The sequence below is a fragment of the Theropithecus gelada genome, chromosome 3, assembly GCF_003255815.1.
Source record: "Theropithecus gelada isolate Dixy chromosome 3, Tgel_1.0, whole genome shotgun sequence".
Classification (NCBI taxonomy): domain Eukaryota; kingdom Metazoa; phylum Chordata; class Mammalia; order Primates; family Cercopithecidae; genus Theropithecus; species Theropithecus gelada.
Genome location: NC_037670.1, coordinates 107,596,723 through 107,668,811, shown reverse-complemented (window position 1 = coordinate 107,668,811; position 72,089 = coordinate 107,596,723). Strand labels below are relative to the sequence as shown.

General features: G+C 40.2%; 1 protein-coding gene and 3 non-coding genes across 6 annotated transcripts in view; 3 read left to right on the top strand and 1 right to left on the bottom strand.

Moving 5' to 3' along the window:
* The window catches only part of SLC25A13 (solute carrier family 25 member 13), a 199,605-nt gene extending 190,933 nt beyond the window's left edge, over window positions 1–8,672 (bottom strand). For all 3 annotated transcript variants that reach the window (XM_025380033.1, XM_025380034.1, XM_025380035.1), the window contains exon 1: window positions 8,467–8,672. In XM_025380033.1, the coding sequence (XP_025235818.1) occupies window positions 8,467–8,481 (15 nt within the window). In that variant the 5' untranslated portion in view covers window positions 8,482–8,672. The remainder of the gene's footprint in view (window positions 1–8,466) is intronic.
* Window positions 8,673–17,393: 8,721 nt separating this feature from the next.
* On the top strand, window positions 17,394–17,499 carry LOC112621855. The gene has a single exon (XR_003118793.1). It is a non-coding gene; the product is annotated as a U6 spliceosomal RNA (small nuclear RNA).
* A 10,437-nt stretch (window positions 17,500–27,936) lies between these two features.
* On the top strand, window positions 27,937–28,041 carry LOC112622025. The gene has a single exon (XR_003118922.1). It is a non-coding gene; the product is annotated as a U6 spliceosomal RNA (small nuclear RNA).
* Window positions 28,042–57,338: 29,297 nt separating this feature from the next.
* Window positions 57,339–57,402, top strand: LOC112621916. The gene has a single exon (XR_003118842.1). It is a non-coding gene; the product is annotated as a U7 small nuclear RNA (small nuclear RNA).
* Window positions 57,403–72,089: the final 14,687 nt, after the last annotated feature.

The window sequence follows — 72,089 nt, the reverse complement described above, 5'->3', positions numbered from 1 at the left end:
AATGTAGCACACTGGTTATGTGCTTGGGCTCTGGAGCCAGGCTGCCTGTGTTGAAATCATAGCTCTCCTATTTACAAGCTGTGTGATCTTGGGCAAGTTACATAATCTCTCTGTGCCTCAAAGAACTTAACTACTCTGTACAGATGAGTTCCTCGATGTGTATTATGAAAGTAAGAGCACTTACATGTCACAGGAATGTTATGAAGATTGCATTAGTAAAATGCTTGGAACAGTGTCTGGCTTCTGTGAGTGTTATATAAATGTAAACTAACGTTATTATTATTATTTGCATAAACTTTTTGAGCCTTAGGTTTCTTTATCTGACAAATGAGGTTATCAACACCTTCCCTGCTATCTTGTAGATGATTATAAAGATCAAATAATGAAGCTTGGGTCTTTCTATTATCTGGTTATATTAATCCCTGAAGACTCTGAGCTTCTTGAAAACAAATCTAGTAGCGTACTTGTTTTGGAAGCCCAGCACAGTGTAGGCACTCACAAATAGTCATCATCACTTATGCCCTTGAATGCATTTTTTAAAGCTGCTAAGTACTGTACCCATGAACACAGTACTGCTATTATCATGGCAACAAGAGCCAATCTTAGAAAAGTCCTTTGGCAGTCTGGACAGAATGGAGAGAAAGATGCAGGGATGAAATCAAAGGCAAGGGGATCAGTGGGAGCTACAGCAATGGTACAGCTACAAAATAATGAGGACCTGAATTTGAACAAAGAAGATAAGACATACATGCTCCAGGGCTGTAGAAGGGTTTCACTGATCCACCTCTTTTCCCACATCCAATTCAGGCCAATGGTGTCTCTCCTATCTGCCCATGACAGGTACTTAATTGAACTAACTGGAGACTTTATTAGGAAAGTGAAGCTTCAGGCTGAAGTCAGGAATGACCAAAAAGATGGATTCAGTTATAAGAACTGGTGAGTTCTAGGTCAGCAGAGTTTGAAATATCTTTGAGACAGACAAGTTGAGTTTTCCAGCTAAAACTAAACAGCTAAAAATGCAGGGCCAGAGCTTGAGACAGCTACTCAGGCTGAGGAGCATCAAGGAGCCAATCCCCATTAATGGGGCAGGTAGTGCAGCAGGAACTGGAGGGAGGAGATGATCTCAGGTACAGCCTTGGGGGACACTAACCTTCCAGGTGTCCAAGCAGAATGAAGAGAAGCCCACAAAGTGCAGCACTATTCACAATAGCAAAGACAGGGAACCAACCTAGGTGCCCATCAATGGTGAATTGCATAAAGAAAATGTGGTATATATCCACCACGGAATACCTTGCAGATATAAAAAAGAACAAAATCATGTCCTTTGCAACAACATGGATGCATCTAAGTGAATTAATGCAGGAACAGAAAACCAAATATCACATGTTCTCACTTCTAAGTGTGAGCTAAATAATGGGTACTCGTGGACATAAAGATGGCAACAACAGACACTGGGGACTACTAGAGGGAGGAGGAAGGGGGACAAGGGTTGAAAAACTAATTATTGGATACTATGCTCAGTACCTGGGTGATGGGGGTCAACTGTACCCCAAGCCTCAGCATCATGCAATATACTCAGGTAACAAATCTGTACATGTACCTCCAGAATCTAAAATAAAAGTTGGAATTATTTTTTTAAAATGTAAATTTAAAAAAAAAAGAAAGCAAGACCCTTGGTTAGATTCAGAAAAAGTGAAAGATTTCTAGATTTTTGCTAAAGTAATGCTTCTCAAAAGGTGCAGCATTAGTGCTGGACCTACATATATCTGACCTGTACAGGGAAGGGAAAAACACTACATTTTTGGCCAAAATTCCTCATTGGTAAACTAGTACATTCTGTTTTGAAGACTAGGGTAAAGTGTACTATCATTCTAAATGCATATGTCATGCTGCCAAACACTAAAATAAAAACACATCTTTGCTGGGAAGGAAGAAGATGAAAGAAGAAACAAGAAGGAAGGAGGAAGAAGGAGGGAGGAGGAAGCAGGAAGAAGGAGGAGAAAGAACGAAGGACGAAGAAGAAGGAAGAAGGAAGAAGCAGCAGCAGCAGCAGCAGCCGCCGCCACCTGCAAAGGGGTGATATGAGAGGCTAGAGGCCAATAATGAGAGACGACATCATGAAAGCAGATGGTGAGAAAGGAAAGGTAGGACACAGGGTCATGTGAGGCCAGATATGAGGACAAGCTGGCAGGTTTAGAACTGAGGTTACTGGTGACTTTTAGGAGAAGGGCATTTAATTTAGTTCATTTCACCCAATTAGAGGGTCTGTCTGGTTAAACAGACCATGTAGCTGTTTTTTTGCTCGGTAGCTGTTAAATACTTTGCTAAAGGAATTGTATCACTACACAAAGGCATATCACCCTTATCCCCAGCAGAACCAACACGTCTCAGCGTCACACATTCCTCAGTTGCAAGGTCCACCCTAAGGCAAACCTGCAGAGTCTTATGAGGAAACCTGTAGGTGTTTATGAGGCAGCAAATGCCAAGCAGAGGGGAGGAAGCGCTCAGCAGGAATGCCATCATAGATAATCCTCAGATAGTGGAGAACAAAGAGAGGAATGGTTCCAAGAGTTCATCAAAAGCAGAGACTGGTCTTGGGACTAAAGTTCTAAGAGACCAAAGCACTGAGGAGTCAGAGCTCCTCTGACAATCTTCTAAAAGAACACAATATCTAAAAAAGACCTGCTCCTTTACTTTTTTACACTACACATCATCTTTCAACTCCCCCGACACCTTTCCAACCATCTATTTGCTGTAAAGTCGTATGACCTAAGCTACGGAACATAGGCACCACATGGCCCTGGATGAGGTTAGCCCAGGAGAGAGGGCTCTGAGACCAGGTTTACTCTTTGTAATGCTTCCCTCCTCCAGCACCTTCTCTGATCACAAAAAACCACTGAGACTCTGCAGGAGACAAAAAGAGCTTTCAATCAATTTTGAGATTAAAATCTATATTCTAGGATTATCACAAAACTGTATAAACTTGATGCCTAAGCACCCAGGAGACACCAGGCAGGACTAACACAAAACTGTCAAGAAAGAAGAGAAATTTGGAGAAACCCCTACATACCCCTCCTTTGAACTGACACACCAGGGACTTTAACTTAATCTCACTGCATTCCTTTCTTACTCCAAGAAGGAGCCAGCAGGTCTCTTGAAGCCACGTGCACCAAATAACTGTGGTTGTCAAGCTTTCAAAAATCTCCAGGCTCAGGCCACACCCAAGTCCAATTCAATCATGATCTCTGGAGTGAGACCCAGGCATCAGCAGTTTTTTATACCAGTCCAGAAGACTTCAATGTGCAGGGAATCACTGGCCTAGAGCAGTGCTAAAAGTAAAGGCATTCATGGAAATTTGGACCAATAACAAATGTTTCTGGGACTCCATTTCTAGGACTCTCCTGGTAAAAGGGGATGGGACTGAGGAGGGAAAGAGTAAAGATCATTGTGTTAACATAAATTCCAAGGCCATCCAGCTCCACAAGTTAAGAACCCCTAAAACCCAAAGAGTGGAGCCACAGACACTTGTTGTTTTAATAACCATCATCATGGCAGCATAAAAACAACTCACACCTCCTTTCCTCCATTCCGAGCACAAAAACTGATTTGCTTTATTATGACATCACCAAATACCTAGCAGAGTTTTTACCATAGGGGAGAAAAAACTTTGCCATTTGAAGAATATCTTTAATAACCTTAATATGTTTTATCCTCAATGACAAACCTCTGAAGAGGGTTTCATGATGGGTGAAAAACGTGGAAAACACGGAGGTTAAATATACAGCCCAAAGCCTGGGCAACATAGCGAGACCCTCATCTCTACAAAAAAAAATTTAATTAGCTGGGTGTGGTGGTGTGTGCCTGAGGTCCCAGCTCCTCAGGAGGCTGAGGTGGGAGGATCTCTTGCATCCAGGAGGTCTAGGCTATAGTGAGCAATAATCACACCACTGTACTTCCACGTGGGTGAGACAGTGAGACCCTGTCCCAAATATATATTACATATACATGTGTGTGTGTATATATATGTGTGTGTGTGTATATACATATATTATAGTCCAAATCGTAAGTAATGGAAACTGGATTAAAGTTTCTACAAAGGTATATGTCAGTGGTGACAGTTACACAACTCTGTGCATATTTTGAAAACCAATAAATCATATGCTTTAAATGGATAAATTGTATAGTACTTGAATTATATCTCAATAAAGCAATTAAATAAAAGGTATGTGACAATTCCTGTCCTGTAGGGATTTGCAATCTGGTTGGAGAGATGAGAAATACACTGAAATGAAGCATATACAGAGTGACAAAGGTGTTCTAAGATAATAGGACTGGGATGATCAGGAAATATACACATCCATACCCGACAGCATGAGAACTCTCACACATACACCTTCGCAAATGGAAGTCTTTGTAAGGCCTGGGAGAGTAGTGCAGAGGTTAAGAGCAGAGACTCTGAAGACGCATCGGCAAGGTTCAAATCAAAGCTGTAGCACTTACTTGTTGTACAAGCGTGTTAACCTCCCCAACTCAGTTTTCTTACCTGTAAGTTGAAATCAAAAACAGAAAGCGCCTGCTTCTTAGAATTAAGAAAATTAATTGAGTTACTATTTGTAAAGCACTTGGAAAAGTACCTGGCATGCAATAAACAGTAGGTAAGGCAGTTCTCAAATAAAAGTCTGGTTTACACTAAGACACCTAAGCCCCTCCTAAGTCATCTCCCACACCTCTCCCATATACTTTACTCTCCACCATCCTGAACTACCAGGCAGACATGGTAGACAGAGTGAGGCCACAGCTGCTGCAGCCAGACTGGCAGGATTTGAACCCCAGCTCCATCATGTCCTATTTATCAGATCTTTTTTTTTCTTCTTTTTTTTTTTTTTTTTTTGAGACAGAGTCTTGCTCTGACGCCCAGGCTAGAGTGCAATGGCGCGATGTCACCTCACTGCAACCTTCGCCTCCCAGGTTGAAGCAAATTCCCCTACCTCAGCCTCCCAAGTAGCTGAGATTACAAGCATGCACCACCATGCTCGGCTAGTTGTTTTGTGCTTTTAGTAGAGATGGGCTACATTGGCCAGGCTGGTCTCAAACTCCTGACCTGAGGTGATTCACCTGCCTCCCAAAGTGCTGGGATTCTCCATCTCCCCATTAAAACTACTTAAGGGAAGGTCATGAATAATTAGTTGTATTTAAATAAGTATAAAGACCAAAGAAAGAAAGAGGAGATCAGGAAACTAACTGCTAGTTGTGGTTACATCTATCCAGAAAATATCAAATCCGCTTAAATATTCAAACAATTTATCACAGTGAGTGTAGTGAGTGTTGGAATTCTCCTACAATTGCTGAGTCCCCAGAGTCTCAGTCCAATTTCCTAACACTCCATTGAGGTGAAGTCCTCTCCTATCCAGGCTCCTCAACTTTTAAGAGGGAATGTCAACCCTACCCCTATGGCTCTGTGTTCAGCCGGCAACATGGAATAGCTATGTTCCAGGGAAAAAGCAAGGAGCACAGGCTTTAACTCAGGCTGCCAACAGAATCAACTGATAAAGGTGATGCCCAAAGGCAGTTCAATGAGGGACATTCTTGGAATAAGTTAGACCAGCAGCTTCATTGAGGGACCTTTTAAGGCCACATTTACTGTACTGCCATTGAGTTATAATAAAGGACATGATAAGAAATGGCCTCATGTAACCCACAGACATATATCTGTGGTCACAAGGTAGTTTCAAATGCAGTCCACTCACAGCATACAAAAGAAAATGTTCAGCCAGGCGCGGTGGCTAATGCCTGTAATCCCCACACTTTGAGAGGCCGAGGCAGGCAGACCATGAGATCAAGAGATCCAAGACCATCCTGGCCAACATGATGCTGGCCTACTAAAAATACAAGAATTAGCTGGGCGTGGTGGCACGTGCCTGTAGTCCCAGATACTCGGGAGGCTGAGGCAGGAGAATCACTTGAACCCAGAAGGCAGAGGTTACAGTGAGCCAAGATCACGCCACTGCACTCCAGGCTGGCGACAGAGCAAGACTCTATCTCAAAAATAAATAAAAAAAATAACTGCTCTCAGAGAGCAGTATAAGAAGACTTCTCTCCCAAGTAAATGACCGCACTGATCATTTCCTCTTTGCTTTGGCTGGGAGAAAATGCAATCACCTCTAGTAAGCACATAATTTTCCACTAACCTTAGTCCTGGCTTTGTCTTACTTTCCCTTTATCCTGTTTTACCCATCTACTTGGGACTTGATTTTTATATATCTTGTTGGATTGCAAAGTAAGTATATATGATGTGAGCTATCAGATATCCCAGAAAGAGGTGAGTGCAAATGAAGACATAAACAAAAACACAAGCTCCCAAGTAGTAAAAATGAACATTTCATTTTCCCTGACTCATTACTTAGCTAAAAATCAACTGCCCTTGATATGTGATACTTCTACTATTATGTAGAAGTACAACTAAAGAGTTCAACCAACTTCCATATCACTTATTTTACGTTTTTTGTTGTTGTTGTTGTTTGTTTTGGGGGTTTTTTTTTTTGAGACAGCATCTCACTCTGTTGCCCAGACCGGAGTGTAGTGGCACGATCTCGGCTCACTGCAATCTCTGCCTCCTGGGTTCAAGCGATTCTTCGGCCTCAGCATCCTGAGTAACTGGGATTACAGGTGCCCACCATCATTCCTAGCTAACTTTTTTTTGTGTTTTTAGTAGAGACAGGGTTTCACCACATTGGCCAGACTGGTCTCGAACTCCTGGCCTCAACTGACCCGCCTGCTCCAGCCTCCCAAAGTGCTGGGATTACAAGCATGAGCCACAGCACCAGGTCACTTATTTTACTCAATATTACTCAAGTCTTATACTCCATTTCTATGCACATGTCTCAATTTATGTTCCTCGATTACCTTATCTCCTAAAAAAGTAAAAGTATTTACATCACCTGCAGATATAAAACTAACAGTAAAGAATAGGTACCTAGTCCCACCTACTCTAGGGAATTAATTCATACCAAGACTTGTACCTTGGTTGCATGCAAATTTAATGCAAAGGAAAGGTCAAGGGCTATTGAGCTTGAAAGGGTTAAGGTAGCTTCCAAAATGGAATCCTAGTGATGCTCGGAGAAACTGCTGAAAAGTTATAGATACATATATATACACACACACACCTGTGTGTTCATACGCACACATTCATAAGTCCGTGCACCCAGAGTACTTTCCTAAGGATGAAACTCAGAGTAATTACAGAAAAGAGAAAAGCCACTTAGGCCACAGAGACTAACAACATGAAGAAGCCTACAGATCTAGGGAGCCTGGAGAGACTTAAGTCATAGAACAGCATTTAAATATATTTGTCTGCTTACAATTTCCATTGCAAATGTGATTAGTTTGCTTGAATAAATAGGAATATGATGTGTTGGCCATGTTTTCCTCTTGAGGGTTATCACAGAGTTTTGATTAAGGACAAATGTTTGAAATGTTAGGTATATTTAAGTTCACTGCACTTAAAATGAGCTAAGAAGTTGTATAGGCTTGATTAGAGGGCTGCCTTCGTGAACTTAAATTAAAAGCAATAAATTCCAAATGATTCAAGTGATTGGGACTAAATATGGTATTCTGCCAGAGAAGTTGAAATGCAGTCCAAAGAGACTGAAATGGTGTCCAGGTTTCAAGAAATGGTGAAAGAGGAAAGGTCAAGTGTTGGAGTTGCCTTTCCTCTGGGTTAGTGAATGATTCACATTACACAGAACCCCTTTCAAGTACAACTTCACAGGAGTGACAGGCTCCCAGGACAATCTGCTTCATCGTTTCCAAAAAGAAGCCTCTCAAATGCTCCGAGGCGGGTATCTGTAAGTGTTGTCAGATGGAGAGAAGGAGGGGGAAGATGGGAATGATGGGAAAGCGGGGAGGGGGAGAGTCCCTGGACTTTTTATTCACAAAGGCGCAGGCCAAGTCTCCTAGGCAGTTTACAAAACGGAAGTCAAAGTGACTTCCCTACTGGCGGGAGGGCGGAGCCCTTGAAACGTAATAGGATCAGGCTTCAGCCCGGGCTGTGGTCTCTGGAAGAAGCCCGGGTCAACAACCAGCGGGGTCAGGAGCAGGAGAGCGCTGGGGAGGTCGAGGACCGCTAGTGCTTCCCTGCCCAGGGTGCACCAGGCCCCAGTCGCGCCCGCTCCTCTTCGTCGGCCCTGGCTCAGCCGCGTGAGACACCAACTCCCCTCCCGGGTCAAGTGGGAGTGTCCGGCCCGCAAAGTTTCCGCTGCGAGGTCGGACCTCGCTCTCCGCACCGGCCGCCTGTACTACCCGGGAGGAGTGGCCCCCTCCCTCCCGCAGCTGCAAGGTGAAACGGCTGCCCGGCACCCCATTTTGCTCCGCCTGTGGCATCAACCCAGACACGTGAGCGCCCGAGCCTCTCACGCCCCCAGGCTGATCCGGCAGGCGAATTCCCCCCGACCTCGGGCCCATGGTTACCTTGGCGGCCGCCATGATTCGCCCTGGTTGCCGGTGACTGCGGGACCCACTCACTGGCTGACTGGCGTTCGGGGCCCAGGAGGCTCACTTCCAGTCCTGGCGGCGGCGGCGGCGCGGGCGGCGATACGGCCCGGCAGCGTGCGCGCCTGGCCTGCCTCCCCACGCCCTCCCGCCGGCGCGGGTCATGCGGATGCTGCCCGCCCATTGGCTGGACCCAGCCTTGGCCGCCGGGGTGCGCGTGATCCAGCGGCCTCTGCCCTGCGGCCGGGGAGGGCTCAGGCCCTGGGGCAGTGGCGGGACAGGGACACGTGACCCCCGCTGCGCTGTCCAGCAGCGGCGGCCTCTGCGGCGTGGGCAGAAGTACCTTGGCCGTGTGCAAGCCCGTCACCTGAGGGCAGGTGGCCGCACCAGGGAAGCTGCTGGCTTCTGCTGATACCAGGGGCTACTGGGCCCTCCGACCGATGGGAGGGGCAAATAACGATAGATGGTGCACAGCCTGGGGAGGTTGAGAACTCCACTAGGACACATGCTTTGCTGGATTTTTTTTCCGCTGTGCGTTCCCTTTGAAGGGGCTCCACTTTACACTGGATCCAAAAAGACTTTGATCCAAAAGCATTGACTTAGAAGGAGAGATTGCAAACATTGCTGGCAGGCCTACTTTTAGATCAAAATCGGTAAACTCTTAAGAACCCAACAGGTGAATGTAGTGCAGAACGTATATTTATGGGACTACTCCATTTCAGCCCTACCTGTTAAAACAGCAGAGGTCAAAAGGCCCGGGGTCAAGACTTCCCCCCAAATAGGCCCTACCAAAATAAGTAAACCAGCATTTTAATTGAACATTTGCTTATATGACCTCCAGACCTTATTCCTCTTCATCAGGATTTCATTCTTTTGTCCTGTAATCAAAATTTATAAGAAAGTGGTGATCAGGGAAAAGGACTTTTAATGTATTGTAGGTAGTGGATGTAATATGTCAGCAAAAAGCACTTATTACTAATCAGTTTAATTCATTAACATTGATCGAGTGCCTTCCTACTATGTGCTAGGCACTGTGCTTGGTGCTGGAAACCCCAAAATGACTTAAGAGCTGGTTCCAACCGTTAAAGAGCTTCAGGGCTATTGGGAAAGAGACACATAAATGTTTACTTCAGTATAACCTGTTAAGGCAGCAGACTATTCCCAGGGCTCAATAAGAATACTGAGTACCCGGGAAGCCTCTAGAAGTGATGCCTGAGCTGAGTGCATGAAAGTCCGGTGGGGAGGAAAAAAACATAGTGTTCCACCCCGAGAAAATGAGGAGAGGCAGCAGGCTCAGGAACTGCTGAGGAACCACAATTGGTCAGTCATGAAAGGTGTATTAATTGTCACACTGCTATGAAGAAATGTCTGAGACAGTAATTTATAAAGAAAACGAGATTTAATTGACTCACAGTTTCTCATGGTTTGGGAGGCCTCAGGAAACTTGCAGTCGTGGTGGAAGGTACCTCTTCACAGGGTCGCGGGAGAGAGAATGAGTGCCAAGCAAAGGGGGAAAGCCCCTTGTAAAACCATCAGATCTCATAAGAACTCACTATCACAAGAACAGCATGGGAGTAACCGCCCCCATGACTCCGTTATCTCTCACCGAGTCCTTCCCATGACATATGGGGATTATGGGAACTACAATTTAAGATGAGATTTGGGTAGTGACACGGCCAAACCATATCAAAAGGTAACTTGATCTTGAGCTATGGGACTGGGGCAGCGGCGGGACTGGTGAAAGGAATCTGGCCCAGCAGGTAGGGGCTGTGTCGTGGTGGGTCTTAGGTGCCTTGCTGAAGGGTAAGCACCTTCACTAAAGGGTTTTAAGTCAGGAAGCAACACGGCTAGGTTTTCGATACAGAAATATCTCTCTATGGTGTGAATGTGCCCCCCAAAATTGATGTGTTGGATACAATCTCTAATGCATCAGTGTTGGAAGGCTGGGTCCTTGAGGAGGTATTTTCATCACAAGGGCTCTGCCCTCATGAATGGATTAATGCTGCCATAAAAAGAGATTTGGGGAGTGGATTCACTCTCTCTTGCTCTTCTGTTCTTTTGCCATATAAGAACATAGCATTCCTCACGTTTGAAGGACACAGCATTCAAAGAGCCATCTTGGAAGCAGAGATACCAGGCCATAACCTGCCAGCACTTTGATCTTGGACTTCCTGACATCTAGAACTGTGAGAAACACATTTCCGTCCTGTTCTTCTAGTCTCAGGAATCCCCTTACAGCAACACAAAATGGACTAAAACACTCTGCTTGCAGTATGGAGGATGGGTTCCAACTGAACTACCAGGATATCCAGACGAGACAGACTCGGAATGGGCTAGGACTAGAGGAATACATAGAAGGTTAAAACTAGTGGGTCATCGTGACTGATTATATGTGGGGTTGGGAGGGAAAAACGGAGTTGTGCCATATTGCACATAGACTTGTGGTATGGGTGTCTGGAAAAACACCTGAGATTGGTAATTCAAGACGAGTGTTTTGAGGTGTGTGAGTCTATCTGTAAGGAAAGTGTATGTCCAACATACAAATTATGTTGTAGAAGCCAAAGAAAGAAGCATTACAGAAAGAAGCAACTATTTAACCTACTCTCAAAAGGGTCAACAAAGCCCAGAAGACTTGATCATGTTCACAGGCAGAGAAGAAAGATCAGCAAAAAGTAAAAAAATAGAGACAAAAGGAAAACCAGGAGAATTGTTAGAGAAAATTATGACAAGGGGACAAGTCTGAAACTCCTGTGGAGGATGGTCCCAGCTGCTACAAGGGGAGTGTAAAAGGAGCTGAGAAAATACAACCTCATGTAAAGAACAAAATTACATCATGTACCACATGTTTATTTTTAAGGGCATCACTAAAGCCCTCCTTTTATAATGTAAATGAAACAAAAAATGTTTAATGTAATAAAAATATACATAAAATGTACCATCTTGACCATTTTTAAATGTACAGTTTAGTAGTGAAATACATTCACATTGTTGTGCAGCCAATCTCCAGAACTCTTTTCATCTTGCAGAACTGAAACTCTGTACTCATTAACAACCACTCCATCTCCCAACCCCCTGAAGACCACCATTCTACTTTGCTCCTATAAATCTGACCACTCTAGGTACCTAATAAATGGAATCATATGGTATTTGTGTTTTGTAGCATAATGTCCTCAACCTTCATACATGCTATAGCATGTCAGTATTTCCTTCCTCTTCAAGGTTGAACAATATTCTGTTAATTTTTTTAATAGAAAAAGAATCATGAGTCCATTATACTTTTTCTTGATGTTTTTGAAAATTCAGAAAATCATAGTAATGGCCAAAAAAATCACTGATAATCCTATCAATAGAGTTAGCCATTGTTAACATTCTACTGTATTTTTTCATGTCGTGCTGTGTTTATGTGTGTGTATCAAGACATATTTATTTTACTTTATTTTTTGTTTTTTTATTTCTTGAGACAGGATCTCACTCTGTTGCCCAGGCTGGAGTGCAGTGGCATGATCTCAGCTCATTGCAGCCTCCTCCTCTTGGGCTCAAAGGATCCTGTCACCTCAGCCTCCCAAGTAGTTGGAACCACAGGCACGCACTGCCATACCCGTCTAAATTGGTATATTTTGATAAAGATGGGGTTTTGTCATGTTGCCCAGGCTGGTCTCAGACTCCTGGGCTCAAGCAATCCTCCGGTCTCAGCTTCCTAAAGTGCTGGGACTACACGCACGAGTCACTGCGCCTGGCCTATATTTTTTATGTATTTATTTTTAAGACTGTTGCCCAGGTTGGAGTGCAGTAGCATGATCTCAACTCACTGCAGCCTTGATCTCTGGTGCTCAGTCGATCCTCCCATTTCAGCCTCCCAAGTAACTGGGACCACAGCACACACCACCATGCCCAGCTAATTTTTGTATCTTTTGGTAGAGGTGGAGTTTTGCCAGGTTGCTCAACCTGGTCTTGAGCTACTGGACTCAAGCGATCCACCCACCTTGGCCTCCCAAAGTGCCGAAATTATAGACATGAACCACTCACCCGACCATATTTTTGCATTTAAAACAATGAATTGTATTCTGTTAGTTTCCTGTGACTGCCATAACAAATTACTGCACACTTGGTAGCTTAAAACAATAGAAATTTGTTTTCTTACTATTATGAAGGCCAGATGTCCGAAGTGAGTCTTGTGGGGCTAAAATCAAGGTGTCAGCAGGACTGTTCTCTCTCAGAGGCTTTAAAGGAGAATGTTTCTTTGTGTTGTCTAAGGGCTCATGGCACCCTTCTTCACCTTCAGAGCCAGTGGGCATAGCATCATATCTCTGACTCTGCTTTTATCACATGGCCTCTTCTGTCTGTCTGTAACCTCCCTCTACCTCCTCTTTATAAGGACATGTGTGATTGCATTTAGAGCCCACCTAGATAATCCAAAATACTCTCTTCACCTCCAGATCCTTAATTTAATAACATCTGCCAAGTCTGTGCCACATAAAGTACCATTCAAAATCTCTAGGGATTAGGATCAGGACATGGACATATTTGGGGGGCTATCATTCAGTCTACCAAACCTACCACACTATGGATACATATTGTAAAAGTGTATTTCAGTTTGCATTTGGAGTCATATTTAGTTGATTAAGCTCCCCTCTTCATTCTGAATTCCTCAAAATATGAAATTTAAAAAATGTTAAACTATCATGAACCTAGAAATAAAGAAGTCAAAGAGGCTCCCTGGGTTCCATTTCACCTGTAAATAATAGCATGATGTGAAACATCATCTAAGAAGATAAAGCATGAACTGGCTAGGCATCTTCCATTTTTTCTTACCATTACAGGCTTACATGCCCTCCTGGTATTTGTCCCTCTTCACTATTCCCAGATTACCCTCTTTCCTACCATTAACAGTAGCTGGCACATAATTTTGACTGAAAAGGCCATGTTACAGATTAAACTGTGTCATCCAAAAGTCTTAACCCCCCAGTACCTATGTATTAGTTTGTTCTCATGCTACCAATAAAGACATACCCAAGACTGCATAATTTATAAAGGAAAGAGGTTTAATTGATTCACAGTTCAGCATGGCTGGAGAGGCCTTAGGAAACTTACAATCATGGCAGAAGGGGAAGCAAACATGTCCTTCATGTGGCGGCAGGAAGGAGAAGTGCTGAGCAAAGGGGAAAAGCCCCTTATGAAACCATCAGATCTCATGAGAACTCACTTATTATCTCTCATTATCATGAGAACAGCAGCATGGGGGTAACCACCCCCATGATTCGGTTACCTCCCACCGGGTCCCTCCCACAACATGTGGGGATTATGGAAACTACAATTGAAAATGAGATTTGGGTGGGGACATAGCCAAACCATACCAGGCTCCAATTGTGACCTTATTTGGATATTAAAGTTGTAATTAGTTGATTTCATACTAGAATAGGGTAGGTCCTTAATCCAATATAAACTGGTGTTTTTGTAAGAATACACAGAGATACTCTGGGAGAGTCCCATGTGTTAACAAAGGCAGAGATTAGAGGGATGCAGCTGCAAGCCAAGAAATGCTGGGAATCAACAACCACCCCTAGAAGTTAGCAGGAGGCAAGAAAGGATGCTACCCATAGTCTCAGAGGGATCGTGGCGCTGCCGACAACTCAGTTTGTGACTTCTATCCTCCAAAACTGTTAGAGAATAAATTTCTGTTGTGTGAGGGCACCCAGTTTGTGGTACTCTGTTAAAACTGCCCTGGGAAACCAGTACAGGTCCCACAGCCACCTGTGTTTTATAGCACCATATGCCAACCTTGTCAGCTGGGAAAGCAGCCAACTCAAATCATGAGGAATGCTATATGCAAACAAGGCACACAGCTTGAGCATGAGCCCAAGCCATGGGAGTTCAGAAGAGTGACTAACATGGCCTGCTCTGAGCTTTCACCTTTTCCAGAGTACCTGTGCCTTGTAGATGCCCTTTGACCATACTCTTAAGCTATCTTATTCTCTTCAACTTCATTTAAAACAAACAAGAAAACAAAGGCACCATTACTGCTACCAGTGTGCTCCCCAGATTAGATTGCTAGAAAGGATATCCAGCAACAATGCTTGCCAAGCACATCATTGACCGGAAATTTTAGACAACTAACTACGGATTGCAATAATGATTCCTTGTGTGGATTGCAGTTTGCAAAGACAATGCCAGGGCTGGTAAAGGGCATGGTGTGACAGAGCAAAAGGAGCTCCATGTGAATAAGAAGCTCCCAAATTCTGACCTTACAACTGAGACTCTGCAACTGAAGGACACAGAGAGGCTGTCTGTTGCATTCATTTGGGTCTGGAATTCTGCCGAGTGTCAGATCACACATGACAAGCCTGCCGAGTGTCAGATCACACATGACAAGGATGGAGTACAGGTAGATCAGAAATGAATATGACCTAACTTCTTAGTGGATCCAAAGGAGAGAGCTGTGCCAATATTTTAGAGTTAAGAGGGAAGGAAGGGGAGGTAGGAAGTGAGTCAGGACGAGGAAACATAAGACACCTTGGGAAAGTGTAACTAAAAACAAATCCCCAAAGCTTTGAGATAAAATGCTCTGAGAGCAAAGGCTTAAACAGCTAGTTCCTGAGAGCGGAGCAGGGCTGTGTTGGTTTCTGGAGGCTCAAGGAAAGAATCCCTTTCCCTCCCCTTTTCAGTTTCCAGAGTCTATCTACATTCCTTGGTTCTTCGCTCACTTTCTCCATCTTCCAAGGCAGCAGCAGAGTCTAGTTCTCATATCACATCACTCTGATCTCATTTTCTGCCTCTGTCTTCCACATCTAAGGATCCACATGATTGCATTGGGCTCACCCTGATAATCCAGGATAGCCTCGCAATGTTAGGGTCAGTTGATTTGTGTATTAGTTTGCTAGAGCTGCCAAGATAAAATACCAGAGACCAGATGGCTTAAACAACGAAAATTCACTGTCTCACATTTCTGGAGGCTAGAGTCTGAGGTCAAGTGTCAGCAGGTTTACTTCCTCCTGAGGCCTCTCTTCTGGGCTTGCAGATGGCCATCTTCTCCCTGTGTCTTCTCTCTGTGCATATCTGGGTCCTAGTCTTTGCATATAAGGACACCAGTCATACTGGATTAGGACCCATCTTAATGACCTCATTTTAACTTAATTACCTCTGTGAAAACTATCTCCAAATACAGTTACCTTTCAAAGTACTGAGGGGTTAGAACTTCAACATAGGAATTTTAGGAGGACATAATTCAACCCATAAGAGTTAGCTTTAAATCTATCTGCTATCTGAATTCTCTTTTGCCATGTAGTATATTCATAGGTTCCAGGGATTGGAACATGGACATGTTTGGGAAGCCATTATTTTGCCTTACACACCTTGACCTGAAAATGTTGCCAATGTCTGTAGCAAACCTTAGAGAAGTATTAGTTCTTTGAGTAGAATATTTGGTTTAACCACAGTTCTATATGAGCCCAGTAAAGTAAAACTGACTCCTCAGGGGAATTACATCAAAAGTCTTTAAAGTGGTCAAACCCAGTTTCTTTGGCCCAGAACAAGAATCCCCCTTGGTCTTGCATCAAGCCCAAGTCTGTGTTTATGAATCTGGCTAAGGTCCCTGGGCCCAGCAATACCACTCAAGGCAGTGACAAATCAAGCTTAGGCCACCCTGGTTTCTCAGTGTACTCAGAGGCGTATATCAGAACTGGCAGGTGCTTCAGCAGCCCAGCATGTGACCAGCAAGAAGGAGCAGCAGCCAGAGATTTACACAGTGAGCTCCTGGACCCTGGCCATCTCACAGCAAGGGACATTTCTTTTAAGTATAGCAGTTCCTTTTGTAAGAATTCCTGAAATTTTATCACAAGTCCTACAATATTTTAAGAAAGTAAGTGTTAAGTAAAATAATCTTACCAAAACTGGTCTAAGGAAGGAGACCTGTGTTTGTATAAAAAACATTGTATTCAAATATTATTTCTCTCTTTTGTATTCTCCTTTACAACTAATCATGATGTTAAAAGAGAGAGAAAGGGAGAGAGAGAGAAAGAGAGAGAGAGAAAGAGAGAGACTGGCTCTTATTATTTCCCCATCAATCTCTGTCTGTCTGTCTAAATAACCTAAGCTAGCATGGTGAATTAGAAATCAGACAGATTTTTATTTGAGTAAATCTGCATAAGTAAAAGTGCATGAGTAAAGGTTGCATAAATAGCTTTGCAACCTTTGGTCAGTTATTAACTTCTCTGAGCCTCATTCTTCTGATTTGTTAAACTGAGATTTAAGAAAATTCATTTTGCAAAGTTGCTTGATATTAAATGTGCATAAATCATTTGATACGTAGAAATCTATTATAAATACTACTAATACTAGAATGAGAAGGTCAGAACTGCTGTTTCTTAAGATGCCTTCCAGCTAACCTTCTAGTATTCTGCTACACAGATGAACACCATTTACACGTAGGCTTGCTTTCCCAGGATCTTTCTAAAACAGAAAGTGGAGGAGGGCAGAGAAAGGGAGGGAGATAGATCCATTTTAGAAGTGGAAAAATCTACTTTGGAAGCTGGAAATTTAAACTTGGATAAAGTAGAGAACATGAAAGCACTTGAGTATTTAAGAACAGCCTATTAGTGTTAGCTGTAGCTTTCCAATTTGAAGATACTGAGCCAGACTATTCATGTCTGAACTTGGTTGTCAGTTGGATGCAATCACAACTCCAGCCTCAGGGTCACCAGCCTTTGCAGCACATTCGTTTATTTCCTGCTGCTACTGCCTGCGTCCATTAAGGACCCACTGCTAGAAATGGAGGCAGCACATTCAGTCTCCAGTGACTCTTGCAGGTGGCAGAGCTAATTCTTTATAGGTTGCAATGCAACAAAGAAGATCTTGAAACAGCAAATTTTAAGATTGAAATGAACTCCCCATTATATCAAAAGAGACAGAGGGTGCTAGCTTTGGCAGCACATACACTAAAATTGGAATAATACTGAGAAGATTAGCATGGCCCCTGCCCAAAGATGATAGGCAATCCGTGAAGCGTTTCGTATTTTTTATTAAAAATTAAACATAAAGAGACTGGCCAGGTGCGGTGGCTCACTCCTGTAATCTCAGAACTTTGGGAGGCTGAGGTGGGCGAATCACCTGAGGTCAGGAGTTTGAGACCAGCCTGGCCAACATGGTAAAAGCCTGTCTCTACTAAAAATATAACAATTAGCCAGGCATGGTGGTGCAGGCCTGTAGTCCCAGTTAATCAGGAGGCTGAGGCAGGAGAATCGCTTGAACCCAGGAGGTGGAGGTTGTAGTGAGCCAAGATTGCGCCACTGCACTCCAGCCTGCACGGCAGAGCAAGACTCCATCTCAGAGAGAGAGAGAGAGAGAGAGAGAGAAAGGAAGAGAGAGAAAGAGAGAGAAAAGAAAATTCTAGCTGAATGTCCAGCTCCCTTCTACAAGACTCCGCATAATGTGGCCCCAGCTGCCTCTCAGGCCCTCCTGTCCCTTACTTCTATTCCTTCACTTCCTCTGCAGGCCAATCCCTTCCTGGACCTGGGGTTCTGCACTTGCCAGCCCCTCAGCCTGGAGCCCCACCAGCCCCTCTCTACATCATCTTTCTCATCCTTCAGGTCCTCAGTGATGCCCTCTCTGACTGCTCTTTCTAAAGCAAGAACCTCCTTGTCATTATCTCTGCGTCCCATTTCTGACCTTTTTAGCACTTATCACAGTAAGTAATTACTTTTGGTTGGTTGTTTACTTAGCTTTGCTGTCAGGAGATGACATTGGAAAGCCTGATTGGGGCTAGGTGGGGAAAGTGAGTGGCCTGTACTTCTGAAGTAGGTCCTGTGACTTTCTATTGGTAAATTACCTGAATCATTAGCTCTGTCAACATTGTCAGAAGTGACTTGAGACTTGATGGAATGGACTGACCTGATTCTAGTTCCAATCCAGTTCTGGCAGCGGTCTAACTCTGGGCAAATCATTTCTCCTCTCCGAAGTTCAGTTTCTTCACCAATGAAATGACTGCAGTTGATTTTGAAGAGGCTCAGATAAATAACTAACATTCTATTTTCTTCTCCTGATTCACTTAGATAGCCAGCCAACTTCAGGCATGAGGTGCAATAAGAAGTCATTCACTTTGGGGCAAGGTGGTATGTATTAAGGACAGCGATGGCCCTGCACTGAAGTTGCAAAGTATCTTTTCATAAAGGGGCAGACCTCTGCTCAGACCCGTTTACCCTGGTTGGACTTATAAGCCAGATACGTATGTGACTACCTGCTGCATGTGGTAGAACAACAAAAGTTACCAATGTCCCTCGTTCTAGGTGCCACAATCTGTGACAGGCAGTTTTCCCCAAAGCTCTTGGTTAAAGGTAAATAGCTCTCCTGGTGGAACCAACCCAAAAAGCCACCACTAGGCATTCACATTTTTAGAAGTCCAAGGCTATGGGGACATGGAACAGAATTAGTGAAGAGAAAATATTTCTCCAGACTGTTCTGTCCAATACTATAATTACTCTCTACATGTGGTCACTGAGCATTTGAAATGTGGCCACTGTGATTTGAGGTGTGCTGAAAACATAAAATAAATACTGGATTTTAAAGATTAACATTAAAAAGAGAATGTAAAATAACTCATTAAATGCATTTATATTGACTGCATTGTGAAACAACAATATTTTAGACATGTTGGGTTAAATAAAATATATCTTAAACTTAATTGCGTCACTTTGTTTTAACATTTTTAATGTGGCTACTAGAAAAATCTTAAATTACTTATTGGCTTACAATATTTTGCTGTGGGATGGTGCTGATCTGGAGCTGGGGTGTGTGTGTGTGTGTGTGTGTGTGTGTGTGTGTGGTGTGTGTGTAGAGAGAGAGAGGGTGGAGGAGCTTATATAGCAAAGGAGGAGCTTGATGAAGATGGGAGTGAGTAAAGAAAGCACTTTGCCTAATTTATCTCTAGTTTGCATTCAATTGCACCGTTAGGCAGCAGACTGAGAAACATTCCATAATGCCAGGGCACTAACTGGATTTACCAGAGGTAAAAGTTGTAGGGATTTTCAGGTTATGTGACTTCATATGAGGCTCAGATATAATGAATTGGGTCGGAGGGGCAGGATGGAGTAGGAGGCTGAGGGAGCAGATCAGATTCTATAACTCCACCCCACCCTTCAAAACTACATTGCACACTGTAGTTTCTCACTGGTGGAGAAGAGAGTTACAAATGGGAAAGAAAAAGGCTGAAATGAGCCCCAAGGTGGATTAAACAAAGGTTCAGCCTGTTCACTTTAGTGTCAGTTACTTCTTTAAGTATAGAATTTTGGTTTTATTGCAAAAGGGATAATTTAAAAAATTTCTGATTAAAAAGAATTTTGGCAACACAGAAAGAAGACAGCAAAGAAGAAAAATAAAAGTTATCTGAACTCACCTAACTCAGTTATATCTAATTTAATATTTTAAAGTAATTTTTCTAGTTATTTTCTTTATTGACATGAATATGTATTATAGTGATGTGTTCTATTACTGAAACATCCAATTCTTAGATCTTACAGTTTCAGTTAACAATATGTCATAAATATTTTATTATATCATTATTCTTGAATAAGATAATTATGAATGGTTAGCTAATATTATATCATAAGAATTTTCCAACACTTTAACCATTCTCTAATAAATGGGTGATTAAGTCATTTATCATTTTTGATCTGTCATAAGTAAAATGTGATGAATACCTTTGTACACCAAATGTGTTCTGAGTTTTTAAGGATAGTGGAAGAAATTTATAAAAGCCATTATGGAGAGTGCAAAGGAACTCAATATGAGTTAGTTCTCAGATGGCTTATTTTTTTAATGGAGGCAGACAGTTTAGGCAACTGATTTTTAAGCTATCTTTCTACTATGAAATTTTATGTTGACTCTTTAGGAAAATATTATTCCATTTTTTCATTCTTTATATTTTTGCCATTTAAGTATAGGCAAGAATTTTCTAATTTTCCATACTGTAGATAATTTAGAACATGTTATAACTACTTAGCTCTTAATATCATTTTCAGAAATATATTCCCTTTGTACTGACTACAGGTCTATTCTCTATCTTAAATTTCATTTTAGAAGGAATGAACCACAAGGGCAAATTTTTAAGCTAAAGAACATTAAATGTTAAAATAACTCATAACAATATTAGACAAACTGAAATCTAGTGTTAAGAACTGTAAGAGGTCTGAGATTTTACCCTACCTACCTGCCTGAAAATTCACAAGTTTCATGGATGCTCACAGGGACATGAAACATGAGATGCCTGGGTCAGAGACAAAGGACAGTTTATTACTCACAGCAATATCAACAGCCAGAATATCACCTGGGGTTCTTCAAGCCCCAATTCCCACAGGATGACAGAAAGAGGAACAGGTGATACCTGTACATGCAGGAGGTCAAAATACAGGAGGGAACCTGAATTTTTATAGTGGACATTAAGAATGCTGTCCTATTCAGGAGTGTCCAAGGCTATTTGTTATGTAAACATCCTGATAAGATAATTTGGAGTAAAGACCATCCGAGCTTCTGATGGATGCAAAAAAAAAAAAAAAAAAAAAAAGCAAGAGATCTGTGGAGAATTATCTTTAATATAAGAATAAATGCTGTATTAGGAACTAATTAGAGTATATCACATGTTTTGTCTATTTGGCAGATGCTCTTTTCATGATCAGCATGAGGCCTATTCTTGCCTGGCATGTCTACTTTCTTTTCCTGTTCCTTAGCCACAGAGGTAACTGTCTACATATATAGTCTGCAAAGCAGCCTATACAGCAGTTTATCAGTACAGCTGTCTGTTTTTATCTGGAAAGAATTGCTGTCATGTCCATTTCCATAAGCGCAAATCAGGGAAAACCATCCCTGCTCTTCTAGGAAGATTGTAAGTGTACACGAGACAGAGTAAAGGGCCTACTCTCTCCCTCTTGGGAATGAAATGACAGAATACCCCAGAACCCCCATATGTTCCCTACCGTAATCTACAGTCACTGCATATGGCTGAAATACCACTGATTGCCAAAAGCAATATAAAAAGAGGTCTCACCCAAAAGGAAATTTTGTTCCCTAAGGGAAAAGTCTTCATAACATTGGCATGAATAAGTTATGAAAAGCCTTCACAACTGAAAGAGACATAATCATCATTCATGTATAACAGATTTGTTTATTCATTTCAGTTGATTAATTATCAGTATCTGCTGATGGTGGGGGTAACAAGGCTGCTCTGATGAGAGAATTATTAAAGTACATGCTTAGAATATTTATCACTGAGCACATATTGTATAAACTTAGCATATTTATTATGTTCTTTCTATATCGGGCCTTTCTTCCCCAAGAGAGATTAAACAGTACTGCCCATGCTTGTAGGCAATTTTCCTTCCAAACATGATATTTAACTCTTTATAGAGAAATTGACCTTTTTTATAATGCTATGCTAGTGCAAGCATGATCACCTCTCCTAAGAAATTCTGACACAAAGTCCCTGAACTGTTCTCCTCACCTCCAGTCTTACTTTCCTGCGCACCATACATACAATTTTTATATATAATACCAATAGCCCCTAATGTAAATAAGGGTGACTTTGTTGGTGATTCTCATGTCTTTCCCAGCTTCAGGCAGAATTACTTTAAAATAGAACACAAATTGTCATCTCTGGCCACATTAACTTTGATGTTTGGTCAAACAATCCCCAATAGTACAACTACTGCTTAAAGGAAAAGTGATAATTTGTGTAAATTAATATTAACCTTTTAAGTAAAAATTAGAAGTGACAAGTTAACTAAATTTAAATTAAAATATTAAAATCAATATTCTTCAACATGATCTATATGTAGTGATATTCAAAGAAACTTTTTGTTTATTGACTGTCATAATAAGAACTACCATTTATTGATTCCCTACTATATGTCAGACACTAAGTTGGATGCTTTAAATGTGCTTTCTTTTTAAAAAAATTTTCTTGTTTTTTGAGACACAGTTTCACTCTGTCACCCAGGCCAGAGTGCAGTGGCACAATCCCACCTCACTGCAAACTCTGCTTCCCAGGTTCAAGCAAATTTCGTGCCTTAGCCTCCTGAGTAGCTGGGATTACAGGTGCACACCACCATGCCCAATAAATAAAAAAATAATTTTTTTATTGTTACTAGAGACGGGATTTCACCATGTTGGCCAGGCTGGTCTCGAACTCCTGACCTCAAGTTATTTATCAGCCTTGGTCTTCCAAAGTGCTGGAATTACAGCTGTAAACCACCATGCCTGGCCTAGATATGCTTTCTCATTAAATCTCTACAACACCCTTGAGGCTGGTATTGTTATTACCTCCTCATTATAGCTTAAGAAAGTAAAGCATAAAGAGGTCACTTTCCCAACATCACTTAGCTTGTATGTGGCCAAGTCGGCATTCAGACTGCTCTCTTTCTGCTCTCTGAGTTCGAGCTCTCAGCTATTATGCTGGGATTCTCTCTTTAGGTTCTTTGGCAAGACCACCATAATAGCAGTCAGAAGACCTGGGTTATGATCCGAGCTCCAATAATACTATCTCCATGACATTTTCACTCTTAGGTCCCAGTTTCCTCATATTCTCATCTCACCTACCCCCATGGCATTCATGTCAGACTCTCAAATCTTTGCTGCTTTCCTTATCTGTCTTCCTCGACTTCAGACCCATAGTATTTAAGTATTTGCTTTATGCATATTTACACTTCAATGTGTCCAAATTAGACATCATCCCAACCAGCTCCTCACATATTGATCTCTTTCTCAATGAATGGTGCCACTAGCCACCTCATTGCCCCAGGAGCGTAGACTCCACCATCTATCTCTTCTCTCAACCTCCACCACTGTGCTAGTGCAAGCATGATCACTTCTCCTAAGAAATTCTGACGCAGAGTCTCTAAACTGTTCTCCTCACCTCCAGCCTTACTTTCCTGCACACCGCTCTCTATCCTTCACCCAAAGTGAACCCTTAAAACCAAACCTCATCAGAATCTTTCAATAATTCTCCATTGTCCTTAGATATATTTCCAAGACCTTAACATTGCTTCCTGACTCCTGTCTACTACTTCATCCTCATCTTTGCCACTTTCCTCCCTGGAACCTCTGCTTTAAACATTCTGAACTCTTTCTGTTCCTTAAACAAACTTTTTGTCAATATCTTGCCTTGGTTTTTCTCAAATGTTTATCATTCCAACCTGGAGAACATCTTCCTCTCTGATGTCTAATGTCTACTCAATCTTTGAGTCGGAAGCCTTGTCTGGGCATCCCCACACTCTGTTGGCTGCCCTTGCCATGTGCTGTCATCATACCTCTGTGCTCCTTCCATTGCCTCATCACAGCATTTTTCATTCCTTACCGTTACTGCTTGTCATTAGGCACAAGTAGACTGTGAAGACTAAAGTCAGGAACCTTGGCCTTGATTGCTATTGGTCAGGAGCTCTTAGACACTTTATGGATTTCATATTTATTTATTTATTTATTTATTTATTTATTTATTTATTGAGGGGGAGTCTTGCTCCGTTTCCAGGCGAGAGTGCAGTGGGCGATCTCTACTCTCTGCAACTTCCGCCTCCCGGGTTCAAGTGATTCCCTTGCCTCAGCCTCCCGACTAGCTGGGACTACAGGTGCCTGCCACTACGCCTGGCTAATTTTTTGTATTTTTTAGTAGAGACGGGGTTTCACCGGGTTAGCCAGGATGGTCTCGATCTCCTGACCTCGTGATCCGCCTGCCTCGGCCTCCCAAAGTGCTGGGATTACAGGCATGAGCCACTGCGCCCAGCTAGATTTCATTTATTAAATGGAAATTATAATAACTGCCTTGCCTACATCTTTAAGAAAACATTTTTAAATCTATAAAGCAATAAACAAATATTAGTTACTTTATTATAAACTTAGCTCTACTCCTAAATTTAAGGCAGGAGAAATAAAACTGAATTCGAGTGACTAGGATCTAGTTGCGTTCGAATCACTTTGGAATATTTTTCTGATTATGTTAGGCCTGGGATAGGGCCAGGAAAGTTGTGTTATTGCAGAATTCTTCAGAGGACTTGGAAGCACAGACAAGTTTTGAGAGTGCTGCCTTAGAACATTTTTCCTGATCTGAAAGGTTATGGTCCTCATGAATCAGTGTGGAGAAAAATATGGGAATTTCCTTGGTCATAGTAACCCTACAGAGATAGATCCAGCATATGTTTCTAGAAGAGAGTCTATTGAAGACGAATAATATAATGAAAATTGACCAATCCAGCAAGTAGGTCATATTTAACTTGTAAAAGTGAGAAACTAGTTACTAGGAAGCAAAGCTTTCGCAGAAAAGCAGAAAACTAACTCATGAAAGAGAATGAATCTCCTATAGCCTTAAGAATAGAAAGACCCTAACACAAGGGTCAAAGAGTAAAGGGGAATGGATTGTATCCCAAAGGGGAAGGGGGATGGTGCAGAGGGTAAGGTAAAGAGACTATGTAAAGTAACATCTCCTAAACTGAGTCCTATAGGACATTGTTTGAGCGAATGTTAAAAGGAGTGCCTTGAGAACGTGTTACAATGTAAAATAAGTATACATACCACATTCCTTTTGCGCATTAATGTTATAGACTGAGATTTTTGCAATAGAGTTAAATCCTTCTAACATTTTTAAAATTCACATTTCCTAAACTTATTTGTGAATGAATGAATTGTCTTACAACTGTTCTGAGAATAGAGCATTTAAACTAAACATTAAGGAACTTACTTGTAGTAAATAAAAAAATTGGGAATCTGCCCTACAAAAGCTTCCCTGAATCATCATCATCATCATCATCATCATTACAAAATATGATCCACAAAGACTGTAGACCTTGTAAGCAAACTCTCTTGCTTATCTAATTTTACATTTTCAGCACCTTATATAGAACTGGACACAGAATACATGTGGAACTGAATTGCCTTCTGTCACATTTGAATGAATAATATAATGGTGAAGTCTTTGAAGAAGAATTTAATTCTTTAGGCATATTCTCTTATTCGTCAAATATTTCCTTAAGAAGTTGTGTATGCCATTTATATAATTGTCACTGGTTGGGGTTAACTGTTAAAGTGTATAGCAAATTGTTATGTCAACATGTTATATAAAAATAAAGTGGGCAGGTGCAGTGGTTCACGCCTGTAACCCTAGCACTTCTGGATGCCAAGAAGAGTGGATCACCTGAGGTCAGGAGTTCAAGACCAGACTGACCAACATGGTGAAACCCCGTCTCTACTAAAAATACAAAAATTAGCCAGCTGTGGTGGTGGATGCCTGTAATCCAAGCTACTCAGGAGGCTGAGGCAGGAGAATCGCTTGAACCTGGGAGGTGGAGGTTGCAGTGAGCCAAGACCGTACCATTGCACTCCAGCCCGGGGGACAGAGTGAGACTTTGTCTCAAAAAATGTACATAAATAAATAAATAAATTAATTAATTAATTAATAGTGTATAGCAAAGAGATCTCATAGCCTTGGAGATTTATTATACCCAACTATTTATTTTCTTCCTATGAAAGTGTATGCTTACTTTCAAATATTAACCACCTGATACGTTATGGAAAAGCTGTAGGGTATCAGTCACAATTCAGATTATAAATAAAATGATATTTTAGAGTGCTTTGAAATATCCCTGACACATTTTTTTCTCAGTTGCCATTAATTCTTCTACTTCCTCCCATTAACATCACCACTTCCCTGTTCCAAACTACTATTGTCTTTCACCTGCACTATTGCATTAGACTAGGGGTCCTTAACTCCTGGGCCTTGGATTGTTACTGGTTGGTCCGTGGCCTGTTGGAAACCAGGCCACACAGCAGAAGGTGAGCAGCCGGTGAGCATTACCGCCTGAGCTCTGCCTCCTGTCAGATCAGCAGTGGCATTAAATTCTCACAGGAGCAGAAACCCTATTGTGAACTGCACATGTGAGGGATCTAGGTTGAGTGCTCCTTATGAGAATCTAATGCCTGATGATCTGAGGCAGAATAGTTTTATCCCAAAACCATTTATCCCGGCCCGCCCACCCCTGGCCCCAGTCCATGGAAAGATTGTCTTCCATGAAACCAGTCCCTGGTGCCAAAAGGGTTGCGGACCACTGCCTTAGACTCAAACCTGACCTCCATGCCAACTGTTTTCCATGCTTCCATTCTTAACTCAGTCTTATTCCATTCTCCATGCAGCTGCCAGGGTTGCCTTTCAAAACGTCAATTGGATCATGTCACTACACTGCTTAAAGTCCTCCAGTGGGTTCCCTTTGGGTACTCCTCAATATAGCATATAGTGCCCTAATTCTCCGTTCTCATCTCCTGGCTGTCTCTCTTTTCTCCCTGTGATTCATCACAAGAACATTCTTTCTGTTTCCCGAAAATGCTTATCTTTTTCCCACCATCAGGCCTTTTCATGAGTGTGTCCTCTAGCAGAAATGCATGCCTTTAGGTCTGGGACCTGCTGCTGCTTTCAAATCATTCTGGTCTTGATATTTCCTGATTTTCTTCTCAAAAGTGGCATCTTTCTCTCTTTCACTCCCACTCCCTGTCACTCTATTTTATTTTTTTCATGGGACATTTCACTATCAGAAATTATCTTGCTCATTTAAAACTTTCCTTGTTTATGGCCAAGTGTGGTGGCTCACACCACATTTGGTAGTAATACCAGCACTTTGGGAGGATCCTTTGAACCCAAGAGTTTGAGACCAGCCTGGGCTACATAAAGACCCCATCTCTATTAAAAATAAAATATAAGTGAATATATAAATAAATAAATATTTCTTTGTTTATTATATCTCTTCCACTAAGCTCAGGAAGAGCATTTTCTCTCTGTTTACTAACAACTGGAACAGTGCCTGGCATGTAGCAAGCCTTTAATAATTATTTATTGAAGCAATAAAGGAAAAAATTAATAGTCATCTAGAATGTTAAAGCAGCTGGGCATGGTAGCTCATGTCTGTAATCCTAGCACTTTGGGAGGTCGAGGCAGGTGGATCACTTGAGCTCAGGAGTTTGAGACCAGCCTGGGCAACATGGTGAAACGCTGTCTCTACTAAAAATAGAAAAATTACCTGGGTGTTGTGGTGTGCACCTGTGGTCCCAGCTACTTAGGGGGCTGAGGCGGGAGGATTACTTGAGTCCGGAAGGCGGAGGTTGCAGTGAGCCAAGATCGAACCACTGCCCCCCAGCCTGGGCAACAGAGGGAGATCCTCTCTAGAAAAAAAAAAAAAAAGAATGTTAAAGCAGCTCGTTTCTTCCTCCCACTAGGAAAATAAATGGCCAGAATCGGCTTTCTAATTTCTTAAGACCCCAGAGAAGGTTAAAACAGGACTATCAGCTGTCAAAAGGTTTAATTCTAACGTTTGTTATTACATCTTCCTATAGCCCAATTATGCTTTTATTGTCCCTTTAAAAAAATGTGGTAAAATATACATAACATAAAAGTTTCCATTTTAGCCATTTCAGTGACATTAAATACATTCATATGTTCGCTTTGACGGCACATATACTAAAATTGGAACGATACAGAGAAGATTAGCATGGCCCCTGTGCAAGGATGACATGCAAATTCATGAAGTGTTCCATATTCTTAAAGAAAAAAAAAATACATCACAGTATTATGTAGCTATCACCACTATCCATTTCCAGAATTTTTTTATCAGGCCAAACTGAAACTCTGTGTCCATTAAACAATAACTACCTATTCCTCCCACTCTCCAGCCTCTGCTAACTGCCATTCTATTGTTTGCTTCTTTGAATTTGCCTATTCTAGGTCCTTATGTAAGTGAAATCATGTAATATTTTTCCTTTTAAGTCTAGCTTATTTCACTCAGCATAATATTTTCAAGATTCATTCATGATGTAGATGTATCAGAATTTCCTTCGTTTTTAAGGATGAATAATATTTCCCCAGCACTTTGGGAGGCTGAGGCAAGAGGATTGTTTGGGCCCAGAAGTTTGAGACTAGCTTGGGCAACATACTGAGACGCTGGCTCTTTAAAAAAACAAAAAGAAGGAATAATATCTCATGGTATGGCTATACTACAGTTTGGTTATCAATTCACCTGGTGATGAACACTAGGATTATTTCTACCTTTTGGTTTTTTGAATAATGCTGCTAGGAACATTGGTGTACAAGTGTCTGAGTCTCTGCTCTCAATTCTTCTGGGTATATTTATATATACATCTAGGAATGGTATTGCAGGATCATGTAGTAATTCTGTGTTCAAGTTTTTGAGGAACCGACCCATCTATTCTTACTGCCTTCTCACTTTTCTTCCAAAATGGTAGTCTTCTAATGCTACATAGAAAGAAAGTAGAGCTTTTGAGATCTAGTTCCATTTGGGAATACCCTATGCCTTCTTGATTTCCTATCAGGGTGGCTCAATTTCCTAGTGCCTACCATTCTCAAATGAACCAAATCCCTTTATTTTCTTTTCTACTGAACCTCTAAATATTTGAAAACATAATTGGATAACAAACATAAAAAGCAACCCTGAACATTTAAACCAGCAGTTTCCCCATGGGAAAACTGATCTCTCATTGATTAGGATGATTGATGATTTATGGTTGGGTGTAGTCAGCCCAGCAGTTGCCATCAGACCCAAGGAGCACTGGACTCATAGTATCAAGTGTTACCACACCCCTGGCATCTATGTACATATTAAATCGGAAGCTACTATTTGCTTTTTTGCTTTTAAACCTAGAAATTCATTATGCTCCTAAAATGTGTCAGTGATTCTCAGGTACATGAGGCTTGATGTAGCCACATAGAGCTATATGAAGCCCCATTGTTCATGGATCACTTTCTTTTCCATTTTCTCCCTCTTGTGACTTTTTCCATCATTTTCTTCAGCATGAGAAAAATGTATTCAAAAGATTATAAACAGCAGTTGGTAATCAGTGCATAACAGCTTTCTGTGTATAATACAATCATTAGGTGTACATTAGACATTTGGCATAATAGGCATACTGTCGCCAGAATAGAACTCTGTCAAAGTACCAATGCCTCCTGCCTTGAAAATGCACAGATCAATTTTGTATCCCCCTATGGATAAGGAAAAGCATAACAGCTGCATGGAATTACTCTGTGGCGAAGTTCAACTGATTTTGCTTATCAAATTCTGAAAAAGTCAGTATACATGTAAATGTATTAATATCAATTTCTATCACATGCCACTTAATAGTCCCTAATCTCCTCCTTATTGAAGCTGTATTCTTGATTTTAAAGCTAAATTTGAACATGATTTTAAATCATATCCATAGCTGGTACTAGAGCATTAGCAAAAGATGATTTATGATGTGGAGTATTGGCCATACCCCAATTAAAACCAAAATGTATTACTTATATAAAATTTCCAGAAACCACAAATCTATAAAGACAAAAGTAAATTAGTGGTTGCCTAGGGCTAGAGGTGAGAACAGGGGGTGACTGAAAATGGGTGTGAAGGATCACTTGGTGGTGATGAAATGTTCTAAAATGGGATTTTGGTAAGGATTGTATGACTAAATTTACTGAAAGTCGTTGACTTGTATACTTAAAATGAGCTAATGTTATGCTATGTAAATGAAACCTCAATAAACCTTTTTTTAATAAAAAAAACAACTAAACAGCAGTGAACATCATTCCATTTATATCTTTGTGATCTGTATAAGTATATCCATAGAATAAATTCTGAGATATGGAATGGTGAACTTATTCAAATTTTTAATATAAACCACCAAATTATCTTTTAAAGTTAATTCACCAATATAGTCTCTTATCAACAGTGTTTCTGTCACTATACATTTCTCCACAGTGTTGTCAATACTTTATAATATTTATCTTGTATGTTTTTGTTACTGTGGGAAAATGCTTGCTGTAGTTAATTTTTTTGTTACTGTACTGCACAGCAATTTTAAAAACATTTTTATTGTCTGTATTTCTCTGTGAATTACTTTATCCTTTATCCATTTTTAAAAATGGGTTGTGGCCGGGCACGGTGACCCATGCCTGTAATCACAGCACTTTGGGAATCCGAGGTGGGTGGATCACCTGAGGTCAGGAGCTTGAGACCAGACTGACCAACATGGAGAAACCCCGTCTCTACTAAAAATACGTTAGCTGGGTGTGGTAACACATGCTGGTAATCCCAGCTACTCAGGAGGTTGAGGCAAGAGAATCGCTTGAACCTGGGAGGTGGAGGTTGTGGTGAGCCGAGATCACACCATTGCACTCTAGCCTGAGCAACAAGAGTTAAACTCCTTCAAAAAAAAAAAAAAAAAAAAAAAGTGTTATTTTCTTGTTGAATTGTATATTCTTTATTCTGCATATTAATTTTCCCTATTATGTATACTGCAAATGTAATTTTCCTCTTCCAATGTTTGAAAACCTATAGCTTAGGAACCAAATCTAACCCATTGTTTCTCATTTTTTTGTTTTTAACTTTTTATTATGAAATGGTTATAGACTCACATGAAGTTGCAAAGATAGTACAGAAAGGTGCCATGTACCTTTCACCCAGTTTTCCCCGGTGGCTACATTTTACATAATTATAGTACAATATCAAAGGCAGGAAATTCATATGGGTACAGTATATGTTTGTGTCTATGCCATTTTATCACATGTGTAGATTGATGCAGGCTCCACCTCTATCAAGATGCAGAACTATTCCCTTATCACAAAATCTCCCCGAAGCTACCCCTATATAGTCACAGTCATGCACTATATCCAATCATGCCTAACCCCTAACCACTCATCTGTTCTCCATCTCTATAATTTCATCATTTTGAGAATGTTATGTAAATGGAATCTAACAGCACATGACCTTTGAGATTGGCTGTTTTGACTCAACTTAATGTCCTTGAGGTCTGTCCAAGTTGTTGCCTGTATCAAGAGTTTATTTCTTTTTATTGCTGAGTAGTATTCCATTGTACAGATGTACTCGCCATCTTCTTCTAAATGACTTATAAGCTTAATGTTATTTTTACATTTTAAATGGTTGAAAAAAATTAAAAGAAGACTATTTTGTAATGTGAAAATCATATGAAAATCAAATTGTAATGATCATAAATAAAGTTTTATTGCAACCTAGCCATACCCATTTGCTTATGTATTCCATTGCTACTTTCATGATACAACGGCAGAGGTAAGTAGTTGTGACAGTGACTGCTGTGGAGATGACAGTATGAAAGCAGAGGGCCAATTCCTTAACTTTTTCTAGGCAGCCTTACCCACCTTAGCAGCCTCTCTGCTTGGTTTGCTGAACTTCTCCCCATAGTTCATGGACTTTCCACTTACTTGGAATATTATTATTATTATTACTAATTATTATTATTTTGGTAAGTGAGAGCTCTTGAGCTTTTAAAATTCTCTACCTTAAATAGTTTTCATCACAGCCTTGTTTCCCCTTCTGTAAAGGATATGAGCCAGGAGCAGTAGCTCACACCTGTAATCTCAACATTTTGGGAGGTTGAGACGGGAGGATCGCTTGAGCCCAGGAGTTTGAGACCAACCTGGGAAACACAGGGAGACACCATCTCTACAAAAATTTTAAAATTAGCCAGTCATGGTGGCACACACTTGTAGTCCTAGCTACTTAGGAGGCTGAGGTGTGAAGATCTTTTGAGCCCAGGAGGTTGAGGTTGCAGTGAACCATGATTGAGTTACTGCACTTTAGCCTGGGCACCAGAGCAAAACCCTGAGAAGGACAGAAAGGAAAGAGAGAAAGGGAGAGAGAAAGAGAGAAAGGGAGAGAGAAAGAGAGAAAGAAAGAAAAAGAAAAGAAGAGAGAAAGAAAGAAGAAAGAAAGAGAAAGAAAGAAAAAGAAAGAAGAAAGAAAGAAAGAAAGAAAGAAAGAAAGAAAGAAAGAGAGAAAGAAAGAAAGAAAGAGAGAGAGAGAAAGAAAGAAAGAGAGAAAGAGAAAGAAAGAAGAAGAAGAAGGAAGGGGAGGGGAGGGGAGGTGGAGAGGGGAAGGGGGAGGGGAAAGGAAGAAGGGAAGGAGGGAGGAAGGAAGGAAGGAAAAGAAAGGGAAAGAAGAGGAGAGAGAGAGAGAAAGAAAGAAAGAGAAAGAAAAAGAAAGAAAGAAAAAAGAAAGAAAGAAAGGAAGGGGTACAGAACTTACTGTGGAAATGCACATATTGGCTTCATACTGGCAGGAATAGCTCAGCCAAAGCCTAAAGCAACTATAGCGCAGTATTACAGAGAGGCAGTGGAGTGTAGTGACGTCTGTAGAACTTAGAAAGGTTATTTAAGCTGTATGATTCTCAGCTTCCTAACTGTAAAATGGGAACATCATAATCACCTACGTTCTGCAAGATCTGGGTCATTTTCTTTTCTTTCATGTAAATTAATTTCTGCTGTGTAGCTGGACGTGCAGCTGCCCATAACAAAACCTCTATTTCTCAGAAAGATTTGGCCATGCAAACAGGCTGTGAGCAGAAGAGATGTTTGCAAGGGAAGGGACTGTGGGTGCGGGGAGTGCCATCTTGGACGGTGTGGCTGAAAGCAACATCTCACGAAGGCTGAGCAATGGAACAGATAGTGTGTGGGTCCCTGGAGCAGGGCCGTCATACTAGTCCTGGACCCTCCACTTCTGGACTCTTAGATTATAAAGAGAGAAATGCAAACCTTCTTTAACTCAATATTTTGACTCTCCACTACATGAAGCTGGACCTTTCATCTAAACTGCACAGCCTTAAGGTTGCTCTGATAAATGTTTAAGAAGAAAAAAATAAAGAGCATATACAGAACAGACTTTGTATAGCCTACTTTTCTGACTTCATTCCTCCTTTTTGTATTTACTACAGAGTAAAGCAAAGAGCTAGACACAAAGAAGGCATTCAATAAATAGTTATGATGAATTGAGCTGAATTTAGTAGGCTGAGATAGGACAGATTCCTGTCTTCACACACTCACTTGGCAAAATGTGTACTATGGTTTATATTTCTACATGAGGGAGGCTGACATTTATTCACACGCTTCTGTTAGAAGATCCCCACTGTTAAACAGCCTGAATTCTTTTAAGGGTTTGAAGTTGGTTTCTGTTGCCTTATGAGAGCCCAGGAATTATATCCAGCCTACTGTGCCTACCGAGATTCCATGTGGGTCTCAGCAGGCACCAGAAGGCTGACTCAGTAGTCACTGTGATCTCCCAGGCAGGACATGCTGCGGTTAACAGCAGTCCCAGCTACCATCCATCAGAAATCATATGAGTCCTCTCAGGGGTCTGTCCTTTGAAGCATGACTCCATTGACTACTCTCCTAGAATTTCCCACCTCTCTAAAAGGAACATGACCCTATTGTAGATTCCTGAAGAGCTGCCATATTTGGAGAGAGACACCATGTTTGCTGAGACTCTTCACTCAGGGGGAAGGATTCTTTGTACCATGAGAAGGTTGGATTCTCTGAAAGACTCCAGCATGGGAGCACATTACCGATGACAAACCCCATTCAATAGCTCCAATTTCAGGACTGGGGCTGCTACCTGATTTTTTTTTTTTTTTTATCCTTGGGAAACAAAGGAGAGGAGATACATCTGTTTCCACATTGTAACAACGTGCCATTTAAACTCCCGAAAAATCAGTGGACTTGATCATTCTTAATTATTCCTCCCATCAGCTAGTGAGTATTCAAAATATGAGATTAAGTCATTTGTGTGTGTCAAGTTACATGGGAGAGAAATAAGAAAAAGCAATTTGATGTGTTAATAAGGATAAAATCTGGCATATGTGTATAACTTCACAATTTAACCAGTAAGAAATAGGATTACTGCCTTTCCCATCTGCTTGGCAGTGAGGTGTTGAAAAGAAAACAGCAAATGCCATATTGACAAAGATTCAGTTGTAGAAAATGAACAATGAGAGATTTTAGGCTAATGTATAGTGTTTTGTTTTTAAAAAGAACATAGGCAAACAAAATTGTCCTAACAAATGTAGCTGATCCATTTTGACCACAAAGAAAGAATCATTTTGTTCTTATATTTCTATCTTTTTAAGATGCCCTCAAAGCCACATTTGCGTTTTTAGTTGGAGAGGCTCCTAGCTAACCTCCAAAACCCTTTTTCTGGATGAGGTCCATCCTTTGAAGGAAAATAGGCAAAGGGAAACCTTAGCTGACAGAATCTGGTTTGGCACATCATTTCAACACTAAGCAGAAATTATGAATTTGAGAATGGGGAAAGGAGTGGGAATGTGGGAAGTGAGGCTCTTCAAAATAAGATAACTCAGCTTCAGTGGTTCCTGGTGAGGGAAAGTTGGGAAACCATTTAGTTTCATAAAAATTGCGTCTGCATATTGAGGAATGAATCAGACTTTATGTTATCATTTATTGAGCTATTACTTTGTGCCAAGGCATTACATTAAACTCTCTTGTCTACATTTTATTATTGAATTACCACAATCTTGTGGCATGGATCTCATTATCCCCATTTTATTTACTTATATTCATTTTTGAGATGAAGTCTCGCTGTGTCGCCCAGGCTGGAGTGCAGTGGTGTGATGGCTCACGGCAACCTCTGCTTCCTGGGTTCAAGTGATTCTCCTGCCTCAGCCTCCCAAGTAACTGGGATTACAGGTGCACACCACCATGTCTGGCTAATTTCTGTATTTTTGGTAGAGATGGGATTTTGGCATGTTAGCCAAGCTGGTCTTGAACCCCTGACCTCAGGTGATCCACCCGCCTTGGCCTCCCAAAGTGTTGGAATTACAGACATGAGCCACTGTGCCTGGCCCCCATTTTACTGATTAGGAAATAAGGTCTGTGGGAATTAAGTCACTAGCCCAGGTTACACTGGGGCAAAGTAGCGGCAGAGTCAGGATTCTCAACTTTGAGGCTCCTGAGTTCAAGGCTGTTGCTCTTAACCACTGAACCCACAGTGCCTCCCTTCTATAACACTGACTTCCAAAACATTGCTATTCATTAGCATTTTAATTTCTCGAAAACAATCTTACATGTAGTAAAATCTCAGAAGTTGATATAGTTTGGATATGTGTCCCTGCCCAAATCACACATTGAATTGTAATCCCCAGTGATGGCGGTGGGGCCTAGTGGGAGGTAATTGGATCATGGGGATAGATTTCTCATGGATAGTTTCACCCCATCCTCTTGGTTCTGTCCTTGCAATTAGGGAGTGGGTTCTTGTGAGATCTGATCCTTTAAAAATGTGTGGCCCCTCCCACTTTCTTTCTATTGCTCCTACTTCTCCCATGTGATGTGCCTGCTCCCCCTCTGCCTTCTGCCATGATTGGAAGCTTCCTGAGGCCTCCCCAGAAGCAGATGCCCTGTGCTTCCTGTACAGCCTGCAGAACCGTGAACCAATTAAACTGCTTTTCTTTATAAATTACCCAGTCTCAGGCATTTCTTTACAGCAATGTGAGAATGGCCTAATACAATGTCACATTATAATCAATGTGACATTGTTACTCTGTATTATTGGATTAAGATCTCCTGGGTGTCAGGAACTACATTTACACCTCTCTCAAAGCCCAGCATCTCCCATGTTGCCTGACACAGGGTAGAGTCCTAAGAAAACCTCAGAATGAATACTCGTTCATGATCTCTGGTGCCATTTACTAATGCTAAAAAAATTTCAGCAACATTATTAGCAATTCATGCACTCATGTAAATACAAAGAAATTCATGTATTTATTGAGTATTGGGTGTCACAGGCAAGGGGCTCAGTCTGAGAATCCACCTCATTTTGTGGAACTTGTATTCCTGGAGGATAGAATACAGTAGTGAGGATAAAACTAACGAATAAATTGAACAACAGCATTTCAGCTAGTGATTAGCATGAGAAGAAAATCGTAGGTGACTTGCTATATTAGTTTCCTGCAGTTGCTATGATAAATCTTAGTAGCTTAAAACAACACAGATTTATTGCCTTGCAGTTCTGAAAATCTGAAGTGTTCAAATTGGATCTCACTGGGCTAAAATGAAGATGTAGGCAGTGTTCTGTTCCTTCTGGGGGGCTCCAGTGTACAGGAGGACAGGTCCCCAGATGACCTTGGCCTAATCAACAATCCCTCCAATTGCAATTCTCAAGCAGACTGTGCTGAGAATACAACATCCTGAGATAAGGAAGAAACATCCAGAACAACCTGGGTGTGTCCTCATTCCTCCTACAACAGGACGTTCTACGATGCTTGAGCTTAATGAGTTGAGTGGCACCCAGGGTATATAAACCCAGGGTGGGGTGCCACTGGAGTCCCTCAGCTGCAGTACGACAGGCAGCACGTGCAGACAAGACAATCTGCCTTAGGCAGCTTTCCTGAGTCTTGGGGGACCAGTTTGTCATGGATCCTTGGCCTCTGTTTACCCTTGCTGCCTATCTGTGAGTAACAAATCTGCTTTGCCTAACTTGTGCAAGGGTTCTCTCTCACCAGATTTATCAATAGGCAGAGAACCTTTCCTTAGAAGAGAATTTGTTTCCTTGCTTTTTCAGCTTCTAGAGGCCACTTGCGGTCCTTGGCGCGAAGTTCCTTCTTCTATCTTTAAACCTAGCAGTACAGCATTCTCAAATCTCTCTGACTCCTACTCTCCTGTCATCACTTATAAGGACCCTTATGATTCCACTGGGCTCACTTGGATTATCCAGAATAATCAAGCCATTATCTCAAGATACTTAATCTCATCATATCTGCAAAATCCCTTTGTAGATATCCCTAAAGTAACAGACTTACAGGTTTCAGGGATTCAGATGAGAACATCTTTGGGGAGACATTCTACCTATTATTCTACCTATTACAAATGGCAAGAAGTTCCCTAGATTCAATGGATAGGGCAGATGTCAACTTGGAAGTGAATAATATCCTTTTCTTTTCTTTCTTTCTTTCTTTCTTTCTTTCTTTCTTTCTTTCTTTCTTTCTTTCTTTCTTTCTTTCTTTCTTTCTCCTTCCTTCCTTCCTTCCTTCCTTCCTTCCTTCCTTCCTTCCTTCCTTCCTTCCTTCCTTCTTTCTTTCTTTCTTTCTTTCTTTCTTTCTTCCTTCCTTCCTTCCTTCCTTCCTTCCTTCCTTCCTTCCTTCCTTNTTCTTTCTTTTTCCTTCCTTCCTTCCTTCCTTCCTTCCTTCCTTCCTTCCTTCCTTCTTTCCTTTCTTTCTTTCTTCCTTTCTTTCTTTCTTTCTTCCTTTCTTTCTTCCTTTCTCTCTTTCTTAGACGGAGTCTCACTCTGTTGCCCAGTCTGGACTACTGTGGCACAATCTTGGCTCACAGCAACCTCCACCTCGCAGGTTCTGACAATTCTGCTGCCTCAGCCTCCTGAGTAGCTGGGATTACAGGCACCTGCCACCATGCCAGGCTAATTTTTGTATTTTTACTAGAGACGGGATTACACCATTTTGGCCAGGCTGGTCTCGAACTCCTGATCTCAAGTAATCCACCCACTTTGGTCTCCCAGAGTGTTGGGATTACAGGCGTGAGCCACCACGCTCAGTTGATATTATCTTTTATCTTGGATTTTAATTAGCTGCAAGACTCCTACTGGGACAGGTCCTTGAAGACCTTTATGACTTTTGGTTTTGGTCTGGTGAGAAACATGCAAATGTTTTGGTCAATGACTGGGAAATGAAAAAAGATGTGGAATACTTAAGAATGAGAAGTGAGGGCAGCAATTCGCTTGAAGACATATTAATCTTCGTTGATTGATATCCTTATAAACTTCCCTTATTTCCTTACATACTCTCTTTTATATGAAAATAAACTATATTCTACACAATCCTCAAAGACATATGTGTAATTCTTTTCCCCTTCTTATCTAGCAAGCCCCTGAGTGACAGAACTATTATTAATTAGGGAATCCAGGCCTGATTCCTGGCAGCTGGGCTCTCTAACCTTCATCTCTAACCACTATTATTTATTGTTGTTGTTCTTCTGTATTTCATAGACCTTTTAAACCACCATACTTATTTGAGTGATTTCAACCAATACATGTGTCCTAAGATGATCGGCTTGCAGAAGGGGGTGAGTTATAAAATTTTCCATGAGAAAGTAACCCCAAACTCAATTCTTAAAACATGGCTTCCATGAATCAGCTCCGTTTCCTGCCACAAAAGTGCCTGATTGAATGTTTCATTTAAAAATCATGATTTTGTCCAGCCTGGCACGGTGGCTCACACCTGTAATCCTAGCACTTTGGGAGGCCAAGTTGGGTGGATTGCTTGAGCCCAGGAGTTTGAGACCAGCCTGGGCAACACAGTGAGACTTCATGTCTGAAAAAAACAAAAACTATGATTTTTGTTTGTAAAGAAAAGTTTTATTGATGAGCAGTTTATTCACCAGAACTCCAAGGGCAGGGCAGGGCAGTGGCTTATGCCTATAATCCTGGCGGACTTGAACTATAATCACACTATTGCACTCCAGCCTGAGCAGCAGAGCAAGACCTTGTCTCTTAAAAAAAAAAAAAAAAATTCCAAGGGTAGGGAGGATTTTTTGGTGAGCCCTTTATTCATCTTTTTATCACTTTACATCATTTATGATGAGCATTTTATCATCTTCAGCTATTATTGATGAGCTCTTTTTATCAAAATGCCAAGGGAAGTGGGGAGTCCTGGGGCAGGGAAGTTGGTCTAGCCCAGCTGGTCTAATAGAGAGACAAACTGCGGAGAGAATTTGACTACACATCTGAGGAAGTGCGCGTAGCTGCAAGATCACAGGGCGGTAGGGTACGTTTTTGGATGGCAGTGGAATGTGAGGGGGGAAACAGTGGAGGGTTTGACAGTGCTTAGTGAAGGTATTTCCACTAGTCTTTGATTCTTTTCTTAAGTTACTCAATTCTAAACCATGAGTGTGTTGAGACTCCTTGTGAAAAGGAGCAGAGTGACTCTAGGCAGAAACAAGGTGGTTTCTGATGATGGAGATGCAGAGAAAAACAGGAACCAAAGGCCAGACATTAGCAGAAATCATGAGAAACTCTGGATTTGCAGAGGCCCAGGAAAATTTAAGACTAATTTACCTAAATATCTGAAGTCCAGTGAGGTACCAAATTACAGTTGCATTGTCCCTGCTTAGTCATAATTCTGTTTCCTGAACAATGAGGTCTTCGGTGACAGACGAAGACTATAGAAATCCAGTTTTCCTTATCTTTCTATTTGCAGCAGGAGAAACTACCCTACTCCTCTCTTTAAAACCTACTCCCTCATTATTGGCTCACGAATTCTAACAGTGTCATTTGGTTCTTAGATTTTAGGTTTCTTTTATTATCCACCCTAAAATATATTTAAAATTAGAAAAGCAATTTCAAACAGGCAAGAAAGTTATAGAAGAAAATTACATTTGGAATCTTCAGAGGTAATCACTGTTCAAATTTATTTTGTATCTTTTCAGACATTGACCAAACATAACATGTGAGAGTGTGTGTGTGTGTGTGTGTGTGTGTGTGTGTGTGTGTGTGTGAGAGATATATTTCTTTAACCAAAGATGTTCACACAATTCAAAGGCCTGCAACTTCTTTTTTGTTTAACACATTTCCATATCAATACAGACATATGGACATCTCTTATAGTGTTTACTGTTTTTGTTGTGAAATGTTTCTTATATATATAAAAGAACACATACAATGTATGTAAAAAAAAAAAGTTTTTCCAAACGTAGTTTTCTATATTCCAATTTTGTTAATTGTCCCCATTATGTGTTTACAGCATTTTGCCCTCAACGGTACAGAATCCAATCCAGGATCACATAATGTATTTAGTTTTCACATCATTTTGTTCAACTTTACCTGGAATAACTCCTTAGCTTTTCTTGACATAAAGAATTTGATGAACACGGACCAGTTAGTCTATAAATATTCTTCAGTCTGGGATTTTTTAGTTTGAGAAGACAAGTTAAAAATTTAGGAAGGGATACATATTTGGTACCTGAGTAATTAGGAAAATGTGAAAATGGGGAATTGGGTTACCAAGGGACGAATTCATAAAGCTTAAAATATAGAGTATGCTCATAACGATCCATTACATTGACTCCAAGAACTATTCTGTTTAATGACAAAGAGAAGGCTAACATTTATTGAGTGTCCATTGTTTGTTAGAAACAATGATAAAGATTTATTTCTATTATTCCTCCTAGCAAATGAATGAGGCAGCTACTACTACTTCCATCTTACAATGTAGGAATCTAGGATTGATGTGGTTAATTGACTTTTCCCAGATCACACAGCCAATAAGTGGTGGAGCTGACCCTCAAATTCATGTTTCCAACTTTCATTTTCCATTATACTGTGGCCTCTAAAATGCTTTTCTTCTGGCACAGTTGTTATGGGCTGTTAATCCTTGGAACAAACACTACTCAGAATTTTCTGGGAAATAATTGGTCCCAAATATAGTCATTCTCAGCTGCCTTTGACTTACCATCAACAAATCATAACTTCTTTTGCCACTTGGCCTCCAAGATAATCTTGTCTGGTGGTTATCCTCATTTCCCTGATCACAATATGTAGGTGGGACCCAGGGCCGACCTTGAATTTCTGCTCTTATGTATTCTCACTTGCTCTTGTAGCTCCCATCTGGTCTCATGGATTTATATAGGATCTACATACTCACAAGTCCCAGCTTTACCTCAAATTACTGCCTTGAACTCCTGAGTATATGCAAGTGTCAAATAAACATTTCCACTTTGATAGAGGAGAGGCACTTCAACTTAACATGTCCAAAAATGAACTCTTAAATTCTGTCCACCTCAAATTTGTTTTTCTCATAGTCTTCCTAAGAATATGACAATTCCAATTTTTTAATTGCTCAGTTACAAACTTTTGAGTTACTACTGACTCTTTCTGTTACAACCCTCATTCAATCCATAAGCAGCCCCACCTTAAAAAAATATACCCAGAGGTGACCGGGTGCAGTGGCTCACACCTATAAGCCCAGCACTTTGGGAGGCTGAGGTGCGAGGACTGCTTGAGCTCAGGAGTTCAAGACCAGCCCGGGCAACATGGTAAAACCCTACCTCTACCAAAAAATACAAAAATTATCTGGGTGTGGTGGCACATGCCTGTAGTCCAGGCTATTCAGGAGGCTAAGGTGGCAGGATCACTTGAGCCCAGGAGGTTGAGACTGCAGTGAGCCATGATCACACCACTGCACTACAGCCTATTGAGACCCTGTCTCAGATAGATAGATAGATAGATAGATAGACAGACAGATAGATAGATAGATAGATATAATATCCCACTGTTTTTCCCCTGCCTCTGCCTTTGTGTTGTAGAACCAAACTGGGCCCACTTGCCTGGCATGCTAAGACCAAATATCCACACTGAGTTTGCAGCAGTACAAAAAAAGGTGTTTATTTGCAGGGTACCAAGCAAGGAGGACTAGGCAGCTAATGCCCAAATCTTGACCTCCCCTTGGCTTACAGGTAAGAGATTTTAAAGGCACAGGTAAAATTCAAGAAAGCAGAAGTTGTAGGCAAAATTGTAAATCAATACATGGAGCTTATACATTTGTTTTGGTGTATAGATCATAGGCCGATTCAAAGACTTTTCTGATTTACAAAGGGTAAAGGAAGAGAAATTTTGTTGAAAAATTTGGGATCAGCAGAAAAGAATACTAGCTCAGGCTGGGGAGAGTGGTTGATTCCCTCCAGGACCCTCAGGAAGAAATGTAATAACAAAGAAAAATGGTCAGAGTTCAGCCTTCAGTTCTCCATCATCTGAGGTCTACCTGCCAGCGAATCCATTTGAAGGGTGTATTCATCCATTCTCACACCGCTACAAAGAACTGCTGGAGACTGAGTGATTTAAAAGAAAAGAGGCTTAACTGACTCACACTTTCACATGACTGGCGATGCCTCAGGAAATCTGCAATCACGGTGGAAGTCTAAGGGGAAGCATGTACCTTCTTCACAAGGTGGCAGGAGAGAGAAGCATGAAGGAAGAACTACCAAACACTTATAGTGAAAGGACACAAAGATAGATGTGTACCCCCCCCCCGCTACATCCTTTGTTCTGCTCTCTAATCTTTGCACATACCAGAGATTTCGTAAGTTCTGTGAGTACCTGTTTTTCTGCACGTACCAGAGATTTTGTAAGTTCTGAGGCAAGGTCACAAGACGTGTTTAAGTAAGATAAACTCTTGCTACCATAAACCTGCTCTCCCGCCTCAAAGGTTGAACCGAAATATCAGAAATGGCGGGAACCAATCATAGTTAGCCAAATCGCCTTGTTCAAACACTAGCCAATCATATATCTGATTTGTATAATAACTCTATGCCCACTTTTCTTAGACTATATAACACTGCTCGGAGCTCAGTGGGGGAGCTCTCCTGCCCGTCTCGTTTCGCGAGCGAGTGAGAGTTTCAGGTTCGAACCTGTAATAAAGATCCTTGCTGCTTAGCTTTGACTCTGGACTCTGGTGGTCTTCTTCGGGGAATAAACGGTCTGGAGCCATCAGATCTCGTGAGAACTCACTCACTATCACAAGAACAGCATGGGGGAACCACCCCCATGGTCCAATCACCCCTCTCCCTCAATATGTGGGGATTACAATTTGAGATGAGATTTGGGTGGGGACACAGAGCCAGGCCATATCAGTGGGGGTCCAGGTTTCTGAGAAACAACTCAGGACATCTTTTAAGATATTATCTTGGCGAGACGTAGTGGCTCACCCCTGTAATCCCAGCACCTTTGGAGGCCAAGGGGGCGGATGCAGGAGTTCAAGACTAGTCTGGGAAACACAGGGAGACCTCGTCAAAAAAGAAAGAAAGAAAGAAAGAAAGAAAGAAAGAAAGAAAGAAAGAAAGAAAGAAAGAAAGAAAGAAAGAAAGAAAGAAAGAAAGAAAGAAAGAAAAGATATTATCTTTAGCTTCTATAGGAGAATAAAAATTCTTCTGACTCTAACTTTCTTGGCTATTGTTTTAGGTTACTATTATCTCCTTGCTTATCAAATTGCTTCTTTACTTCCAGGGCTACCTAAGTGTCTGCCATTTCCCCTCAAAGAACTCAAGTTTTCCCTTTATTTCCATGCTTGGGGCCCACAGGCCCCTACAAAGGGGTCCCTGCACCATCTTATTTGCTTGTCTTTAATCTCTCCCTATCACAGTAGCCAAAATGATCCAGAAACATAAGTCAGATCATGTTATTTGCCTGCTGGTGGCAACTGCTACTCTTTCTGCTGCCCACAGTCCTCCAGACTTGGTCACTTTGCTGTATCTAGAACATGCTAGGCACACTCCTGCCTAATGCCTTTGCATTTGCTGCTCTCGCTACCTGGAGTTCTCTTCCTTCAGAAACTCACAGGGCTCACATCTCACCTCTTTCAGGTCACCTCGTCATTGAGGTTCCCTGAATACCCTATGCAAAATGCCCCACCCTACAAGTACTCTATTCCTCCTTGCTTTATTTTTCTTCTAATCATTTAGCATTATTTAACATACTATATTATAGATACTGTGATTTTAAATTTTATTTCACTTTGGTCTGTCTCCACTTTTAGGATGAAAGGTCCAGAGGCAAGAATTTTTATCTGTTCTGTTCAGTGCTGTGTTCCAAGTGCCTAAAACTGCCTGTCATACAGTAGGTGCTCAGTAACTATTTGTTAAAAGAATGAACAAATGCCTGAAGGAATTCTGTAGCCAACTCAGGCTAATATGTTTTAAAGAACGCTCATTCATCAGCGGCAGCTTCAAGTATCTATCTGTCCAAGTATCACGTTTAAGAAAGTTTGAACTTCTTTCCTTTGAATAGGCTGAGAATTATATACAGATACAGATGAATTTCATAATTTCTTATTATAAAAGTAACACAATTATTGTAGGAAATGTGAAAAATGCAGAAAACGAAAATAAAATTAACTTGTAATTCAGTCACCGAGAGACTGGTAATATTTTGGTATGTTTCTTTCCAGACTCATTTAATTTCAATATTTTATGTTCAAGTTTCCTTATCCCCATGACAAGGAATGGAACAAACAAACTGAGGACTGTGGTTTCATGCTTCTAGCAAAATGCCATCCTCACAGTTCACTAACAGCCGCAAGCACTTCCATGGAATTTTTGGGCGCTACTATCTTCCTTTTCCAAGAAAGCATGCTATAATTTGGATATTTAGGTTACCCAAACTTCCACAGAAGGATCTCCTTCTAAAGTGACCTCAGAATTCCCAGAAAACTAAATATTTGGAACTTGAGAGATTCAAGTTGATTCATATTATCACAAACTCACTGGACTCAAGGCAGAAGCCTGGGATTCTAGTTCCAGTTCTACAACTTCCTGGCTGCAAAGCATTGGGGAAGTCACCCTTTTGAGCTATGGGTTCCAGAACTGGAAAATGGAGACAATAATATAGCCTCACTAGTTACTGCAAGGATCAGGTACAGTAATGGATACATGCTTTTAAAACTTACAGGGCAGTGCAGTGGCTCACGCCTGTAATCCCAGCACTTTGGGAGGCTGAGGAGGGAGAATTACGAGGTCAGGAGTTTGAGACCAGCCTGGCCAACGTGGCCAAACCCCATCTCTATTAAAGATACAAAAATTAGCCAGGCGTGGTGGTGCGTGCCTATAATCCCAGCTACTCAGGAGGCTGAGACTCAAGAATAGCTTGAACCCAGGAGGCGGAGGTTGCAGTGAGCCGAGATGACGCCACTGTACTCTAACCTGGGTGACAGAGCAAGACTCTGTCTCAAACAAAATAAAACAAAACAAAACTTATAAAGGGCAGCAAAACTGTAAAAAATTAACATTGTAATTTAAATGTGAGAAAAGAAAAATAGCTCAGAGCAGAGAGAGATATGTGAGATATGCAAAATGTATCAGCCCTAGGGAGACCTGGGTGTGGGACTTCAGTCATGCCTCTGTCCCAACCTATGTCTGGGGCAATTATTTAAAGGCATTTTGTTTCTGACTAGCTGCATCACCCATTATCTTTATGTTCCTGGAATATGTGCTACAAAGAATATCACAAACAATGTATAACCAATCAACAGCTTATGTTATTTTAATGTAAATTCTTGGTGAACAACTTAGGAACGGCCTCTTCTTTGCTTGTATGTATGTATGTATGTATGTATTTATATTGAGGCAGGGTCTCACTTTGTCACCCAGGCTGGAGTGCAGTGGCACCATCAGTGCTCACTGCAACTGTGCCACTGCAACTGCACCACTGCAACCTCCACCTCTCAGGCTCAGGAGATTCTCTCCCACCTCAATCTCCAGCTGGGACTACAGGCATAAGATGACACCCAGCTAATTTTTGTATTTTTAGTAGGGATAGAGTTTTGCCATGTTGCCCAGTCTGGTCTCTAACCCCTGAACTCAAGCGATCCTCCTGCCTCAGCCTCCCAAAGTGTTGGGATTACAGGTGTGAGTTACTATGACTGGTCTTTTTTCTTTTAAAAATCCACTTGTAACTACTGCTAATCAGAATGTATATTCAGGACAATTTGAATACTTGGCCCCAATAAACTGTCTACTTACATTAATTTTGCCTCAGGGTTTTTTTTTTAAGACAGAATTGTGCTCTGTCACCCAGGCTGGAGTGCGGTGGCGTGATCTCAGCTCACTGCAAATTCCGCCTCCTGGGTTCAAGCAATTCTCCTGCCTCAGCCTCCCAAGTAGCTGGATTACAGGTGCCCACCACCAGGGTTGGCTGATTTTTTATTTTTAGTAGACACGGTGTTATAGGCGGGTCTTCGTTCTTAGAGCTCCCAAGATGGTGGCAGGCTGCTCCCAAGATGGGGTGGACAACTCCCAAGATAGTGGCAAGCCTTTGTTCTCTTACTTGGGGTTCTTGGCCTCACAGATTCCAAGGATTGGAACTTTGGGCCATGTGGTGAGTGTTATAGCTCTGTTAGAAGCCATGGGTCATGGAAGAGAACCGTGGAACCCAGAGACCAGTGTTCAACTCGACTGGGTCGAACTCGGGCACTTAGCCATGCAGGAACAATGGCGAGCCTTTAGCCCTATTGAGAGTGGCAATGGGCGCCTCGCTGGATCAGAAACACAGCAGAGACCCTGCTGGATTCAGAGGGGTGTAAGTCAGCGGCCGGTCTGCAATGGCGGCAAACAAGAGTGGTGGATGGTGAGCGAAAGCTCAGCTTGAGCCATAACAAAACGGACCAGAAGAGTGTGCAGTTGCAAGGTTTAATAGAGTGAAAACAGAGCTCCCATACAATGGGAGGGGACCCAAAGGGGGTTGCCCACTCCCTGCTCGAATGCCTGGGTTTATATCCCGATCATTGTCCCTCCCCCTGCACTCTCAGGTGATATATGATTTGACTATTTCTTTACCTCCTGCTTTAGCCTAATTTGCATTTTAGTGAGCTCTCTTTACTACCTGATTGGTTGGGTGTGAGTTGAGTTACAAGCCCCATGTTCAAAGGTAGGTGTGATCACCTTTCCCAGCTAGGCTTAGGAACTCTTAGTCAGCCTAGGAAGTCCAGCTAGTCCTGTCTCTCAACAGAGTTTTGCGATGTTGGCCAGTCTGGTCTTGAACTTTTAACCTCAGGTGGTCTGCCCGCCTTGGCCTCCCAAAGTGTTGGGATTACAGGTGTGAGCCACTGCTCCTGGTCAGGTTTTTTTTTTTTTTTTTTCCCTTTAGGTTGACAATTGTGATAGACCTTAGGGCAGTGATGACATATATGGGACATGCCACCTCTCTCAACAAGCCAAGGAGAAAGACTAATCAATCCTAGCAGACAGTCCCATTTTTGCCCTGGAACATTGTTTAATTATGGCAATATGGTTTTCCCACCAGAATATGGACTCCTGAATGAGAGAAACTTTCGTCCCCATTGATGTATCCCTATTACTTATCACAGAAATTCTCAACATACAAGATTTTTTTTTTTCTTGAGATGGAGTCTTGCTCTGTTGCCCAGGCTGGAGTGCAGTGATGCGATCTTGGCTCACTGCAACTTCCACCTCCCAGGTTCAAACGATTCTCCTGCCTCAGCCTCCAGAGAAGCTGGGATTACAGGTGCCCACCACCACACCCGGCTAATTTTTTGTATTTTTAGTAGAGACAGGGTTTTACTATATTGGCCAGGCTGCTCTTGAACTCCTGACCTTGTGATCCACCCGCCTGGGCCTCCCAAAGTGCTGGGATTACAGGCATGAGACACCACGCCCGGCCAACATAAAAGATTTTAAAAATATCAGTTAAAAAATATGCTATGCTAAAATTATTAGATGGTGTTGCGAGTGCTTTTACATATGTTAATACAGATACAGCAATATATAGCAGAGAATGCCCAGGTGGAGAGTCAGGAAAACTGTGGCCCCATTCAGTCTGTTGGTAACCAAATATGACATTGGTTTCCTCATCTGCTGGATAGGAAGATACCTAAGGTCTCTCCTAGCTGCAAAATTCCATGAACTTTGACCCTTGCAGTGATAGATGCAGTTTCTGATGAAACTATTTGTTGAGAAGAGGAACTGAGTCAATCATTAGCTTAATATACACTCACCTTTAAAAAATAAGCTTCAGTTCTCTGCACTGTAGGATAATGTTTGGAATTTATGAAATCATTAACAGTTGGTTATTTACAGTTTAGAGTATAAGAATACTCTTTGATGTTCCCTAATTATCATGCAAGTTTTTTTTTTGGTTTTGTTTTTTTTTTTTTTTTTTTTTTTTTTTTGAGGCGGAGTCTCGCTCTGTCACCCAGGCTGGAGTGCAATGGCCGGATCTCAGCTCACTGCAAGCTCCACCTGCCGGGTTTACGCCATTCTCCTGCCTCAGCCTCCCGAGTAGCTGGGACTACAGGCGCCTGCCACCTCGCCCGGCTAGGTTTTTTTTGTATTTTTTAGTAGAGACGGGGTTTCACCGTGTTAACCAGGGTGGTCTCGATCTCCTGACCTCATGATCCGCCCGTCTCGGCCTCCCAAAGTGCTGGGATTACAGGCTTGAGCCACCGCGCCCGGCCTCATGCAAGTTTTAAAATGAGTTCTGAACCACTTCTCTGCCTAATTAAACCTCATTGAAAATTTTTTGAATTTTAAAGAAACATTTGATTTGCAAAAATAAGTCATGTATTTAGTAACTTTTGGTATTTCACAAAGGACCCATAAAACATTTTAACACACAATAAGGTACTGTGTATAAGATATGCCTTGTACTAAATAGTAGAAAATTTGGAAAGTATAATTTTTCAAACTACTCTTTTTGCTCACAAATTCCTGTTGATAGTATTTTTTCTAGCTATTTTTAACAGCCATTTGCCCTCCTATTTGAAAGTCTATGAAATATCTATAAACCCTAAAATTTAATTAAATTGCTTAGGAAATTGTGAATAAATCATTATGTGGTAATGTCAACTGGTTAAACTCACCCTAAAAAGTGGTAAATAAAAAATAGAGATGTGTTTTTTCACAAGGACAAAGTTCATTCAACATTTATCTCTTCTTACTTATAGCCATTTATTTGAGGATATATACTCTGGATAACGTCTTAAAGTTGGTAAGCCTGACTTATACATCATTGGTATATGTAAATTCATGGAAACATACTCTTCACTTCTAAGAATTTCTCCTACAGATATAATTACATAAGTGTGCAAAAGTAGATGCTCATTTAAACATTATTTATATTAACAAAACACTGAAAATTACTTCTATACACATAAACAGAGCAGGGAATAGACAGATTAAATTAAGGTGCATTCATACAAAACAATAAAATTAAAAAGATTTATGTACTAATGGAAAATTGCAACTGTCCAACAGGTTCTCCAGTTTGTAACCCCCCAACAGGGTCTCTGTGCCCACTGCCCAGACACAGCCGATTTATCAAGACAGTGCAATTGCAACAGAGAAAGAGTTTAATTCACGCAGAGGGGCTGTACAGGAGACTAGACCTTTATTATTACGCAAATGAGTCTCCCTGAGAAATTGGGGATCAGAGTTTTGTGATAATGTGGTAGGTAGGGAGTCAGTGAGTTGGGAGTGCTGATTGGTTGCCACTGAGATGAAATCATACGGAGTGGAAGCTGTTCTCTTGTGCTGAGTCAGTTCCTGGGTGGAAGCCACAGGGCTGGTTGGCAGGTCCATGTGGGGTTTTCCAGTAGTCAGAAATGCAAAAACCTGAAAAGACATCTGGAAAGGCCAATCTTAGGATCTACAATAGTGATGTTATCTCCCAGAGTAATTGGGGAAGTTGCAAATCTTATAACCTCCAAATAATGGCTGGTAATGATTTAGAATTCAGGCCTTCTTGTGCTAACTTGGTGACATTTTGTTAGTTTTACAAGCAGTTTAGTTTGGGGGAAGGGCTATTATTTAAACTATAAACTAAATTTCTCCTAAAGTTAGATTGGCTCATGCCCAGCAATGAGCAAAGATAGCCAACCTGTGAGGCTTGAGACAAGATGGAGTCAGCCATGTCAGATTTCTTTTAGTGTTATAATTTTCTCAGTTATAATTTCTGCAAAAGTGATTTCAAAATAATCTCTAAAATATTTCACCAAGTGTTTACCATACTGCAAACACTATGTTCCCATCCATAAACAAATGGCTTATGCCTAAATGCCATCATTATCTCTGTAAGGCTATACAAGGTATCCATAGTGATAGTCACTTCATTTAAATAATTATTTCTATTTTTATTTAATATATTTTATCTTTTGAGCAGTTTAGGATTCAAAGCAAAATTGAGAGGAAAGTACAGAGATTTCCCGTTTACTCCTTGCCTCTCATACATGCATAACTTCCTGTTATAATATTCCCACCAGAGTGGTACATTTGTTACAGCTGATGAGCCTACATTAATATCATTATCACCCAAAGTCAATAGTTTACATTAGAGTTCATTCTTGATATTATATATTCTATGGGTTTGTACATATTAATAATGACATGTATCCACCATTATTGCATTGTACAGAGTATTTTCACTGTCCTAAACATTCTCTGTGCCCACCTGTTCATCTCTCCCTATCCTCCTGGCCTGTGACAATCACTCATCTTTTAATTGTCTTCATAGTTTTGCATTTTTGAGAATGACATATAATTGGAATTATATAGTATGTAGGCTTCACAAATTGACTTCTTTCACTTAGAAATATGCATTTAAGTTTCTTCTGTGTCTTTTCAAGGCTCAATAGCTCATTTCTTTTTAGCACTGAATAATAGTCCATTGTCTAAATGTACCATAGTTTATTTATTCTTTCACCTACTGAAGGGCATCTTAGTTGCTTTCAAGTTTTTACAATTATGAATAAAGAGGCTATAAACATCTGTGTGCAGGCTTTTGCATGGACATATGTTTTCAACTCCTTGGGTAAATACCATTGAGTGTGATTGCTGGATCATATGATAAACCACAGGGTGTTTAGTTTTATAACAACCTGTCTTCCAAAGTGTCCATAACCATCTTGGATTCTTCATTTTATTTATTTATTTTTTGGAGACGGATTCTTACTCTTCCTCTTACCTTTTTTTTTTTTTTTTTTTTGAGATGGAGTCTCACTCTGTCACCACACTGGAGTACAGTGGTGCGATCTCGGCTCACTGCAACCTCTACCTCCAGGGTTCAAGTGAATCTCCTGCCTCAACCTCCCAAGTAGCTGGGATTACAGGCACATGCTGCCATGCCCGGCTAATTTTTTGTATGTTAGTAGAGATAGGGTTTCACTGTGCTGCCCAGGCTGGTCTTGAACTCCTGAGCTCAGGCAATCTGCCTGCCTTGGCCTCCCAAAGTGCTAGGATTACAGGTGTGAGCCACTGTGCCCAGCCTAACCATCTTGCATTCTAACCAGCAATGAATAAGAGTTCCTGTTGCTCCATATCATCACCAGTATTTGGTTATCAGTGTTTTGAATTTTGACCATTCTAATAGGTGTGTAGTGGTATCTCATTGTTGTCGTAATTTGTATTTCCTTGATGACATGGTGTGGAAAATATTTTCATATGCTTATTTGCCATCTATATTTCATCTTTGGTGAGATGAAGGGTCTGTTAAGGTCTTTAAACCATTTTTTAATCCATTTGCTTTTGTTATTACTGCTGAATTTTAAGAGTTCTTCATATGTTTTAGATAACAGTCCTTTATAGGTCTTTTGCAAATATTTTATTTACTATAACTTGTCTTTTCATTCTCTTGACAGTGTCTTTCAAGCAGAAATTTTAAAAAATTTTAATAAAATTCAGCTTCTCTATTCTTTCTTTTATGGATCATGCTTTCGGTGTTGCATCAAAAAAGTCATCACCAAATCCAAGGAGATTTAGATTTTTCTCCTAGGTTATCTTCCAGGAGTCTTATAGTTTTACATTTTACATTTATATCTGTGATCCATTTTGAGTTAATTCTTGTGAAGGCTATATCTAGATTCAGGTTTTCATGTATATGTCCATTTGCTCCAGCATCATTTGTTAAAAGACTATCTTTGCTGCATTGTATTGCTTTTACTCCTTTGTCCAAGATCAGTTGACTATAGTTAAGTGGGTTTTTCTTCTGGGCTTTCTATCCTTTTCCATTTTATTTATTATTTTGTCAATACCACACTGTCTTGATTACTGTAGCTTTATAGTAAGTGTTGAAGTCAGATAGTGTTAGTCTTTCAACTTTGCTGCTCTTCAATTTTGTGGCTATTTGGTCTTTTGCTGCTCTACATAAACTTTAGAATTAATTTGTTAATATCCACAAAATAACTTGTTAGGATTTTAATTGAGATTGTATTGAATCTGTAGATTGAATGAGAAAGAGCTGATATTTTAGTAATCATTTAGTTTGTTATTAGTAGTAATTATTTAGTTTGTTAATATCCACAAAATAACTTGTTAGGATTTTAATTGAGATTGTATTGAATCTGTAGATCAAATGGGAAAGAACTGATATTTTAGTAATACTGAGTCTTCGTACCCATGAACATGGAATATCTTTGCGATTATTTAGCTCTTGTTTAATTTCTTTCATCAGAATTTTGTAGTTCTCCCAGCTATATCTTGTACATATTCTGTTAGATTTATTTGTAAATAATTCATTTTTTGGGTGCTAATGTATATGGTGTTGGGAAAAGTAATGACTCTGGAATGGTAAATGTAGATTATGTCATATTTATCAAGGCGATTCTATTTCTTATTATTTTAAATTTTTTATTTATTTAATTTATTTTTATTTTAAATTTAATTTAAATTTAAATTAAATTTAATATAAATTAAAATTTCAATTTATATTAAATTTAAAATAAAAATGTAATTTATTTTTATTTTTGTTATTATTTTTTGAGATAGTCTTGCTCAGTTGCCCAGGTTAGAGTGCAGTGGTGTGATCATGGCTCACTGCAGCCTCGAACTCCTGGACTCAAGTGATCTTCCCCCCTCAGCCTCCTTAGTTGCTGGGACTACAAGTGCAGGCCATGCCTGGCTTCTATTGTATATTTCTTATTATGATTAAAATATTTAAAAATAATAGCTCCTCCATATGTGTATACATACTCATAGAGATTATTTGCTGTTGGTAGAAGTCACTGTGGTTAGCACCCCAACATCTATTTCATCCTAGATCATTAATCTAAGTCAATCATGAAAATTCCATCCCCTTTACCAGTGATTGGTTCAGAAATGGGCATGTGACATAATTCTACTTGATGAGGTATAAAGGGCTATCTGCTGGAATACATCAGGGAGTTTCCTCCTCCTAAGAGAAAATTGGAGAAAAGACGTTTTTTCTTCTTGAGTTGGCTATTTCTTGTCTGAATATGAATTCTAGAATTGATGTATCTCGTTATCAGCAAGAAGCTGAACTCAAGAGTGAATGGTGGAAAAATGGAGTCGTTGATAAATGTCATTGGGCTGCTGAATCAATCTAACTTGAAGACTGTTGCACTCCTTACTTCTATAATAGGGCAGGGTAGGTTACTTTTATTCTGCTAAATAACAAACAATCCCTATATCTCAGTAGCTTAAACTAACAAAGACTTAATTCTTGCTCATACTACATGTCCACCATGGGTCAGCAGCGACCTGTTCTCAACGTCTTCTTTACTGAGGGATGCAAGCTGATGTCTCCTCCTTCATTTGAAATGTTCCCTTTTGGATACTGTGGCAAACAAATGGGAACATGATAAATTGTACATCAGCTTGTAAAGGCTTCTACCTGGAAGTGATGAACATTACTTTTGCTTACATTTCATCATCCAAAGCAATTAATATAGCTATCTCTAACCTAAAAGGGGTGGGGAGGAGCATTTCTGCCATGCGTGTGGAAGGGAAGAAGCAGTCAGTGTAGATCAAAAGGACCACAAATAAAGATATAAAGAGCTAAAAGAAAAATAGTTAGTAGGATAGATAAGGTACATATACATATGTATTTATCAAAATTTGTACTCTAAAAATATAAAATATAACTTTTGAGTTGATTTCTCAATATATACAAAAAGGTACCTGTTACGTTAGGTCAGTTAAAAAACTCAATAAACTCCAAAATGTAGAAATAATACAACCAACATTATGTAAAACAATGACTAAAATTATAAAGTACAAATTTATTCATGAAAAAATTTAAGTCCACTTTTAAACAACTGGGTTAACAAAGAAACACAAACTAGTATAATAGAACTTCTATAAAAGAGCAATAATGGGAATAGTAAATATCCATATATATGGGATAGAACTAAAGCAACATTTAGAGGAAAATTCAATAACTTTAAATAATTTTCTTAGAATTCAAAAAGTGAAAAACTAATAAAGTTTTAGCATCTGGATGAAAAAGATAAAAATCAAGCAAAGCAAATGGAAGAATTTAATAACAAAATAATTAGTGATTTAGAATGTAGAAATATAATACTAATAACTAAATATAAAAAGTTCCTTAAAACAGCAATAAAATAGATAAAACACTAAGTCATGTAATCAAAAAAGCAACAAAACCCCCAAATAAATAAAAGAAGAAATGATAATAGGGAAGTAAACACAGAAACAGGAAATTAAAAGAATCATGAGAACTTCACTCAGCTTTGTGAAAATATATTTGGAAATCTGAAAGAGAAGAGTAACTTTTGTTTATTCTTTTCTTGAGACAGGGTCTGGCTCTGTTACCCAGGCTGGAGTGCAGTGGCTCAATCTCGGTCACTGCACCCTCCACCTCCTGGGCTCAGGCAATCCTCCCACCTCAGCCTCCCAAGTAGCTGAGACCACAGGGACCAGCCACCGTGTCTGGCTAATTTTTGTATTTTCCAAAGAGACCGGATTTTTTATGTTGCCCAGGCTAGTCTCCAACTCCTAGCTCAAGTGATCCTCCCGCCTTAGCCTCGCAAAGTGTTGGGATCACAGGCATAGCCCTGACATCTGGCCAACAATAACTTTTAGCTAAGAAAACATAACATATCCACACTGAAATCAGAAAATACATATACAAATCTAAACAAAATGATCTCCTTAGAAGAAATAGAGAAAATTAATAAAGAAAAGCTTTAGGCCCATTTGTTTCTATGGAAAGTTATACCAAGTCTTTAAAGGGAAGACAATATTAGTGCTATTTAGACAGCCCACAGCATTTAAAAAAGTACTATTCCAAATTATTTTTATGACATGAAGATGACATTGATTCCAAATTCTGACATATTGTTTTAAAGACAAGACCTACAGATCAATTTGATACTAAACTCCTAAATAAGTTCTAGGAACAAATTTTAAGATTCAAGTGTCATTAGCAAGGGGAATTCATTTCATGAATCAATGACACTTCCATATTAAAAAATTATTAAATTGGAAGAACTAATGAGAAAAATCACACCATCATCTCCATAAATGCTGAACAGGCACCTGCCAAAACCCAGCAATCATTTTTGACAAAAACACTCAATTAAATAGCAATATATGAATACTTTTTTTAAACCATGATATAAACGTATATTTCAGCCCAAAAACTAGCATCGTGATTAATGGGAAACATTCCACTGAAATCAGGAAGAACTATCTCCATCACTATTCTAGTGTAACTTTGTAATGGCGGTAATAGTGCAATCAAATAAGACAGTTGAAAATTTGGAAAGGAAGAGATGAAACATCTGTCAACACAAAAACTGATAAATCTTGGAATATTTGTTCAAATGAATACTATATGGCAGTGAATATAGAAGGATTACTGCTGCATATATTCATATGGCTGAATCTCAAAAATATAAGGTTGTACAACAGCAACAATATGTAATACATAGAAAAATGCATACAGTATTATTCTATTTATATAAGTATCTAAACAGATAAAACTAGTGTTAGGCAGTAAAAGCGTGCAGTTCTGCAAAGGAATAGTTAGCTCAAATTTCATCATAGTAATTACTTCCAGGGCCAGTGATGGGGAGGTGATTTATACGGAGCCCTCAGGATCTTCTAGGGGTACTGATAATATTATATTTCTTAAGCTGGGTGATGGATGCACAGGTCTTCATTTTATTGTTATTCTTTAAGCTACATGTTGATAATACGTTCTTTTCTGCCCCCTAGGATTGTGGATTTTTATTTCATGAGCTGGACACGATTTCTCATGACATTATGCACCTGGCTCCAATGCTGCTATTATTATAATGTACTCTTTATATATGATATTTTCACAATTAAATGAAATCATTTTTGATATTTTTGCTTGTGATTAAAATAGAACTTATATTGATTATGTGTGTGTTTGGTGGTTTAGTATTTTGACATCTCAAATGTCAAAATAATGAAGAAATCATCACATGTGTACTATGAATATGCCTGGAAGACATGCTGGCACCAACATAAAAGGATTTTTTTCTTTTTTTGAGACAGGATCTCTGTCACCCAGGCTGGAGTGCAGTGGCACAATCCCAGCTCATTGCAACCTCTGCCTCCCAGACTCAAGCGATTCTCCTGCCTCAGCCTCCCCAGTAGCTGGGACTACAGGTGTGCACCACCACGCCTGGCTAATTTTTGTATTTTTTGCTGCTCTCAAACTCCTGGACTCAAGCAATCTGCCTGCCTTGGCTTCCCAAAGTGCTGGAAGAACTCTCTTTCAAAAAAAAAAAAAAAAAAAAACCACTAACACTTCTATAAAACTAATAATTCATCCAGTCAATTGCCAAATTTCTAATATTCTCTTAAATGTAATAAATATGCTTTAAAAAAGTAATGTTAAATAAGAATCTAAGTAGAATTTTACATATTGCAGTTGATTGACATATCTTTTAGATCTCTCTTTTTTTTTTTTTTTTGTTGAGACAGAGTCTTTCTCTGTTGCCCAGGTTGGAGTGTAGCAGCATGATCATGGCTCACTGCAGCTTTGACCTCCTGAGCTCAGATGGTCTGTGCACACCACCCTGCCCTGCTAATTTTTTGTATTTATTTGTAGACACAGGTTTTCACTGTTTGCCCAGGCTGGTCTTGAACTCCTGAGCTCAAGTGATCCACCTGCCTTGGCCTCCCAAAGTGCTGGGATTATAGGTATGAGGCATAGGGCCTGGCCTAAATCTCTTTTAACCTATATATTCCCCTTTCATCTTTATTTAAATTGCAGTTTATTTATTTAAGACACACAGAGTGTGTTTTTCTTTTAGACTTCCCCACAGTCAGGTTCTGCTGATAGCATCCCCATGGTATTATTTAACATGTTTCTCTGTCCTTTGCAGTTTCTGTAAACCTAGAAAATTTGCTTTTAAAAGGTGATCATGGAGTGTAGCCTCAGCACTCCCACTTGTTAGAAATGAAAATGATTGGACTTTATCCTAAACCTATTTAATCAGAAACTCTGGACTTGCAGTCCAGTAATCTGATTTAACAAGCCTTTTGGGTTATCCTAATCTCACTGATGTTTGCAAATGACTGACCTAGGTCTTTGGTCAATTTTAGGTTTGATTTTTTGGCAAGAGTACTTCATAGTAATGGTGTATTCTTTTAAAAGGCATATAGTATCTGATTATCTTTTATTTTATAACCAGCGATGCTCAGCACTTAGATCCATGAGGGTATAGTAGAAATTGCAAAACAGAGATAGTGTATTGTCCCTTCTTCGCTTATTACCTGAAACACAGAGTGTTACAGCTCTTATGGAATTTGTCTAGCAGGTTTTCTGGTCTTCACAGGAAACTTCCTCTTCCCCCCCAAAACAAGAGAGAAATAGTCCTCATTTACTATTTAGTAACCCAGTGTCCTTAAACAATCTTAAATATGCTGAGACGTTGAAAGAATAGTACAATGAAAACCCATATACTAGAATTGCTTCATGGTTATACAGGCTATATACAAAGCCTAGTGTCAGCAACTGCTTCTGTTGAGGGGCTCAGGAAGCTTACAATGCTGGCAGAAGGTGAAGAGAGAGCCAGCACATCACATGGCAAGAGCAGGAGAGAGAGAGGGAGACAGAGAGAGCGAGAGAGAGCGAGAGAGAGAAATATTCTTTTAAACAACCAGGTCTCACACAAATTCAGAGAACTTATTCCTTATCATGAAGAGAATGGCACTAAGGCATTAATGAGGGATTCGCCCCTATGATCCAACACCTCCCACTAGGCCCCGCCTCTAACATGGGGGATTATAGTTTAATATGAGATTTAGAGAGAACAAACATCCAATCCATATCACATTGCGTGTGGTTGTCATCTCTCTTTAGTTTCCTTTAATCTAGAATAGTTCCCTCTCCTGTTTATCTTTCACGGCATTAACATTTTTGAAGGGTTAGAGCAATCTGTTTCAGAGAATGTTCCACAATCTGGATTTGATTGTTTTCTTGTGCTAATATTTAGGTTAAACATTTTTGGGAAAATACAATATAGATTATGTTATATACTTCCAATACCATCACATCAAGAGTCATATCATGACAATGTGTTCCATTACTGGGGATCCTATATTTGATCAGTTGGTTAAAGTAATACTGCTAGATTCTTCTATTGTGAAAGAAGAAAAGTTTATTTTATGAACCTGATTTTATGTAGCTTAATTAACACCGTGTAAGGAAAAACTTGAAGTGACTTGTTACTATCATGAAATGGATTTAAAATCCAGTTACAATTTTCCAAACAATATGAGTCTACACAGAACCTACGTTATTCTATTTTTTCCAAGCTATCACAAAATTCACTCTGGAGATCTTTTCTTGGCAAAAATGCCTCAGCAGAAATTTTTGTTCTTGTTCTTTTTTTCTCCATTAAATACATGCTTAATAATGTAAACATTTACAGTCTCTTTTTAAAAAACTTTGCAAGAAGATTAAATTATTTCAGGCTCTTGAGATGAAACAGATAAAAGGAATTTTACCTATATGCTCACAGAATATATATATATGCACACATATATGATTTTCAGCCTTTGAAGGAAATAACTTTACTCTCCTTGAATTCTCAGTATTCAAAACCAGAATTTTTTCCTTCATTCTGTATATGTTTCAAGTAATTTCTGTTATGACTAGAAAGGAAGACTAGTTGCGTGTATATTGTTGTAATCGTACAGTGAAATGATTCCCTTATTCTACTTGGAGTTTTGGAAAATGTCTCTGTTCTTGTATTGCTTTGATATTTGAGTGCCCTTCTTTGGCTACTTTGTTAATCACATCATTTCAGATGTAATTTTGTTTTGATTTCCAATTCTGCCTTACTTTTTCCTTAGTTGTTTTTCCTTACTCGTCTTTCTCTTTTCAGTCCTTCCTTGAGTGCTCTGTGTGTGCACATGAGTGTACATGCTAGAGAAGAGAATGACTGTTTTCCAGTTGAGTTACCTGCCAAGAATATTTAGAACTAATAATACATTCATATACGTGGTAACCTTAGCTTACAAATACTTCTGTTAATAATGATATACTACAAGATATGAGACTGGTTTCTAACCATCCTTAAAAATACAAACTAATTATTAGTCAATTAGGCTAATAAATTTTATAGGCTTACTATAAGCAGAAATTATATGTATCACTAACCTCACCTCACCCTTTTGTGTCATGGACAGGCCTTGACTATAGCTGAGTGCCTTCAAGAACACTGGAGCCATATCTTCTAATTAGGATTCTCTTCCCAGGTACTTCTGATCTCTTGTCTCTGTTCTCTACCACTCTATAGACTATACCACTCCATTCCGTGGTCTTTTGGGTTTTTTGCAAGTCTGTAGCCACATATTTGATATTACAAGCACAATTATTTTTTATTGAAGGATACCAGATCATTCCTTTCAAATAGAGTGTGTTATTTGGCTCACAGTTCTATTATTTCATGCCCCATCACACTTCTCTACACGGCAATGGAGAAAGGAAATGTAGCAGGAAATGATTTGGGCCAAAACTACTGTGGGACAGCCATGGGAGGCCTGAGAAGCAGTTCTCTGGGAGGTAGGGCCAAGTATCGAGTGTCAGTGTCTTGGCTGTCTGACAGGGCATGGCAGGGGATCCCAGGCTTAACCTGACTGGGGCTGGGGGACTGTGAGACCTTGCTGATCTGGGAACCTCAGCATCCTAATGCCAGGCTGAAGACAGGCATGCACAGTCAGGCTTCTGATGCCCCTGAGACCACCTAATTCTCAGAAGCCACTCCCTCAGATCCCACAGAGTGGTTGGCCTGCCTTCTCTAGCAACCTTTGTGGTGGTCTTGAGCTACATATAACTCCAGAGTGTTTGCTCAGCTGCTGTGGGACTCCTTGCCCAAGAGACCTAGCCCTGTGAAAAAACCGGGTGACAGTTTGAACCAATAAAACATCTTGGTTCTCCATGGCAGAAAACAAACTTGGAGTCTATGAATGTGAATAGCATACCTTTTTATTTTCTAGGCTGGCAAATATGCTACTGTATAAACTGACTTACTTTTCATCCCTCAAAGATGAAGGTTGATCATCCTTCAAGTCATATCTTTAAAAGAGCCATAGACCTTTAAAAGTGTTTCATTCTTAGCAGCCTTCAAGCTTTTTAGAAAATTGTCTTTCATAATGCACTATAAAAATAAAAACAGTCACCACTGTCTCCTGGCTTACACCAACACATTGTTGTCTTTTTATGTTTTCTTTTTGGTCAAAGTCACTACTTAACAAAAAAAAGAAAAGTTTTTATTTTTGTTCAGAACAAAAATCCAGTGTCAACAAAAACATAACACCAAAGAACACATTCCTTTGTATTTTGAAGTTTGGTCAGTGCTGCAGAAAGAACAGCCTGTTATTGGTGTATCAACACAATGGCAAATAAGATGTTAAAAAACCTAGACCTTTATTATCAATCCTCGACATCTTTTATCAAACAGGAGAATCATACATACAGTATGGAAATCTTCAGATTCATTTACTCCCTCAATAGAACCTAAAAAAATGAGAATTGTATTATATTTTATCAACAGTTTACCCACTACATATGATGGTATAAAAATAGTAACCATGCCATGATTTTTTAAAAAAGAGAGGCAAATTTACAGGGCGAAGAGGTAAGAGGACTTATGGATCATATTTTAAACTACAAAGTGATAAAATTATTAGCTTGTGGTCTATTTTTAAGCTCATAAGTGGAATTTAGGTTGTTACTAGGGAACAGATATTGAAGCTAGGTGAGCCACCTTTACCTTGGTTTCCTAAATGGCCACCATGCAGCAGAGGTACCATCTGGCAACATGTATCTCAGGCTGGGACATGATCAAGAAGTCAATTTATTTTTTTCTTTAAGCCTGTAAGCTTTGGTTGTGGGAGATCCTCTTTGATGCAGCAGTTTAGCCTTACCCTGATTAACATATCTGTGTACATGTGCCTCCACTATGCAGGACACGAACTGATTGAATAATAGTGTTATAATTGCATCTTGCAACAGGCATATTCTATGTTTTTTAAGAGAAAGTTTCATAGTGTTCATGCTTTCATGTGTTGAAAGAATCTCAGTTAGGAAGTAATCCCTCCACAAAAAATGGAAATTTAGATCTTTGTTTCTCACATTGAAGATGATAGTCCTGGTAAGGCTGAACACTCAGCTCAGGCTAGATATACTGGGACCTACAATAGAAATGTGTTGTCACAAAGAATAAGTGGCTTGAAGAATCATTCTAGGTGTCACAAGATCGTGAAAGCGGAGGAAATAAAAACAGTAATCAGAATGTACTGTGGAATATATACTGTATAGCTCAGTAAAATTTGTATTCTTCAGTTCTCTTTGGAGAATGAGTTTGGTCATTCTTTTTTTTTTTTTTTTTTTTTTTTCAGACGGAGTCTCGCTCTGTCGCCCAGGCGGGAGTGCAGTGGCCGGATCTCAGCTCACTGCAAGCTCCGCCTCCCGGGTTCACGCCATTCTCCCGCCTCAGCCTCCCGAGTAGCTGGGACTACAGCCGCCCACCACCTCGCCGGCTAGTTTTTTTTGTACTTTTTAGTAGAGACGGGGTTTCACCGTGTTCGCCAGGATGGTCTCGATCTGCTGACCTCGTGATCCACCCATCTTGGCCTTCCAAAGTGCTGGGATTACAGGCTTGAGCCACCGCGCCCGGCCTAGTTTGGTCATTCTTTTTTTTTTTCAGGGTCTCACTCTGTCACCCAGGCTGGTATTCTGTGGCATGATCTCAGCTCACTGCAGCCTCAACCTTACCTATTCAAGTGATCCTCTCACCTCAGCCTCCTGAGTAGTTGGGACCACAGGCATGTGTCACTATACCCTACTAATTTTTTGTAGAGATGGGGTTTTGCCATATTGCTCAGGCTGGTTGGTCTCAAATTGCTGGGCTCAAGTGATCTGCCTGCCTCAACCTCTCAAAGTGTTGGGATTACAGGTGTGAGCCACCGCACCTAGCTGGTCATTCTTCAAAAATCACTTTGTTGTCTTCATAAAGCTTATGTACTGAAAAAATATATATTATGCTTTTGGCTCCTAAATTGTTCTATTCTCATAAAGAGTCTGATGGCAAGTGTGAGAAAAACAGCAGCATCTCTTAAGGATTTCCCTTTTAACCTGGTTTATTTTATATGAAGCATATTCCAGTGAATCTCGGAATCACTACTGTTTTAAGTGCAGAAAAGATGAGAAAGTCTGGGGTACTACCTTCCCCATTTTTCAATTTATAGGTAAAGAACCTAGGGCAGAGAGAGGGGGCAATTTGCCCAAGTCTCCTAGTTCACCATCTGAACCTAGTTTCTCATCCACTTAGAGCTCAGATGAGAAACACCTTAGTGTGTGTTACCGGGGCAGGATTAATGCACAGATAAAATAGGTAGCTGCCAAAGTGGCACCATCTGAAGCTTTCTTGGAAGAGCCAACATTCTCCTGTCATTTTGCCAGGAGGGCTGAAGTAGCTGCTCCTAATGAAAGACACACACCACCACCCAGGATATATCACATTAAGTAGTAACCCGCTGATAACATGACCACATACACAAAGTTTTAAGGCTGGCTTTGTAATGCTGAGAAAGAATATAAGATAGGAGCCTGGGCACAGTGGCTCACACCTACAATCCCAGCACTTTGGGACACCGAGGTGGGCGGATCACGAGGTCAGAAATTTGAGACCAGCCTGGCCAATATGGTGAAACCCTGTCTCTATTAAAAATACAAAAATTAGCTGGGTGTGGTGGTGTGCACCTGTAGTCCCAGCTACTCATGAGGCTGAGGCAGAAGAATTGCTTGAACCTGGGAGGCGGAGGTTGCAGTGAGCTGAGATCACACCCCTGCACACCAGCCTGGGTGACAGAGTAAGACTCCATCTCAAAAAAATAAAATAAAATAAAATAGGAATATGAGATAGGAAAGATAAGTTGTGATGGTGAAGAGGCAATGGTAGCAAATGCTCAGTGTCTGCAGTAAGGATGAGAGAATCTTCAAAACTAATTATGTAAAATGTATAGGATTATCTGAGGGCCTTGAGCCCCTGGAAGTTGATACCCTCTTAAAATAGAGTAGCACTGATAAAAGGAGGTTTGAATGGCAGTAAATATGAAATATGTCACTTGCACAATTTTGCTTAGAAACAGGTTTTTATATAAACAAAAGACTATTAGAGTTGTATAAATGTGCTTTCTGCACTTCTCATTGGACACAACATAAAGAGAAGGTGGGGAATTAACCATGGTTTATGGCACTAGTGAATCCAATTTATTCACTTTCATAAGACTTAAAATTTCATGAATGTTTTCAAATAATTATTTCAATAATCTTTGAGGAGAGTATTGTAACTGTAATTATAATTACTCATATTGCATTTATTCATTTATTTGTTAAACCAACTAATATTTTTTGAGTATCTTTCATGTGCCAGGCTAGAGATACCTGATGAACAAAACAAACAATAATATCTGTCCTTGGAGACTATAGAGGCATGGGGACCTTCTTATATATAACTTTGTAGAATATTCAGCTACCTAGGACTCAAAATATCAGGGCATTTGAAAAAAGAGGTTGAGAGGAGACTTTCTTTTAGAAGACCACATGAAGTCTAGTTGGGAACATATATCATTCAAGTACATATCTGGAAACTTTCATAGTTAGAGGAAGTGGATGTGGGAAATGCCAGCGAGGCTGAGGTCTTGAATTCAATTCTGTCCAAACTAAGATTATTACCTTTGAAACAGATTTGTTGCAATATGGCTTAATTCATATGCCCATGCTAATAATCTCTGATAGCTCCCTATTTCTATTTTATTATTGTTACCAATTCGGGAGCTAGTGTTACATTATAGGATTATTTGTAAAGCCAAACTGAAGGTTTTCAGACACAGGAGACCCAGGAATGTGAAAAGTCAACCCAAGTCTCCTGGAAGCAAGAAAAGCCCACAACTGAGCTAAACTTTGCAAAACACAGCAAGCTGAGCAGGCATGTCATATCGGGGAGCAAGCCAAGCACATTTCCCAGACCTGCAAAGAAACCAGTGATCATCCATCAGCAGACAGACAGAGTCTTTGGTTAATTGGAATGGCGAGCAAGGCATCAGAAGCTCCTCAGCCCAGCAAGATCTCCAACGAAAGAACAGCATCTCTTAACTATACAGCCTACGTTCCTGTGTGACTTATTTACTGAATAAAATGCATTTCCTTGGGTAGCCCACTTTAATAACATAGTTTAACAACAGCAGGCTTCTGTTTTTTGTTTTTGTTTTTTTTTTACCAAAGCTCAGTTATTCCTAGTCACTGGAATTAGATTTAACTGCAGCACCTGAGAGGCTCAAAGAATTAATAAGAATGCCTCAGTGACAGTTACAGATTGACAAGGGCCTGGTGGCCATGCACACACATTTAATCAAAGATTTTTGAGGAGTCTTTTGTCTTGCCTTCTTCTTCATTCCCCTCATTTGGTTCAAGAGTTGGTGCGTGTGTGTGTGTCTGTATGTGTGTGTCTGTGTGTGTGAGAGAGAGATAGAGAGAGAGAGAGAGACAGAGGCAAGTGCGCTAAAATCCCTTTGTAGTCTTATGACATCTATTGAAATCTCAGAATAATCTTTCTAAATTTCTTAAATAAAATGTCATTACAAAGGTAACCAAATATGATGAAATACACTTATCAAAATATTGAAATAAAAGTAAATCCATGATGATGGTGTTGCATGTGATTCTTTGTTAGTATGTTACACAACAATATCTACGGCGGATCTACAAATTGCCCATTTCAAAGTGATGATGAGTACAGAAGACATTTTGAGACTCTGCAACACTCTAGTACAATATGAAAATATTTGTGATTTCTATGGGTAATATTTACAGGTATTCCCAATAGTACTGTGGTCTATGACTGATGTTCATAAATAAGGAGATGCTAAATTTCTATTAGAGGTTAGTAAAATAAAGTTATAGTATTTATTTTCTACGTTAAATATAGAGATGTATAAAGAGATATATAAATTATGTTCTATAAATTAAAATAAGACGCTTTTTTCCCATGCATATACATAGACTCCTGAATTCTATTCCAGACTCCAGGTTTAGAACCATTGATTAATTAGTCAAGTCTTTTCTTCGTCTTAAACCAGAATTTGCAAACTAGTAGAATGAGGGCCAAATTGGTCTACAGAGGTGTTTGATAGGAGTTGCCAGTGTTAAAGTTTTTGATTATTTATATATAAATAGCCAGATTTGCAGCTCCTCTTGAAAAACTGAAATACCTAACAACACTGGGCTAAATATTACATGGCAAAAACTGGCTGGAGCTCCGTTGCAGTTTCCCCACATACACAGGGTATGCGTCCTCCTCCTGCCCTAGGTCCCAGCTGGCTCACTTCACTCACAGATACCACCTCTGTGGCCATTTCAGATTTCTGGTCTCCAAAAATTGTAAGATAATAAATTTGTGTTGTTGGCCGGGCACAGAAGCTTATGCCTGTAATTCCAGCACTTTCGGAGGCCAAGGCTGGTGGATCGCATAAGCCCAGGAGTTCAAGACTGGCCTGGGCAACAGCGCGAAATCTTGTCTCCACAAAAAAAAAAAAAAAAAAAATTAGCTGGGCCTGGTAGCACATACCTATAGTTATAGCTACTCAAGAGGCTGAGGTGGGAGCTTTGCCTGTGCCTGGGAGGTTGAGGTTGCAGTGAGCCATGATCATGCCACTGCACTCAAGCCTGGGTGACAGAACAAGATTTAAAAAAAAAAAAAAATGTGCTGCTTTAAGGTGCTAAATTTTGGTCATTTGTTGCAGCAGCAATTAGAGACTAATACAAGTGCCAACTATGGCAGGCACTGTTACAGAAAGCATCTTGAAGTTATCTATTCAGGATGTTTTCCAATGTAAGGCTATAAACTTCCTGTGGCCAAGCACTATGTCTTATTCAGTTATAAATTCAGCACCTACAAGTGCCTAGTGCAAAAGAAGAAATCCAAAAACACTTGTGGAATTCAACCGAATTCATATTTACTTATTTATTTTTCTTGAGATGGAGTCTCACTCTGTTGCCCAGTATGGAGTACAGTGGTGCAATCTCAGCTCATTGCAGCCTCTGCCTCCTGGAGGAGAATCAAGCGATTCTCCTGCTTCAGTCTCCCAAGTAGCTGGGATTACAGGCGTGCATCACAACACCCAGCTAATTTTTGTATTTTTAGTAGAGACAGGTTTTGCCATGTTGGCCAGGCTGATCTCGAACTCCTGACCTCAGGTGATCCACTCGCCTCGGCCTCTCAAAGTGCAGGGATTACAGGCATGAGCCACAGTGCCTGACCTTGAATTAATATTTCTTAAATCCTATGTCTCAGTCTGCATGATGATAGTGGTAGACAGTGGTTTAACTCTGTTTTGTTCTTGGCTTTCTGGCAACATAACTGTGATCACAAACAGACAGGCTTAGAGATGGATGGAACCTCAAAATATGGAGTACTTGAAAAACTACAGCCAACATGGAGTTGCTTTGAACCTATTCTGGTTGAGTGGGGGCTGCCCAATAAATTTACAAACATAAAAAAATCCATGAAACTTTTTAATGCAACAATTTGCTTTAAAAGTTACCTGCATTTTACTATTACTTTGGGGTAGTCACTGTTTCATTTGTCAATCATTTTATTTGATAAAGAAATATTTCTTATCTAGAGCCAAAATTTTGCTTGTCATTTTTTCCAAGCTCCTAGTTAAGCTAATTTAAACTTAGCTTAGTTGAGCTAAGCTAGAGCTACTAAGAATACATCTTGCTTGTAGATGATAGCTTTTGGATATGTGGAGGTAGCTATCATGAAGACTCCCATTATCACCCCTACTCCTGCTCAAGTTTCTAAAAAATAGGCCCAGTGTGGTGATTCACACTTGTAATCCCAGCACTTTGGGAGGCTGAGGTGGGTGGATCACCCGAGGTCAGGAGTTCGAGGCCAGCCTATCCGACATGGTGAAATCCCGTCTCTACTAAAAATACAAAAATTATCTGGGTGTAGTGGTGCATGCCTGTAGTCCCAGCTACCTGGGAGGCTGAGTCAAGAGACTGGCTTGAATCTGGGAGGCAAAGGTTACAGTGAGCCGAGATCGTGCCACTGCACTCCAGCCTGGGTGACAGAGCGAGACCCTGTCTCAAAAAAAAAAAAGTTTCTAAAAAGTAACCTGGGCATATAATCCAAATATCTCTACCTATTTCTTTTTTTTTTTTTTTTTTTTTTTTTTTTTGCCTGTAGTCTACCTATTTCTTATAGGAGTCCCTTGGCATTTTGGTCTCTTGATTAATAATCCTCTTAAAATGCAGTGCCTAGCATGAAACACAGTTTCCAGATGTTATCTAAACAGTGCAGAGGCCAACAGGCCATGATCGCCCTTGATCAGCACATGACATTCTGTAACTTATCTTAATTTTGTAGGAGAAGGGAATGGCCTATTAATTCATATTTAGCCTGTAGTGCTAACTGTTTAAAGACATGTTTTAATTTATATGTTAAATTGGGCTTTCCAAGTGCTATAGTTGTACCATTGATTATTTGAGTCCAAAAGCACAAAATTCATTTATCTCTTTTCAATATCATCATATTTGTGTTTTGACTTTCAGTCTAATGAACTCACTTACAATTGTGATTTGGTCACATAAAGTATCAACAGTTTCCTCTCCATTAAACTCAACAAACATTTATTGAGCAATTGCTAAGTGTCTAGCATTGCACTAAATGAATTGGGTCATTTGCCCAACTAACAGGATATGTTGCTATCTAAGTGACTATAAATTTGAAGAACAGGAAAGGGTTAAAATTCGAACCTTCCCACAATATGACAGCAACTCATTAATCAACACCTTGTGGATACTGTCAGATTTGAATCATGCTAACCACGCAACCTTATCCAGTTCTCATTTCCTCACCTTGTTCCTTATCCTGAAACTTTGCCAAATACTTTGTTGAAATCCAGATGCTAGTACATAATATTGCTATTACTCAATACATGGTGTCATATGTTTTAACAAGGAAATGAGTGTAGATTTGGTACTTGTATGTCTCACAGCACCTAGACCTCAGCAATATATTAGATCAGAAGCATCCTTTCTCTTTCCCTATCTACTTCTTAGAATGGTTTTCAAACAAATAGAATAATAGCAAATGAAGACTGAAAATATCAGAAAATAAAATCCAATTTGATTGGAAAGTCCAGGTTTCCTTAGAGAGAGTCTGGGGTGGTGAAACTGGTAACAGAAATAAAATGGTTGCTAGAAAGGGATATCTAAGTGGTGTTTCTGGAAAAGATAAGTGAAGAAGAGGCATTTATAGTTTAGGTTTGTAATTTTCCAAGCAATCCCAGAGGGTTTAAGCAGAGGGCAGGCAATGTGGAAGGCCTTGGATGGAGTTTTATTAGCAATGAAGCCCTTTTCCTTCCTGACTCAGCCAGGCAGGGAAGTGAGAGCAGCTTTAAGGAATGTGCTGAACTTTGCAAGAAGTTGGTTTCCAGCTCTCAGGAAAGTTAAATTAAAATTTCCTCAATGTATGTGATATTCTTGTTCCTCAGGCTTATGGTTTAAAAAATTGGCTCAAGCAATGTTCTGACAAACAAGGGGTGGCAAGAGACTTTAACGATATAACCAGGCAGTTTGAACGTAGGTTCTTACTCCAGCTCTTCAGAACAAGCCTTAGTTATATACTCGGCTAGGGGCCCCCACCATGCTTCGGCCACCAACTGGTCTCTTGGAATGTTGACTGGTCTTTCTGCCTTCAATCTGCCTGCATATTACTCATCTCTTTTTCTTCCAGCTGCCAGAGGGATTTTTCTAAAGTGAAAGTCTGCTCCTTGTATAAAATGCTTGGGTGACTTCCGTTGTCTTTAGGATAAGAGCTAAACTTCCTGTGGTGTATGAGTTGTTAGAAGATGTGGCTCATACATCATTATGGTCACTCCTCTCTGTTAACCCTTCTGTACTGCAGCTCTTCACAACTACTGGCATTTTTTGATTCCATTAAATTCCCTGTTGCTCTCTTCGCTTGCTGCTGTCTCTGCTTGGGATATCCTCCCTATACCTCCCTCTCTATGTGGCCTCCCTATATCTTATCTTTTAGATCTCAAGGTCATCATCCACTTCTCCAAAACCCTTCCACAACCCCCTCTTTCTTTCCCCACATTGAGGGAATAGTAGCCACATATAATATTATTTTTGTAATAATGATGCTTTTAAAAGATAAAGCCCTTATTTGAATGCATGGAGTATTTCTCAGAATTCATAAATTATCTATGCATCATAACAATTAATACTAATGAAAAGCTAATTTAACATCCACAGTTAATTGGCTAGGTCAGATTGCTTCTGTGGTCAGATTGCAAGTTAATCAGAAGCACTCACATCTCCAGGAGCTCTGTGCTGATTCTTAACCAGCATTAAAATTGAGCTAGGACCTTGGTCTTCCCACTTCCATCTTCTCCAGTCCCTGTCCCCTGATTCAAAATCCACTTAAAAAATATTTTTCACAAAGCTTTCCATGTTCTTTTCAGTCAGAACTAAGTCTAATCATCAGTGTTTACCTTAACTTATCCATGTTTTTATTTAGGAAAACTCAGCATGTTTTTGTTTCCCCCAATCTATCCCCTGAAAAGAAGACTCCTTAAGGAAAGGGCTCAGCTTAGCACTTTGCATTGGCTTAAAGCATTGACCCAGGTTAAACTGGATGAACAAAAATATCATTATTCAGGAACCTTACAGAAGTCTACAAAATAGCTTGTTTTGGATGTTACAGCTTCCACTAGCTATTAGCTAGAATTGTGATCTCTAAGTCTGGTGCACATTAGACCAACTCCTTTTTTTTTTCTTAAATAATCATGCTTTGCTTATTTGTCTCTATTATCATTCCTGCCACACCCAACTACTTTATGTACCTTCGTCCTACTCTGTTCTTTTTTTTTTTTTTTTTGAGACAGAGTCTCACTCTGTCACCCAGGCTGAAGTGCAGTGGCGAGATATTGACTGACTACAACCCCTGCCTCCCGGGTTCAAGTGACTCTCCTGCCTCAGCCTCCTGAATAACTGGGACTACAGGCGCATGTCACCACACCAGTCTAATTTTTGTATTTTTGGTGGAGAGGGGGTTTCACCATGTTGGCCAGGCTTGTCTCGAGCTTCTGACCTCAAGTGATCTGCCCTCCGCGGTCTCCTAAAGTGCTGGAATTACAGGCGTGAGCAACCGCGCTCAGACTACCCTACTCTTTATGCAGTTTTCTCTCTTGGAATGCTCTTTCTTACTCCATCTTTGCCAAATTTCTGTGTAGTTTCAAGGGTCACGTTAAATGCTATCTTCCATGAAGACATCCCGGTTTACTAATCTGAGTAGGATCTCTCTGTTTTCACCCCTCCCTCACAATGTCATTTGTTTATACTGCTCTAGGGCACATGCCTTTTTTCTATTATTTGCTTTTATTATTTCTTTATGCCTTTCCCTTCCAAAGAAATGGGAATTGCCTTCAAAGCAGGATGTTATCTTACTTATTGTATCTGCTATGGCTCCTAAAACAGAGCCTCCTACAGAGTGGGTGGCCAATAAATATTTGTTGAATAAATGAAAACAAATGAGAGGTACAATAAGCATCATTTAGAGTGAACCAATCACAAAATTTTCCAGTCGTTGAAGAATCTAGATATTCCTTGAGACTTCATAGGACCTACATGAGTGCTGCAAATTTTGATCAACTTCTTGAGATCTTTTTCCTTTTGGAAATCTCTTCTGAGGCAGTCAGTCCCCAATAAGAAGAATGAATGACACTGACTGAGAGCAGCAGGCAAAGCATCAGATTGGGGAACAGTACACCTCTCTACCATGCTCTCTCAGTTCACTCCTGAGAGAATAGGCAGGCCAGCTGAATTAATTTGATGGTACAGGGAGAGATGTCATTTCCATTTCTCTTTTACTGAGTGGGAATATTGGTTTCCTCTTAGCCTTCCCAACCCCTCTGTTCAGGGTGGAGCTTAAGCCAGGAAAGAGCCCTTGGGTTTCTAGGAGTGTGGTTCTGAGAAGGAAAAAAAATCCTTTTTATGTGAAGAATGTGAGCCCTTTTAAATTATTAGGCCCAGAAAGGCATTTAAAATGTAATGGCAGTTACATCTCGCTCTCCCCTGAGCCAAATAATTATCTCTTGAAGACACTTATTATGTAGGCTCTAGACTGATGCCAAATAACTATAACGGACACATACACATGTATGTTTATTGCAGCACTATTCACAATAGCAAAGACTTGGAACCAACCCAAATGTCCATCAATGATAGACTGGATTAAGAAAATGTGGCACATATACACCATGGAATATTATGTAGCCACAAAAAAGGATGACTTCTTGTCCTTTATAGGGACACAGATGAAGCTGGAAACCATCATTCTCAGCAAACTATCACAAGGACAAAAAACCAAACACTACATGTTCTCACCCATAGATGGGAATTGAACAATGAGAACACTTGGACACAGGAAGGGGAACATCACACACCAGGGCCTAACGTGGGGTGGGGGGAAGGGGGAGGGATAGCATTAGGAGATACATCTAATGTAAATGACGAGTTAATGGGTGCAGCACACCAACATGGCACATGTATACATATGTAACAAACCTGCACGTTGTGCACATGTACCCTAGAACTTAAAGCATATATATAAAAAAACAGAGGGTAAGAATATATATCCCATCACGAAGCAATGTTATTTCTGTTAACCAGTGAGAATTCCTGATAACGTTTCTAATTATCCTTTTTTCTTTTAAAATTTAAGCCTCTGTTTTGTTCTCAGGAGCACCCCACCCAAGGAAACTTGGAAGTGTGTTCTGGGCTGCAGTCCTCAACCATGGCCCAAACTCTCTATATCAATTTGGCCTCAGCTTATTCCTTTTAGGTCAACATTTCCAGTGCTGTTAGCAAGATTCACAATAACCCGTCCCATCCTTTAACATTTTTCCCAAACTTGACCCCTGGTCAGCCTGAACCCATTGTGTTCTTCCT